The sequence below is a fragment of the Coffea arabica genome, chromosome 6c (assembly GCF_036785885.1).
Source record: "Coffea arabica cultivar ET-39 chromosome 6c, Coffea Arabica ET-39 HiFi, whole genome shotgun sequence".
Taxonomy (NCBI): domain Eukaryota; kingdom Viridiplantae; phylum Streptophyta; class Magnoliopsida; order Gentianales; family Rubiaceae; genus Coffea; species Coffea arabica.
This window is the reverse complement of record NC_092320.1, coordinates 17,740,527-17,810,744: the sequence shown is the minus strand read 5'-3', so window position 1 is coordinate 17,810,744 and position 70,218 is coordinate 17,740,527. Positions and strand designations below refer to the sequence as shown.

The 70,218-nt window shown below is 36.3% G+C and overlaps 8 protein-coding genes across 15 annotated transcripts; 2 read left to right on the top strand and 6 right to left on the bottom strand.

The window, feature by feature from the left end:
* Window positions 1-316: 316 nt before the first annotated feature.
* LOC113694086 (calcium-transporting ATPase 1, plasma membrane-type-like) lies at window positions 317-5,068 on the bottom strand. 2 transcript variants are annotated; one of them, XM_027212939.2, is made up of 4 exons: window positions 4,825-5,068; window positions 3,165-3,372; window positions 804-858; window positions 317-697 (listed from the first exon to the last, which is right to left on the bottom strand). In XM_027212939.2, exons 2-4 carry the CDS (start codon window positions 3,333-3,335, stop codon window positions 669-671), a joined length of 255 nt encoding a protein of 84 aa, XP_027068740.1. In that variant the 5' UTR covers window positions 3,336-3,372; window positions 4,825-5,068; the 3' UTR covers window positions 317-668. The 2 variants fall into 2 exon arrangements, with proteins under 2 accessions (XP_027068740.1, XP_071909288.1); XM_072053187.1 differs by lacking the exon at window positions 4,825-5,068 and adding an exon at window positions 3,587-4,802.
* A 1,061-nt stretch (window positions 5,069-6,129) lies between these two features.
* LOC113693885 (DEAD-box ATP-dependent RNA helicase 40) lies at window positions 6,130-13,230 on the bottom strand. Its single transcript, XM_027212646.2, has 8 exons — window positions 13,014-13,230; window positions 11,303-12,514; window positions 10,873-11,109; window positions 10,050-10,118; window positions 9,211-9,480; window positions 8,772-9,122; window positions 7,847-8,124; window positions 6,130-7,674 (listed from the first exon to the last, which is right to left on the bottom strand). The coding sequence occupies exons 2-8, from the start codon at window positions 12,500-12,502 to the stop codon at window positions 6,615-6,617; spliced, it is 3,465 nt and encodes a 1,154-aa protein (XP_027068447.2). The 5' UTR covers window positions 12,503-12,514; window positions 13,014-13,230; the 3' UTR covers window positions 6,130-6,614.
* Window positions 13,231-31,426: 18,196 nt separating this feature from the next.
* LOC113692009 (mitochondrial acidic protein mam33) lies at window positions 31,427-35,639 on the bottom strand. The gene is made up of 3 exons (XM_027210341.2): window positions 35,364-35,639; window positions 33,848-34,185; window positions 31,427-31,818 (listed from the first exon to the last, which is right to left on the bottom strand). The coding sequence occupies exons 1-3, from the start codon at window positions 35,517-35,519 to the stop codon at window positions 31,653-31,655; spliced, it is 660 nt and encodes a 219-aa protein (XP_027066142.1). The 5' UTR covers window positions 35,520-35,639; the 3' UTR covers window positions 31,427-31,652.
* A 1,001-nt stretch (window positions 35,640-36,640) lies between these two features.
* LOC113693775 (nuclear pore complex protein NUP93A) lies at window positions 36,641-47,117 on the top strand. Of its 2 annotated transcripts, XM_027212459.2 has the most exons (15): window positions 36,641-36,846; window positions 37,002-37,093; window positions 37,241-37,307; window positions 38,110-38,169; window positions 39,647-39,736; window positions 39,962-40,231; window positions 40,415-40,510; window positions 40,751-40,885; window positions 41,819-41,872; window positions 41,978-42,061; window positions 42,794-42,880; window positions 42,960-43,862; window positions 45,369-45,550; window positions 45,735-46,026; window positions 46,825-47,117. In XM_027212459.2, the coding sequence occupies exons 1-15, from the start codon at window positions 36,745-36,747 to the stop codon at window positions 46,900-46,902; spliced, it is 2,592 nt and encodes an 863-aa protein (XP_027068260.1). In that variant the 5' UTR covers window positions 36,641-36,744; the 3' UTR covers window positions 46,903-47,117. The 2 variants fall into 2 exon arrangements, with proteins under 2 accessions (XP_027068260.1, XP_071909278.1); XM_072053177.1 differs by lacking the exon at window positions 40,415-40,510.
* Window positions 47,118-52,122: 5,005 nt separating this feature from the next.
* On the bottom strand, window positions 52,123-53,247 carry LOC113693037 (F-box/kelch-repeat protein At1g57790-like). Its single transcript, XM_027211623.1, has one exon. It carries the CDS (start codon window positions 53,245-53,247, stop codon window positions 52,123-52,125), a length of 1,125 nt encoding a protein of 374 aa, XP_027067424.1.
* Window positions 53,248-55,773: 2,526 nt separating this feature from the next.
* LOC140008652 (uncharacterized) lies at window positions 55,774-57,078 on the bottom strand. Its single transcript, XM_072053490.1, has one exon. It carries the CDS (start codon window positions 57,076-57,078, stop codon window positions 55,774-55,776), a length of 1,305 nt encoding a protein of 434 aa, XP_071909591.1.
* A 1,156-nt stretch (window positions 57,079-58,234) lies between these two features.
* LOC113691878 (uncharacterized) lies at window positions 58,235-61,632 on the top strand. Of its 6 annotated transcripts, XM_027210201.2 has the most exons (6): window positions 58,235-58,452; window positions 58,897-59,027; window positions 59,141-59,272; window positions 60,451-60,834; window positions 61,054-61,111; window positions 61,192-61,632. In XM_027210201.2, exons 2-5 carry the CDS (start codon window positions 58,909-58,911, stop codon window positions 61,094-61,096), a joined length of 678 nt encoding a protein of 225 aa, XP_027066002.1. In that variant the 5' UTR covers window positions 58,235-58,452; window positions 58,897-58,908; the 3' UTR covers window positions 61,097-61,111; window positions 61,192-61,632. The 6 variants fall into 6 exon arrangements, 5 of the variants coding, with proteins under 5 accessions (XP_027066002.1, XP_071909277.1, XP_027066001.2 ...); XM_072053176.1 differs by lacking the exon at window positions 61,054-61,111 and having other exon boundaries at window positions 58,901-59,027; XM_027210200.2 differs by lacking the exon at window positions 61,054-61,111 and having other exon boundaries at window positions 58,238-58,452.
* Window positions 61,633-65,065: 3,433 nt separating this feature from the next.
* LOC140008651 (uncharacterized) lies at window positions 65,066-66,214 on the bottom strand. The gene has a single exon (XM_072053489.1). It carries the CDS (start codon window positions 66,212-66,214, stop codon window positions 65,066-65,068), a length of 1,149 nt encoding a protein of 382 aa, XP_071909590.1.
* Between the last annotated feature and the right edge of the window lie 4,004 nt (window positions 66,215-70,218).

Here is a 70,218-nt window from a genome sequence, read left to right as displayed (position 1 = left end):
AACAAACGGACCTGAATGAATGTGCATTTGCCACCTTTTCCAGGACTAAGACGTCGTTTAGAAGCTCCGTATGCTATCAAGAGCTAAAGAGTGTCGCGGGTACAAGGGGAATGTTTTTCTCTTTCTCTTTTTCTTTTTCTTTTTAAAGGTTTCTAGCACGATATAGTCTGGTAAGGATTCAAAGTTACAATTTTTTTTGTTAGATGTCGACGTTCTACACCTACACCGACACCTACACCTATACTGTAGGGAAAAGGGATAGGTCCAATAGGGGCTATTGAACAGGCGTATAGTATATGCTTTGATCACCCAACAATGAGAAAAAGTAACAAGTTATACCACACAGTAAGATACAAGCTATTGGTGCAATCCAGAGTCCGAGAGTGGAAGACCAGGCTTCTGTTTAGTGATACAGATCAAGGTCCCATGTCATAGCAAAACATGATTTGCTATACATCCAATAAGAAAACACAGCTTCATCATTATCCAGAAAGTCAAACATAAAACACATATATAGAGCTGACAGGATCACCTGTCATCATGATTTCACAGATAAGTTCATGAAATTATAGGCAATGCACGTTGAGATGACTCACTTCCACAGCCTGCAGCGGAAGCCTGATTCAGAAATTCTTTTTCTTTATCTTCTTGGAGTGTTTCTTCTGCCTCTATAGCCCTTCATAAAGTACATCACCAGCTGGACAGAGATACAAAAGTACACATAAGGCAGAACAAAAGAATGGATCTACAGGTGTTCATTACATGGTAGCTTCATTTAAAATAAGTATTGACCAGAAACAAACCATCAGTAGACTCTAGTTCTTCCATGTAAAGCACCAAGCAGGCCTGTAATTTTTCCTGTGAACCACAAAATAGAAGACCATTGTTCATTCGACAAAGCAGATAGAAAACAACAATTACCAATCCACAAAGGAGTAAAAGAAAATCTGACAACAATCACATCAATACTGCTGCATGTGTTCAAATGACTTTGAAGTTGTAGACAATGACTCTGGCATAATCTGCAGAAACTGACCTTAACAAAGAAGCATTATAGTCTACTCATATAATGAATGCAACCCCAAGAGAAAATGAATAACTTCGTGAATAATGATTTTAGATGCACCATGTAAAAAATGCAACGTGGAAACTAAGGACTAAAAACATTTGTTCAATGAAAGCCCAAGAAATAGGGTGGACTGAGATAAATGAACTTGAAAATTTACATAAAAGCTTAATGCCAAGTCAGATTTGAAATCTCTGTCATAAAAAGGAAAATTAAATGGGTGCATTTCCATTTGTTAAAGGGTGCCAATTTCTGGAAAGTATCCTAGTATTCAACTTTTGCTCATGGAATTGGGGGAAATTGCAGAAATTGCCAAAGACAAAATAGGTGGCAAGAAATGGATCAAATAGTCAAAAAAATTTCTTTTGGCATGATTAGTCACACCTAAGGGGCCTCAATGCAGGTTTTGTTCTCCTCACCTTATGTAGTTGTTTTCTAGCTATGAAAATACAAAAGTCTCTACCATCATTAACAACCAATTCTATGTATGGACTAAAGTTAGGAAACTGATGGGTAAGTCTGAGAATCTTGTTCAGAGAATTCTCCAAAATATCTTCCTTTCATTGACAATGGTTATTATCTTTATCTGATATAGATCCGTTCCTCCAAAGTTTACTGCTAAATTACCCCCAAAAAAATGTCAAAAAGCATGCCTTTATCTTGTCGATAGCTTGTGAGAGAAGACTGACAACAAAAGGTGCACTGTGCAATTGGGATAAAATGGTCAATGTGCAATGGTAGCTGGAGAGCAGACTATTTCAGCAAAGCCAAGTGAAATAGAGGCAAAAAAAAGGTCGTTTTCTAGGGAGGATAGCTGCTAATTTTCAGTAGACACGGAGTTAAAATTTTGGAGATGTTCTTGTTCTACAGTGACCACCAGAAATAAAACAACATGCTCTTTACAGGTTTGGGCGTTGTACTCAATCATGCATCCTGTAAATGATTGTGCATCTCATTCTTGATATGACCAATTTATCCAAAAAAAAATTATTAAAAAAAGTGCCCAGGTTAAGTCCTTGCTCCTTAACACATGATATCTATTGACTTAAGCACATCTTCAAGTTCTTGGCTCATATGCTATTTGCTTAAATGAAAGTCACAGCTCACAACTTATAAATTTGAACAGAAGATATACCATAAATTTCTTAGGGATAATTTCAGAAAACTCCCCTGAGGTTTCTGACAATTTCACTGAACTCCCCTAAGGTTTGAAAAATTACACTTACCTCCATTGATTTGATAGTTTTAGTAAAAAAACCTTAAAATAATATTGACTTGGTCAAATTTTTAAGTGAATACCCAAAAATGCTCTTGTATAATGAGTTTTAATTTACTTCCCTATACAATTATAAGATTATCTAGTATAATTATAAGGAAAATGTGCCAAATTTTTCATGTCCATAACTACTATTTGATAAACAATTATAATAATAATAATAATTTTATCACTATGATAGAATACTTTTGATAATATTTATTATGCATTTAGATTTATAACATAGAAAAGAAAATGTTGAAATAATTCATTTAGAGTTTATGCATTTTTTGAGTAGTGGGATTATCAAAATTTAGTAGTGGCTTTGGGCCATTTCCTTTTGATTTATTGTTAATTTTAATACCAAAAAATAGAAAACAATAATCAGCAAAAACATTGGATTACATATAAAATTAACTCATAAAAAAATCACTAGTTCAACATTTGATTACAATAGAAACTAGAGATAATAGTGATAATTCTACAATTTTATTGGCAAAAAATTGAAAAAAAATGAATAAGAAGGCAAAAGAATGATTTTAAAAGTCATTCTAAGTATAAGCATACCAAACAAGGGAATTTCATTAAAATATTTAAGAGTAGTATTGTCATTTTAAATGACGAAGGAGGAATGTGTAATTTTTAAAGTCTCAAGGGAGTTAAATGAAATTGTTAAAAACCTCAAGGGAGGTTTCTGAAATTATCCCAATTTCTTAAATAACTACAAATCTAGCAAGTAATATATTTCCCTTTTAAACGGTGGTTATCTACTTGCATTTTCTTGAACTATAAAGAGGATATAGATTTAGGATAACCTTAGAGAGAAAAAAAGATATCACTTACTCCAATTTTTGCCTTTTGTTCTTGGACTGCCGATCTCTTGTCAAGATTTGCCACATAACGGAAACGCCGCTTGGGGTTCTTGACAGGCATGACAAGCTTTCTCCACAAGCTCAGCTCCTCTTCTGATCCATGCTTTGCCGGTACATTGAATTCCTTCAGTAGCTTCTCCATGCTTAGGCTTTTATCCACTCGCAGATCCTGTAGCTACCTGTAAGGTTTCTACAGCATTAAGTCCCCACCAATAAATCCACAGCAGAAACTCTATTCAAGGAACACTGTGAATGAGCTTGCTCTGAAATTGACCCAAAAAAATCCACATTTGACTATTTAGTTTGCCAAGATGAGTCCAAGCCAGCCCATGACCCATTAATGACGTAATTGTTTCTTTCTCTTCTTTCTAAGAACATTACCCAATCATTTACCTTGGCTAAATGTCTGGACTTCTTCTCTTCTCTTCCCAAGAAACTTTGGTCCCCACCACCAATACTCTCTGACTCCACCCTCCCCTCCTCCCACACTTGGCACAACTCTACTTTCTCAGCTTCTGCTTGCAATCTTCCCCCCACAGTATATTATTTGTCTCAAAAAAGCAACTACTAGAAAATATATTGACTAAAATATTTTATCATGTCCTACTAATATGAGATATTGATCTTCATCCACATAGGTTACTTGACCTTCCATACTCCATGTCATTACTAAAATTGAAAGTTGCAGCATTTCTTTTCCTCTTTAGAAGGCTAACTTCAATAGAAGACATCATTCCAAATAGCCAGATTCAATTTCCTTCAAAACAACAACTAGCCTAAAGAAAAAGTTTCCACACAGTCATAAGTGAGAAACGTTGCAAATAAGTAGGCAACTGAAGTTACGTAAGCAGCTATTTCCTAAATAGGAACCTAATCACAAACTATATGTGTTTCAAAAATAAACTTGAGAAAATGCTGAAACTTAATGAACTGACTATAAAACTCTGTAGCATTTTATTTCATCAACAAAATAATTATCTAATATTATCTCCTTTTCAGCACAACCTGGACCACAACACACGATGAACTTATATGAACTCCATCCACCTGATAAACCAGTAGCATATACAGTCATACGCTAAATTATCCACCATACCTTAAATCCTCTTCTATGCCCATATACAGTCAAACGTTTAATTATCCACCATACCTTAACTCCTCTTGTATGCCCAATATCACTTCTCCTATTTCACTAGCCCATTTACACAACATGAAAAATTTTCCTTTACAGCAAACTAACCAATCATATGCAAGTTCAAAATTGAAACATCAGTTATCATTATTGATTCTGTTGCAGGGTCTTAAAACATTTCTACGCACTTTTATAGAATTAAACCTAAATAACCAATTCATCTAAATATAGGCTTGGTTCAAAATCAGGGGCACAAAATAAAACACCAACTATGACAATTCATCATACAAGTAGTGGGCAAAATGTAAAAACCCACGTGATCAAATTCATGTCTTGATTATCCGACCACCCTAAATCCGTGGACCCCACACCAATCATTAGAGTCGGATCATATGAAATTAAATGCAGAACAAGTTATAACCTTTAAGAAATCATAGCTGCAAAGTCCTACACAACAAGATCAAGGGGATGAAAAAGAAACGAAAAAGCCCATAATTACCAGCTTCGGAAGATTGCTTTTCTTGCAAGCGGATGGGTTAGAGGAAGAGAGCGAAGAGCAAAGAGTGAAGAGCATGATTAGTTGGAGTATAAAGTGCACGTAAGGAGTAGGAAAGCTTCCTAGCAACAACACGGCTTCCACAGTTGGTCGTTGACGAAATGCAATAAATTATAAATCCCGCGTCACCTTTGTACGTAGCAGATGCAGGAGGGGCGCCCATGGGCACCTCCATACGGTATCCGGTTTAAAAAATAGTTAATCACAAGAACTCCCCTAAGGTAGAGCCACTTTTGCACCTTGTCACTTAACATTTTTTTTTTTTCAAACTTCATCCCCTAAATTGTTAGTCAATTATAATATTGTGTAAAGATAATATCAAAAAGATACTTGTACTCCTAAGAGTTAACTATGGTGAATCTGCTTAAAATATATGTTGTTTTGCGCTTTATCCCCTAACATCATTTTTTAGTTTGTTTGTTACTAAAATCATTAGTAAACTCTAATGTTTGATAACACCCAAAACAATTGATATCTAAAAAATCGATATTCGCAAACATAATAATAAAAAATAATATTTTTATATATCTTGCTAATTTGACTTAATAATAAGAAAAAAATAAAAATTGTTATTAAAAAAATTAAAATGTGAAAATATTTTTAAAAGTCCAAAAATGATCGAAATACTGTTCGTTGCTCTTTAGAGATGTGCATACGGTTAAAAAAATTTTCTTTTAGTATCTAGATTTTTTTTTTTTTTTTTGTATGTGGAAGTATACAAATTTTTTTGTTGGCAATACAAAAAAAAAAAAAAAAAAAAAAGAGATAGAAACATGGTTGATTTGGAGTTCAAAGTTTCCAGAGGTGTTCTTTTAATTTACCATGCTTATATGCCCTTATAATTTATTTAGATTGCTAAATTTTTCTAAAGATTTTTTATTGCATCTAAACCTATTTTTTCAATCATCTTTCTATTTTTTTTCCACCACATTTTTATCTTATAAATATCAAATTGCAAAAAGTGCTATTATTCTGAAAAAATTTTAAATAATTTCCGATCCAAACAAACCCATCCATAGACCTTTAATATTATTTTCATAATTTAATTTTGCACTAATATTTTTTTTCCTTCTGACATGAGATGAACGAGATATTTTTCTTTATCTAAAAACTTATAATTATGGGAATAAAATTTAACAAAATCTATACCTACAAATATATAATATTTTTATTATTATGTGAAGAATATTAATTTTTTTAAACAGTAACAAGCGTGTATACTACTAACACGTTCTATACCAAGCGGAGTCTATTAAAAGGATATTAGTATATAAAAATAAAACAAACGGTTACAAAAGAACTTCTGTAACAAATTATAACAGCGAAACAGTTTTCTACTAGCGAGTGTTCTATCATTAGTCAAAGACTGCATTAGTTTGCATCTATCTTGAGCTCAACTACTGACACTTGGCACTCCTCCCCACAACCTGTGCCCCAAATGAAATAAGAAGAGCAAAATTTCCCAAATACGGGGATGAACCAGTAAAGAGTTCAATGCTGATTGGAAAAAAAAATACGATCCGACTAAACTTGAGGCCGCCATTGTATCCTCATAATTACTGCTCAGATTTTCCCCCTAATCTCTCTTATATGAAACTCATTTGGCTTCAAAAGGCCAGCAGATAATCATTTGCCTCATCTGGTCTGAGCAACCTCAACTGAACTTCCGCGGTACGCTAGAATGTTGGTGAGGCAGTTGTCATTTGACGACCAGATGGAATTTGCCAACTGTGTCAAACCTCTGGATCGATGCCTGGATTGGTAGGATGAGATCCAGTGGTGCCAGGATCAGTGCTTGAAATAAAAGGTACTTGCACAGCAGGCGCAGGCGCAGGCGCAGGCATAGCCCCAGACCCAGAAAATCCGTTGCCCTGTCTGCCTGGAGACATGGGAGACATACCTGACTCGGAAGGAACATCAGCATTTGGAACGTTCACATCCATCTGATCAAACTTAGTTTTGCGTCGCCGCCTCTCATATCTCTCATAGCTGGGGCTGCGGCTTCGGCTGCGCCTTGGGCTATAGCTGCGTGACCAGCTTCTACTCCTACTGTGGCTCCGACTGTAACTCCTACTCCTGCTTCGGCTTCGGCTCTTGCTCCTGCTCCTGCTCCTGCTATAACCCCACGTTCGTACCCTCTCAGGACTGGAGCTGTAGCTTCTGCCTCTACTTCTATCTCCAATCTCTCTTCTATTATCAAATCGGCCCCGTCCACGTCCCCTACCACGCCCTCGCCCATCCATGCTATAACGATCATTCCTATCCCAACCACCAGGGCCACCACCACCACCACCAAATCCACCGTCTCTCCCTCCACGGCCACCAAAACTACCGTACCTCATCCCACCACGGTTGCCAAAGCCACCACGGCCACCAAAGCCACCATCCCTCATCCCACCACGACCGCCAAAGCCACCATCCCTCATCCCTCCACGGCCACCAAAGCCACTATCCCTCATCCCACCTCGGCCACCAGAGCCAAAATCCCTCATCCCACCATGGCCACCAGATTCCCAACGTCCACCACCACCATCAACATCAGCAGAATCAAAACGATTTATCCCACCTCGATCCCTGCTGAAGCTTGGTGCACCTCGTAAAGCCATATCTTTTACTTCTGGCGGTACTTGCTGATCTGCCCCCTCCAATACTTTAACTAGATCCGCAGCATATTTCCAATCCTGCTCAGAGAAAAAGGTGTAAGACACACCTGTAGCACCAGCCCTGCCAGTTCTTCCAATGCGGTGAACGTAATCTTCAATGCCCGTTGGGAAGTCATAATTGATGACAACCCTGCAAGATAGAGCATTCGGACAAGGCAGATAAGGAATTAAAACCCATGGTCTTTGGTCTAAACAGTCCAAAGGAAATATAACAACTGGACAAAAAGAAATAATTGCAGTAGAATGTTTACTGATCCTGAAAAAGTAAATTAGTCAATACATAAAAGAAGATACTTTCTCACCTTATGTCTCGGATATCAAGCCCACGTGCTGCAACATCAGTGGCCACTAAGATTGGGGTCTTCCCAGATCGAAATTGATTCAGAACCCAATCCCTCTCGCCCTGATTCTTGTCTCCATGAATTGCAGCAGCCCCAAAGTTGCGACCAATACTACGTGCCAGCTGATCACACAACTTTTTTGTTGAACAGAAGATGATAATTTTGGAACCCCGTTCTTGGGATCTAAGAATTTGCTCCAAGCGTCTCTGCTTCTCCATTTGAGGGACCACTTCAACATACTGCAATAGACATTTTTTTCACTTATTGACCAAATGACACCAACAAAAAAAAAGGTAAGGCTTAGCCTAGCGACAAATTTCGACACATTCTGGTCAAAATACCAGAAACTCCACTGTTCAAGTCAACAAATCCACCACAAACTAAATAGAGAAAAACACACCCATAGTTTCAGCTCAGATGCTATTTTAGGTTATAAGGAGTAACTCACAGGATCTTCCAGATAAGTGCCATTTACATGCATGGACTGCACTCTTCCCGTGCCCCATCATAAAACTACCTCACTTATTACCAAAATTTAAAAAAAAAATGAAAGAAAAGAGGAAAAACTATAGAAAGTAGGCACACTAAAAAATTACATTATACTTAAAATACATGGTTGACCACTCAAAGTTGACTTGGTTAAAATTAAACAGGCAACCACAAGAAAATTACTTACTCCAGATTGCCAACAGTACCAGTAATTAGAGCAGAAAGCACCTCGTTAGTTGTAACATGAATAGGACCAACCCAAAAATTCAGCCATGACAAAAACCATAATACTAACTTCTAAGCTAGCACACGTCACCTAGAAATTTTCTTGTACTTATCTGTCTTAGGGCAGGCATTTCTTTGGATGACAGAGGTAACATCCAAAATGTAGCATTACCTGTGTGATGGACTTATTGGCAGCAAGTTCATCTACACTCCCAATGTTCACCTGTACTGGATTAACAAGAAGATCATTCGCTATTTTTCTCACTTCTTTAGGCCAAGTAGCAGTGTACATGAGTGTTTGTCTCCGTGGTGGTATTTCATTAACAATCTTGCGAATCTGAGGTTCAAAACCCATGTCAAGCATTCGATCAGCTTCATCAAGCACAAGAAAAGAGACCTGCCGAAAATCAATCCTCTTGCTATCAAGAATGTCATTCAACCGACCAGGAGTGGCAACAACAATATCTGCTCCCCTCTCCAGTTCTTTTAGCTGAGGGCCTTTGGAAGCACCGCCATACAGGCACTGAAAGAAAAGAATGAATCTAGACCATCAGCCCAAAGGTAAGGTAGAATTTAACACAAACACTTAAGAAAAAGACTGAAGTACCCACTGTGCAAGTAACTCTGGAAGATCGACCAAACTTGATAGCTTCATCCTGTATTTGTGTGGCAAGCTCACGAGTTGGAGCTAAAACCAACACAGTGGGGCCATACTGGGGATTGTTGTGGAGTCTTCTGAGATGCATGAATGCAGGGATTAAGTATCCCAATGTTTTCCCAGAACCTGTCTTTGCAATTGCAACTATGTCCCTGCTTTGTAAAGCAATTGGCCAAGTTTGCGCCTGAATTGGTGTGGGAAAAGAGAAACCAGCCAACTGTATCTGAAAGAAGAATATGACATAATGAACCCCTTGAAAATTATGAGAGGAAAATGTCAAACAAAGCCTTAACAAACAGACAATACAAAATCTGATGACACAATCTAAACCAAAATTTTCAATTGGAAATAAAAAATTTTACACAAATGAAAGGACTGCCAAAGGAAACCCATAGGTGGGTGGTTGCTTACTGAAGCAACTTGAGGCAACAAAAGGGAGCAAATAAAATAGAAGAGGCAGAGCCAACAAGGTAGATAACCCAGTCACACAAATATTGTAATATGGATGAAGGGCCAACCACCCTTCAAGAAACTGCCAAGGAAGGCTCCAACCGTCCATTTTGCAGCCTCAAAAACTGAGAATAGTTGTGGCGTAAGTATGAGCATAAGCACTGCAGCGTACGACATGTGCTCCTCCTGTGGAGCAGATATCGCACCTGCGACAAGTGAAAACTGATAAGCCTGAAGAATAAAGCTTAGGGGGGAGGAAAAACATAAAAGTGGAGCACAATGGAACTCAGATCTTCTATATGCACCCTTGCACAATTAGCTTCTTACAGGGAAAGCACTTACCTCCCTCAGTATTTCTGGTGGGAAACCAGTGGCCTCAAAAGTCATGAATGGAGCAGGAACATTGTCCCCCTGAGCAATTTGATCAAACAATAGACATGAACACTCAGAGTTAGTTATACATAAACAGGGCTCAGCATAAAAAAACAAAATGAGCAGGTAATCCAGTAAATGAAGTAAAAAAGCCACAAAAAAAGCTTAATCAGTAAGGGACCAACAAGCAGAACAAGATGACATGTATTCAACGTGATATCATGCAGACAACACAAAGTATCATTTCTCCATGAAATAGTGAAGGACGTGTGGGGAAAATATAGTGTAATTTAGTTGAGATGTCAATGTGCTTTTAAATGGACAATGACCATACAATCGATAGGACGCACAACTTTATACACCCAAACAATTCAGTGGCAAACAAAGTACAGCTTAATAATCAGAATATATTCACAAAAACCAAATTAGTATCGCTTGTCTATACCCTTGACCAAGTTCAATTTCCCATATCAGCTGATCCTATCCTCTAGTATCCAAACAAATAAGGATGTTATATTCAAGAAGTTTGTTCTTCCAAACAGAAACAGAAACAATTTTTTTTTTTAAAAAAATAAGGGATGTAAAATTCAAGAAATTTGCTCTTCTGACACACACTCTATCCTGCAGGCCTACAGAATATCTGATGTCGGGCCCTAGCATACCACTCAATTATGACCCACAATAAGCACCAAATAACAGGACAAGTTCAACCATTTAAATCTTTATAAACAACAGTGAATGATAAAAATCAACCAAATATACATCTTTAGCATTGAGCGAATCAATAACGAACCGTTGCTGTTACTTCATGCTTTTGGCGATAAACATCAGCAGGCGAGAGATGAGTTGCATTAGCATCTGAGGGTCCTATAATGCCTGGAGGAGGCCTTGTGAAAGAATCGTTTGGAAATAGTGGACCACCAGTTGCATGACCATATAAGTCATGCATAGGTGGCCCAGTTACACCACTCAGTCCCCCAGGATGACTTGGTACGACATTTTGAAGGTGAACATCCCCCCTCCTCATCTCCTAATATAAGAAACCAACAATTTTATATAAAGAAGTAAATGGTAGATGTCAATGTAATTTGATTTCTCCAAACTACACCCAGGGTCTACAGCAACCTTGCTCAATCATTTGAGAAAAAAAGAAAGTGGAATAATGTTACTTTTGTATGTTGATATAACAGGAAAGAAAGGTGAAAAATGTTATTGAGTAGGACCTGATTATTTCTTGCCATTGGTATTGCAGCAAGCTTGGGCTGCTGAGGAGCCATCACGTGGCCATCCTTGTTAGAGTTATAATACAAATCATTTCCAGCTCTTCCAAGAGGGCTTCCATCATAGCCCACATTTGGTCCAAATGGGGGTCCCTTTGGCTGTTGGGCATGCATCATTGAGGGGCCCATCTGATTCTGAAACCTCGAGCCATGCTGAGGTTGAAGCAAATCCATTGCACCCTGCTGCAACTGTAATAAAGATGCAGGCTGCTGCATGTTGACTGAGGAGCCACCAAACTGCGTAGCTTGATTAGGTTGAACACCCATCTGAGGTGCCTGCATGGAACTACTACCAGCAGGAAGATTTTGAATTGAGGATGAAGCACTAGACTGAATCTGTGCAGGTGAATGTCCCACTTGCTTTCCTTGTTGTGAATCAATATCCTCCCGAGGTGGGAACCCCATCTTGTGATCCTGTTGATGGGAAAAGTGGTGCCTTTGGAGAGTCTGTTGCTGTGAATTTTGATGTCCGTGCTGAAGTACATTCTGTTGATATGGCATATACTGAGTCTGTTGGTGGGGAAACTGATGGGTCTGTGGATTCCCTCCGGGTGGACCTTGATACATGAGAGTTTGCTGGCCCATTTGTTGCATTGGTTGTTGTGGAGCATGTGATCCAGGAGGGACCTGTACTTGTCCCGACTGCGATGGCGTTGATTGACCAACATATTGCAACATCTGTGGCCTAAGGTGCTGTGGTGTTAGCTGCCCCTGTTGTTCCACAGAAGGAACCAACTGTGAACCCTGTTGCTGCCCAGTTGGTGGTATTTGCGAGCTATGCCGTTGAACAATATGAGGTGATATCAGTGCTTGTTGCTGCTGCTGCTGCTGCAAATGAGGATTCACTTGTTGTACTTGTTGTTGGGCCTGCATTTGCTGGTTTTGGACTTCACTTGCTTGGGTAGTCCTAGCGCCTGGAATTGGAGCCAAAGTAGGGGTAGAAGCTGAAGGAGGTGGACCGGGGGGCAATGGAGGAGCAACAGCAGTAGGCTTTTCATATTGCGTAACATTAGTTTCAGGATTCCAGTAGTATAAAACACCCGTGCTACCATCAATTAATCCCTTCCAAGGTTGCGGCAGAGTAGGATCTTCGGGAGCATAGCGTGGCCCTAGTGACGCTGGTGCTGCCTCAGCAGTCGCCATTCTTGATGAGCCCTATAACCAAGATAACAGAACAAGAAAGGAACACATAAATAAGCCCGGAAACGCCTCATAATGCCAAAACCCTAATCTAAACAAAGAAGCTAGCTGAAAATTCCCTATAATACTTGCGCATAGCTCAGAAACAAACTTGGCAAACCTACCCAAAACAGGAAGTCATGAGCCGAAATTCCATTTTTTCCCTTTTGTATGTGCATAAAAAAGCAATCAATTATTATTTATGTCAAAGATTACAACCAAAATAAGTATTACTAGCAAGCGTCCACCTAATTATACCTATAACAAACCTAGAAATAATCCCGGAAGAAGTAAACATACGAAAACAAAACGACATATCATTACTAATAAATAATTCGTAATCCCGAAAGCAAAAAAGCATGCTGCATCGTATCTTGACAACTTATTCATAACTTCGAAAAAAAAAACAAAGGAATAATAATATGATTGTTAAAGAAAAAAAGAGAAAAAATTGAGTCCATGAAGAATCGCTTACGTTAGTAGTTCAGAATTGTTGGTCTCTCCCTCTTTTCCAGCTTGATTAAGGTTTTATTCCGATCAGGGCGATTGACGGAGAGAGAGAGAGAGAACCGATGAGCCGATTCCAAGCTTTTGTGAGAATCGAGCAAATGTGGAAGAAAGGGTGGATTTTTATGCGTATTGCTCTTCTATTGCTTTGGTGCTTAGGGTTCAGGTAGGTAGAATTCTCTGGAACTAGGGAGGTGTCCCGCGCGATGCGCGGGCGCTAGGTAAAAGAGTGTAATTGTGCTAAAGTTTTGTATCTGTATGTTAAATAAAATGGTTTTAAAAACTTATTTAAGAATGCAATTAGTGATTGTTCAATTGATGGTTTTTTATATTAGAAACCAGAATATATTTTACTTAAACATTTGATAATATAAAATGTGTTTAATTTGATAATATGAACACATTTGATAATATTAAACATGTTTTAATATTTTATCTAAACATTTGATTTAAACGTTTGATTTAATTTAAACACATTAAAAATTTTATTTAATTTGTCGGAAAAGTTATGCTATGGATGACTTGACAATTCCAATTCTAATTGAGCAATCGGGTTTTTTTAAATTAAATTCTTGATTTTTTTTGGACATGTTAGAAATTGAGTTTATTATTAGTGCTGTGCATATGTAAATTTATTAAATTATATGTGAATTAGTATTAGTATATATTATATTTGTATATAGGTTTATTGAATTATATATAGATTAGTATTATATTTTATATTTATTAAATTAAATTATATATTAGAGAGTGTAATTGTGCTAAAGTTTTGTATCTGTATGTTGAATAAAATGGTTTTAAAAAGTTATTTAAGAATGCAATTAGTGATTGTTTGAATAAATATATAGTAAATTACTTAAACACAATTGATGGGTTTTTATATTAGAAACCAGAATACATTTTACTTAAACATTTGATAATATAAAATGTGTTTAATTTGATAATATGAACACATTTGATAATATTAAACATGTTTTAATATTTTATCTAAACATTTGATTTAAACGTTTGGTTTAATTTAAACACATTAAAAATTTTATTTAATTTGTCGGAAAAGTTATGGTATGGATGACTTGACAATTTCAATTATAATCGAGCAATCCGGTTTTTTTAAATTAAATATTTTGATTAAATTCTTGATTTTTTTTGGACATTTTAGAAGTTGAGTTTATTATTAGTGCTGTGCATATGTAAATTTATTAAATTATATGTGAATTAGAATTAGTATATATTATATTTGTATATAGGTTTATTGAATTATATATAGATTAGTATTACATTTTATATTTATTAAATTAAATTATATATTAGAGGGTGTAATTGTACTAAAGTTTTGTATCTGTATGTTGAATAAAATGGTTTTAAAAAGTTATTTAAGAATGCAATTAGTGATTGTTTGAATAAATATATAGCAAATTAGTTAAACACAATTGATGGTTTTTTATATTAGAAACCAGAATACATTTTACTTAAACATTTGATAATATAAAATGTGTTTAATTTGATAATATGAACACATTTGATAATATTAAACATGTTTTAATATTTTATCTAAACATTTGATTTAAACGTTTGATTTAATTTAAACACATCAAAAATTTTATTTAATTTGTCGGAAAAGTTATGGTACTAATCGAGCAATCCGGTTTTTTTAAATTAAATATTTTAATTAAATTCTTGATTTTTTTGGACATTTTAGAAATTGAGTTTATTATTAGTGCTGTGCATATGTAAATTTATTAAATTATATGTGAATTAGTATTAGTATATATAGATTAGTATTATATTTTATATTTATTAAATTAAATTATATATTAGTATTTATATTTTATATGTTTATAATATGTTTGAGTTATTATATGCTTATTACGTGTTGTATTAGCGTAGAAAGGCAGCTAGTTGACGGTGTTAGAATATATCTGGTCTTGACATTTGGATAGGAGCTAGATGTTTTGGTGTGCAGGTGGTATCAGACGTGTAATTTGCAGGGTAGGAGGAGGGTAAAAAGTACAGGAATTCACGGGTGTAGTATTGTTTGTTCCCTACATAGTTGAAGGTGATATAGGGAGAAGTAGTATATATTTGGTACTTGTCTGTAGATAGTTAGTGTGTGCAAATGGCGAGCGGAAGCGCAAGATTTCCCACTGTTCAACTATATTATCCAGAGGTGGACGAAGAGGTTAATCAGCTAGCTGTTGTTCGTGGAGCAGCTTATCCTATGGGAAATGGCTGTCGGAATCGTCCGGCAGAACCGGTTGCACGAGCTCAGGTGGCAAATGTTTTGCTGAAAAATGAATTGTGTGATTTGTTTAAAGAGCTTTACAGGCATCATGATTGGGCTTCAGTTTTGGAAGCTGCGCTTAGGACTGGAAGAGGCTATCCTATCTTGGGGTTGATTGCCAACAGGATGAGGGTGGAAGTGTTAGAAGAAAAGTATTACTTTCCCAGTCCGCCATCTTCTAGTGACATGGGCGGCGAAAGTGATTAAGGAGTTGGAGTTTGGGAAAATGTGTTTGTTAGTTTGGTGTTTGGCGTATGGTTTTTAAGCATTAAGATGTGTTTGTCAGTTTCTGAAGGATATGATAATCGTGTATTTGCTACATAAAGTAGCGTCATATGTATTTCTGTCTGTTGTATAAAGTACTAATGTTTTGATTTGTATGAGTGTCTTGTGTTTGCCAAGAATATACAAATGCGGCAAAGTAATAAGCAAAGCTTGTGAATTGAACGTGTTTACAGATTTGTATCTGTAAACTGATGAATGTGTATGAAAATTTGCATCTGGATTAAATGCGTAATAAAATGAAGTATATTATCTGATGTTTATCTATAAGATTTGGAACTAATGAATGGTGAATAATTGTAGGATATTGGATTGGATATGATAAAATTGATAGAGGTCTGTGTTTGAAGATGTTTGGATTGCTTAATTTTCAGCTGTTCCATGCAACACATATATAGATGTTTGGACAATGTAATGAGACAGGTTGACTATTGATTGCTTTTGTTTTGGTTCGTAGAAAGAGTAGGGGATTCACGTGTGTATAGTGCTTTTTTGTCTGGTATATATGTGTTTGTTATTATTGTTTGGTTCACATGTCTACAGTATATTTTTGTTTTTTGTATTTGTCTGTTTTTGGTTTATGATGTACTTGTTCTATATAAATTTGTTAGTTTGGTTGGTATATTGTGATTTGTGTTTGTGATTTTTTCTTGGTTTAAGATGAGTTACACTGATAATCGTATTGGAGTATTGCGTGATTTGCATCCAGGTATTGAGGTTATGTTCAATCGGTTATCACTAAGTGATGTGCGGGGAAATTTGCCTGGCCATACTGAAGATAATGGGATGTTGAGGGGTGCAGATCGAGTTTTAGCAAATAATATTCTACTTAGGAATGAGATATATGATTTGTTCAAATGTTTTTATCGGCATCCAGAGAAAGCTCGTGTGCTGGAAAGTACATTAGGAAATATTGGAGAATTGCCGTTTCTGCAGATAATTGCTGGTCGTATGGAAGTAGAAGTTGAAGAGCAGAGGAAAGCAATTGAAAGTGCTATGGGTGGATTTTCTGATGCAGCTGGGAGAAATTTCTAGCGGATAGCTATGTATGTTTTTATGAGTTTTTATGATTTGTATTATGGAAATGTTTGCTGTTGTACTCTAGTGTATTCCATGTCTAAGTTGGTGGTTAGATACTGTGTTTAGCAACTTTAGTTGGATAATATTTGTACCTGGTGTATTTGTTTTTGTATTTGGTGAGGTGGTAATCAGTTCCATTGTAGTATGGTGTTTGGCTGTTTTGGAAATGAAGGTGCAATGAATAAATGATTGTAAATATCGAATCAGCTTTGACTGATAGCACAAAGCAAAAGAAAGGGAGTGAAGGGAGATTAGTTTCTGTGATGCAAATGTTAATAACTATAAATGAAATTCTGGTACGTTTGGATTTTGAAAAAGCGGAGGTAACAATGTTTAAATAAGAATGTAGGGGAAGTTGCTGAACTGTACAAAATCTGCTGAAATATTTGCAAATCACAAACTATACTAACACTTGATGAACGAAACGTTAAAGGATAGAAAGTTGAGTAGCCAAGTTGTACAAATCAAAAGTTATACATGATACTGTGGTACGTTTGCACTTTCAAAAAGCTTAGCTAACTATCTTTAAGCAAAAGTGAACAGAAAGCTAAGCAAGTGTACAAAAGCTGGTAAAATATTTGACCATCACAAAATACAGGAAAGCTTCAGCTATCAAAAGTTAACCCAGCAGAGCTTCAAAAGTATGTAATAGCAAAAACCAATATATGGCATTTTCAATCTTGCTTTTGATACTTGTCACTGCGTTGCTTTTTAGTTGGGCTCTCACTGATCTTAAGAGTAGAGAGACAACTGGAAGTCACATTTGTGTCTTTTGGAGCAGTACTGACCACATTTTCATCAATACTGGTGGAAGGCAGTTCTGGATTTGGTTCTGAATAGCCAGTGGTTGAAGGAATCTGTGATATAATCTCTGCTAGAAGGGATTTGTGCAGAATAATGGCAGAGTATTTTTCAGTACTGCCAGATGCATGGGTGTTTGGCATTTTCTTCACAAAGCATGTTATGATAGTGTTGTTAATGGCCTCTTCAATAGCTTGATAGTTCAGTTCATGCTGTACAATTAAAATGAACAGGTTGACATTAGATACAGTATACTTATTTGTTGATGACAATATTCTATATGCTTATGGAAACAGTATTTCTTACCTTGTTTTCTAACTCTTGCATCTGCGAAAGTGTGAAAGGTAGTAACTGAAGGGCATCATTATCATAAAGATCAAGCGTTAAAACTCCAGAATAATCAGCAAGTTCTACAGTTAATCGAGATCTTGTCACTATATTCACATGTTTGTTGCATGAGGTGCAAACAATTTTCCAGATAGGCTTTCCTCTGAATGATTTATGGCATTGTGGACAAGCATTATACCATAATCGCTGGCTTTTGTCTAGCAATTTTGGAGTACCACGCAACCAGTAAGCTTTTTTCTGTATTGAATTATAGTGAGTAGTTAGAAATCTGAAAATATTATTGTGTATAAATGATGGGTTGTAGAATTTACCGTAGGAAATGCCAGGAAGTCTTGAATAGTGGTCAGCTCGTCATCCCTTGGCTGTGGTAGAAGCTTAACTCGGTTGTGGTATGCTTTTTCTGCTATCAATTTTTTGATTTCTGCTTCATTCTCAATAGCCCTTGTGATGAATAGAGAAGTTTTATTTACAATGTTTATAATATGCAGTTAATAGAAAATATTTTCAAATGATGTTTGTTGAGAAGAATTGTCACCAGTGCTTGAGATCAGCAGCTTGTTGTATTGGAGGATTGAGAAGAATGCTTGATCCAAATTTTGTTGACAGGTTCAGTGCTGCAATATTTACGTGGCTCAGTATGTTCAATTTACGAGGTTCAGTATGTTCAATTTACGTGCTGCAATATTTACCAGGTTCAGTATGTTCAAAGTCAGAAAATATGTGGAGCATAAGAAATTTCTTATATACTCACTGTGATATGATGATACTTTAATCCGAAGTGCAACAATCAGTGGCATTGTGTCAATTATATTTGCAAGTGCTTGGCCTTCATCTGTTTCATGCTCACCCCATAGTGTTAGGATAACTGGCATCATGCTGTAGTGTATTTGATTGATAGATGAACATTTGTTAGAAGAGATTATTTGTATCAATGTGTGCTGGTTTAGAACTGATATAGAATAAATGGATAGTTTTAGTTACCTTTTATCTATAAGTACCACTTCTCTAGTAGCTGTAGTGGCCCTTTGTATCCGAGGATGAACTTCAGCGACAATGCCTAGGACATCTGATTTTCAATTGTGCTGAGTTATAACTATAATGTGTGCAGTAGCAAGTTAGTAGTAAGATTTGTTGGTTACCTATATCTGTGTTGTCATCCATATGTTGGTAGAATCTTCTATAGGGTGAGAATCTGAACACAGCTGGAATCTGAGGTGGCTCGACTTCATTCACTGCTTGAACAACAGTAGAGTTGTCTATGTACCATGTGCACTGATTTGGATGAGTGGAATACTCTGATGGTGTGTACTCAACTCTAGCATTGCAGAGAATGTATCGCTTGTAAAGTTGGAAATGATTTCGGAAGAACTCAATGTCTGATTTATAAATCATTGCTTCAACTGTTGACCCCTGAGAATAGTCATGGTTGTTTTGATGTCAATGTCAAAATTGAGTAATAAAGAACATGACATAAAATTGAGAATTTGTATTACCTGCTCATCAATTAATATGAGCTTCTGATATCGGTTTCCTGCCTTTGAGAGTAATGGCTTTTGCTTGTCTAGAACCTGAACCATAGTTGTCCAGTTTTGTAGTCCAGGAATTATTTCAGCAAATGAGATGATATTTTTTTCCTCCTGCAACTCATAATATAAGTAGCTAAGTGCTGGATGAAGCGAAAGAAAGGTGTAAAATCATGAATATATACAAATAACTGATATACAAATGGTTAGAACAGTGATTGATAAGCTAAATCTAGTACTTCTGTATATACTATATTTTCAGTAATTGAGTCTTCTTGGTCGTCAAATATTGATGGTTTAATCAGAATTTTAATAGAACTACTATTCTTAGCTCTTGACATTGCTACATATAGCTGTCCATGGGAGAAAACCGGCTCACGCAAATATATGCCGACAAAATCAAGTGTTTGTCCTTGAGCTTTGTTTATTGTCATAGCAAAACAGGGTCGAACAGGAAACTGAATTCGTTCGAATGATACTGGTGAGTCTGAATTATTCTCTGCTCTAAAACAGATTCTGTGAATGAAGACTTCTTTTCCAGCAAATTCTCCACATGTTATGACTGCATGTATAATGTTGGAGCTCAAGGATTTGCATATCAGCCTGGTGCCATTACATAATCCCTGAGGCGGATCGATGTTTCTCAGTAACATGATAGGGCAGTATGGTTTGAGAAGCAGCTTATGAGGAGGGAAACCATTTGGAGTCAAACTGTTTAGCAAATCTTCCATGATTGTCTGCTCAGAGCTATCTATACACTTGTCTCGACTGGTATATTCTTGCAATTGTCCTTTGAACTGTACAATGAGCCTCTGATTAATTTGATCCACAAAGTCATTTTTTGTTGTCAGAATAGCACGATTAATTGCAGAGAAATTGTCCTGGCAAAAAGCGTTCAAATCTGGGAACACTGTGCGGATCAATGTGTTCATTGATTCTTCCTCATTGGTATATCTTATCAGCATTGATGCAGGTATCTGGATAGAATTCTTGGAGATAAATGGCTCTGTTCCATTTCCGATGCGGAGTAGATATTCAGTAAATTCTGCATCATATCTTGCTCTCATATTTTGAGTCAGATGCAACTTATGTAGCTGTGGCCATATGTATGAGTTCACTATACTTGCATCGATAAATTCAGATTTTGATCCTTTTGTTACTACTGGCAAGACTTGACGAAAGTCACCTCCAAAAACAATGACCTTTGATCCAAACAAATTGTTGCAGTCCATTATGTCTCTGAGAATTTTGTCAACACTCTCAATTGAAGTCTTGTGTGTCATTGGAGCTTCATCCCAGATGATCAGAATTGCAGATTGCAGCAGTTTTGCTAATGAGCTTTGTTTACTAATTCTGCATTGCTTATCTCGTGTTCCACTAATTGGTATCTTGAATCTTGAATGAGCTGTCCTTCCACCTGGAAGAATCGAAGCCGCAACTCCACAGGATGCTGTAGCCAGAGCTATGTGTCCTTTTGACCTGATTTCTGCTAGTAGTGCTCGATAAAGGAATGTTTTTCCTGTTCCGCCTGGTCCATCAATGAAAAAGGCTCCTTTTTTTTCAACAAAAACTGCATTTATAATAATATCAAAAACTTTTTTCTGATCAGCATTTAATTGTTCAATTGCTAATAAGTCATGCTCTGGTACAGAGATTGTTGTTTCAGCTATTATATCACGAGTGTTGTTGTTCAAGCTATCAAAATTCATGATATTTGGAACTAAAGCATACTCATTGATATCTTTTCCCATTGATTGTAGGAACTGATTTATCTGGTACAGTACCTGGAAACGAATTTGATCAACTGATACTTGTGGAGTTCTGCTGATATCTTGAGATAATGGCTCTTCAAATTGTTCCCAAAGATACCTGGCATTTGAAGGAGGAAAATGAACAAGTAGTGTGGCAAATAATCTTCTCAAAGTATATGGCATGTGATACATAGCTGCTTCCTGAAGGCATTGTTGTTGTGACTTATCAGACTCAAAGTAACCCCTGAGAATTGCTGCCTCCCGAAAAGTACGTACATATGCTCCATTTATTGTTCTTAAGTCATCGAATGAAGTTGGACTTTTGACATTTGTGAGTAGCAATCTGAGAAAGTATCGTTCTCCTTCCATTGGGTTGGCTGTTACTATCCTACCTATAGAGTCTTTCTGCTTTCTTGGTTCCCATTTCCTCCTTCCTGGATACCAAACAAAGTGCTCAGGAAACTGTTTGTAAGTACATTTGAGATTCTGAGCTAGAGAATCAGTAGAATTCATGTAGAAAAATTCTGTCAACATGGTTCTCTTAGCAAATCTATTTGCTACTATATCACGTAGGTCTTGGTCTTCTCTGAAATTCAATGCTTGACAGTTTTGTAAGTGAAGCTGTAAGTGAATAACAGCAGGATGTATTTGAAACAGCAGGAACCTGTATATTCTCCATATACCTTCCACAGCACAGACCCATCTAGCCGATTGATAGTCTTTGATCTCATCGATTGCACAGACATGACCATCAGAATTCAGCTGATTAGAATCCTGTGAATTGAGTACAAAATGAATCTTGTCATGACCTTTGTAGATATACTTATACATGTACTTTACTGCCTTGACTGTAGAGCAGATTTCCACGTTCAGATGGCAGTTGAATTTTGCAAGAAGGTAAGGATTGTATGGAACAACCCATCTGTTATCAAGCTCATGTCCACGGACCATCATTTTGTATCCATTGTTTCTTCTTCGATAAGTAGGGTATGTGTTATCTCCATGAAAAGTCTTATCGGCAAATGGTTTTGGATAATTATTCCTGCATTTTTTCTGATGTTCTCCTCGCATACAAACATTGGTTGGATTTCTTTTTCCACAAGGGCCATGAATCATGTGTCTGCGAACCATGTTGAAAAGATGTGGATTTTTGCTTTCATCTGGAATCTCTGCACTAACTATTCTGTCATAAGAATCTGTCGAGTAAAGTTTTGAACATGGCTTCAGAATTATAAGGAAATGAGCATGAGGTAAACCGCGTTTCTGGAACTCTATGACATATGTGTAAGCAGCAACAGATCCGAATATTTCTTTCTTGAATAACTCCTGTTTTAAAACATCAAGCTTTGCGTGAAAGATTCGAGTGAGCAGGTCCGGCCTGTTATGTGCTTCATCTGTTGAAAGCATGAGATTCTTTATCTCTGGCCATGAAGGATTGCAAGTCATTGTAATGAATAAATCTGGTTTGCCAAATTTCTGGACCAAAGCCATAGCATCAACATATCTCCTTTTCATGTCTCGAGGGCCTCCTATGAATGAAGCTGGAAGGACTACTCGTTGGCCTACTTTTGAAGCTTGGCATTGACCTGTTATAACACTATCCATTACGCCTTGCAGCTGCTCTCTCCTTATGAATTCTTGTTTGCTTTTATAGTAATCCAATCTCTGACTTTCAATTTTGATGTACATATCCACAACATATTGCTGAAGTAATCTACCAGTGTTAAGTATGTTTGGAGAATATTTGTCTCTGATCTGCAATTTATAAGCATAATATTCTCGCATTGACACAAATTCACCATTGTTTTCAGGATCATTGGAAACTGAAAGTTACAAAAATAAGGTATAAGTAACTGGTTTCACTATATGAAGTTGCATACATTGATAAGATATAGGATCATGTGAGACTAATCGAAGATAATGCGAGTAGTATGTTCTCAAAACAAGTAATTCAGGATCAGTAATTATGTAAGCAAGATGTGAGCAATGTACATAAGTAATGTATAAGACATTTGCATATAGATAATGTATTAGTTATTCATCTTAGGAATACCTTCTTCTTCAGCAGATATCATGTCTTCAGCAGATTTGAAATTGGTGAGGACAGCAGTAGGTTTGTTTCTCTGAACAGATCTTTTTCTCTTTTTGGCATTTTCTCTGACAAATCTTCTGATTCCAGGATGCCAGCCTGTTTCACCAAGTGCAAATAATAGTGGATATTGGAGAGGATCGTAACAGCCATAATAGTACTGGACGAGGTGATCCCTTCCTTCTTTTGTATAAATTTTAATGTGTCTAGCATAACTTGTTCCTGAACTCTCTGTTTCTGTCCAAAGAGCTGCAACCTGAGAAGCTGTTGGATGGTTGAATACTCGTTGATCATTCTGTGAATGTGATTTCAGGACTATCTGATATGAATCCAAATTTGGAACGTTTCTTAGACTGCGCAGAAAACATGCGTATGGATTAGACTTCATGACTTCCATGATCTTCATTACTATACTCTCTGTTAATCTTTCTGAAACTGCCATTCTGTTTTGAAGCTCATGATCTGTATCATGAAAATACAGTTGCAGATATAATCCAGATCCTCCATGTGGAATAAGGTCTTTGATAAAGTGATAGCTTTGTCCTTGAACTTTGAAGGTATAAATGCCATTTGTTCTCTTGCAAAGTGATTTATCATAGTGTACACCAAAGGAAGTAAAGGCAAACATATTATTATATGTTCTGACATATGTACGAAAGGATAAAGCTTCATCAGAATGACCAGTGAACAATTCTACAAGAATATCTGGCAATTTATTCTCATGGAGAACTACTTGTCCGTCTGAGCAACAGAAATTGGGTGTCTCAGAGTGCATTTTTTTCCCTCCACAGTACTGACAATCAGCTTTTGCAGGTAATCTATCTGCCTGATGATTAATAAATTTGAGTGCATGAACTCCATCAACAGGCTGATTACCTATAGATTTAGCAATTAGTTCAGCTAAACTAAAGGTTGGAACTGAACATAAGGAGGTAAAAGAGGAACAATCAGTGATTTGTAATCTGTACCTCTGTTTTTTTTCTTTTTGTTATTAATAGCTTTCACTTGTTTCGCTGATGAATGCTTTTTGCCTGAATGATTCAAGTATATATAATTAGAAGCAGAAGCCATAAGCTTTATACATGTAGTGGTAGTAATATGATCAAGGTATTTGTATGAATAGAAGTGGTTTGAGGTTACATAATGCATACTGAAGTTTTCTGATCAACATCAGAAGCAATTAAACAATTTAATATATTTTAATGAGATGGTTATTTGATGGATTTTTTATGGCAAATTAGTTTACAACAATAGTGAGAAATAAGAAACTTGAGTGAGAAATAAGAAACAATAGTGAGAAATGAGAATCGTCAAGCAGCTCATATGGTAATTTGAGTTTTTCTATATACAAGATAGTAAATTCAGATCAAAGCTAATAACCTGCAATTCTTCTTGTTTTAGCAGAACAATTATCAGGGACTTGATACAGCTGGTACATTGGGAGGATAGCTGACAAATCTGTTCAAGGTAAAGTTCATGGAATTGTTAGACACAATCGCAGAAGGAATTTTTTTAAAAAGCTCAAAGAACATTTGACCTGAAGTTTGTTCAGCTATTTCTGTCAAGAATTTGTAGCAGTTCATGCATATGAATGATTTATCTGAAAAGTAAACAAGAATACTAATATAACTGATCATGATAATGTTGATGGTTATATATAAGAAGCAATAATCAATGATTAATTTCGAAGCTTAAATCACCTGCATTGTGCAGCATGTCAGTAGCTACGCATGTATGTTGTGTACCACAGTTAGAAGCAGATCCTACGTATAAAAATTAGAGATGGAGTATTGTATCAATAGAATACTGTTTATGATTTGAGTAGGAAAGATATATCAAAAACAAAGTACACCATGTACCTTTCTCATAGCTTGAGAAGCAAGAAATCTGTTCCTTTAATTTTCTACCCAACTGAGCAGAAGCTAGTTCATCACTGTTATTTGCAGAGGGAGAAATCCGAATACCAGGTTTTGGAGCACCTATTACAATAGACAGAGTTCAGATTGGTTGCATGAATATTATAAAAAAAATGAAATTCAGATTGGATAACAAACAATGCACAGTCTAATTTACTACAATATAGCAAGAAACACTAATACATATACAACTAAGTTGACATGAATTCATTGATTTAAAGTAGATAGAAATGGTACCTGTAAAGTGTTCTGTAAAATGAGAGTGTGAGAATTCACTGCGTGAATCGCCTGAAAGTCAGGTAGAAAAATTTGCAATTCAATATATACAAAAGTAGGGGTTGGAATTCTAAGAAAAGTTGGTAAAGGGAAAAAAAATTCTATGACTAACCTTGATTACAACCAATAATTCCATGAACATTCTCATTGAGTTTGGAAGTTTGAGAACCAATAGCTTGGATAACTTTATCATTCAAAGCTAGTCATCAACAAAATAAGGGAAATAGACAGGTTATGATAAATATGCTATGCACATACAGATTATGAGAATATAGTAAGAGTTTTTGAATCACTATGTACCATGAGAACATTGTTGAGGAGAAAGGCTACGGATAACAGATGCAGAAACTGGTGATTGAGAAGCTTCTTGAAATTGTTGTGGCAAGGACTTGGAAAGTATTTTCTCCAATTTTTTTCTGTGATAAGCTTCTCTGTTTTTTTTGCGCTGAGCCTGTTTCTCTTCGACAGATAGAGCAGCAAATTTTTCTCTTTTTTTACGATTTCGCTTATCCTTTTTCTCACGAAGTTTATCAGGATCATCCGTTATGGATAGCTTGGAGCAGCTCATGTTTTTTATACATATATACCAAGCAACAAACAAAGATAGACAGAGGAAAATCTATGCGTATGGACAGATATATATTGTTTATATATATATCGATAGATAGGTATATAAGTGGTGATGTGCAAGGAACAAACTATTCAGCTAAAAAGGATGAAGACTATCAGTACAGATGGAATGAGCTATGAACTAAATATATTAAAAAACAATAAAAAACCAGTTGAACGAAGGAAAGAGAGTAGAAAACCTCCATGGAGACAGCAGACGAAGCTTATCAAAGTATCTCTGCTACTGCGTATTATAAGAAATTGGAGCACCTCAGTACAGATTAAAATAAAAGAAATTTCTAGTTGCATGGAACAGCTGAAAAACTCATGTGAACTAAGTTTGGATTAGCATAAGAAAATACCTGATTCGAAGCAAGCTGTATGAAGCAAGTTGTAAGATGCAAGATGCGCTGTAATTTGCATGTAAACTGGTTTTTTGAACGTAGCAAATTGTTTGCATGAAATCTCTGGTGCCAATGTATTCATCGATGATCAGTAAAAAACAAGAAATATGCAAAATCGAGACAAAGAATCTGGAAATGACAAATATAGCCAACCTTAGGAAGAAAGTGGTCCACAAAATAAGCATCAGAATGACTAAAACAGTAAAAAATAGATGGTAGTGGGAGACAAGTGATTTAACCCCTATGACACATGATTGAACTCTTTGGTCAAAATTGAGGAATAAAGTATATCTCATGTTTATCACATATGCATATAAAAAAAATATATCCACTTATCACTTATCACTTAATAAATATATAAATTTATCTAGTTGTTCTCTTATATCCACCATAATTCTAGATATTTTTTAATGCCTATTAGCTTTATCAATTTATCAATTTTTTAAAATAAATATATAGATGGTTATCCTTATATTAGAAACCCCTTAAACACAAGTGATGGTTTTTTATATTAAAAACCAGAATACATTTTACTTAAACAATTGATAATATAAACAAAATGTTTGATAATACAAAATGTGTTTAATTTGATAATATAAAGACATTTGATAATATTAAACACGTTTTAATATTAAACTTGTCGGACAAAGTTCAATTCATGGTTTAAGTTCAATTCTAAACATTGATTATGATTTAAGTGAAATTACTTTAAACGTTATAACACATGATCAAAGCGATTTGAAATTTTTTGGGATTGGTTAAATTTTTTCGACATCCACACAATTGTGGAGTAGAACAAAAAATTTGGGGGAGATTGAAAGGGAATTCAAAATTGTATTATGCAATTTATACATTCAATTCTTTGACTATATTTATGTTACAACACATAGGTCCATTTGACAAATGAGTTTTTTAGGCGTTTAGCTAAAATTTTACTGTAGAAGTTGTAAGAAAATTTTTTTTGATGGAAATTATTTTTTTCTTTTTCCTTTTCTTTCCTCTCTTCTTCTTCTCCCTTCCCCCTCCCCCACCACCGCTCCCTTCTAGTTGCTAGAATAAGTCCGTTTAGATTAGCTATTTTTAGGAGCGTTTTTAAAAAAAATTACTATAGCAGAGTTTTTAGAGTATATTTTAGGATATTTTTAGAAAATATTTTGGAATATTTAAGAGTAGTAGAGTTTTTAAAATGTATTTTGAAATATTTTTTAAACATTAAAAAAAATTAAACTATTCTTTAAAGTACTTTTAGAGTACTTTTTAAATAATGTTTAATAATGATATTTCAGATGAGGCAGATTAAAGAGAACAAAAACAAAAAGAATTTAGGCATGGGTTGCAACTGCAGCAAAGAATAATCTAGTGATAATAATAGCAACCCACCTAGTCTAGCTGTATGATTTTCTCTTTTTTTTCCCCTTCTAATCATAGCAAAGAGGAGAAGACCAGCAAAGTGGAGGATTAAGTAAAAGAAAATTATATATTAGCCCTAAATTATTTGAGATTTTTGAGAATCCCTCAACTACATGAAGGATTTATGAATGAATGACAAAATTAGAAGAAAGGGAAAAAATGAAAAAAGATGACAAAGGAAGAGAAAAGGTAAAGGAAAAAGAATAGAGAAGACGAAGAAAAAGTACAATAATAGAGAGATAGTTGGGTATAAAAAATGATTTAAGTGACAGAAATAAAAGGTCAAGGATAAAATGAGGATCAAGGTATACTTTAGTGGGATTTAACATAATTAACCACTTTTTTAGTGTATGATTAACACTAAGAAACATAACTATACGACTAAAGTACAAATCAATAACAAAATGGTTCCCCTTTTATTTCTTCAACAAAATCTCTCGTGGTCCTATTATTTTGTGAATAAATTTCACAATTCTCATCCTTATATGGTAATTCATGTGTAACCTTTATTTCTCGTAATTAAATGTCGCAATTTCGCTTGCATTATCTAGTTAATACTGAATATAAAAGTTTATCAATATTCAGACTTAATTTAGATAAATATAGATTGAGTTAATGTGCAAGTCCGCTAAGTTCCTCTTTTTCCATTTTTGGCCATTCATTTGCTGTAAATAAATATCTTAATGTTAGTTGTAAATCAATTTGGGATCAAGTGTTTGTTATCTAATTGCATTACTCCTGCGTCCCAATGCTAATAAGCATTACCCGCATGTTAGTTTCTTTTGCTGATTAGGTTAACTTTCTTTTAGAGTTGATAAACAAAACGTTTTTCTGCCCTGAAATCATTGACAGAGATATACCACCCTATAGAATAATCAGTTAATAATACGATTGATGATTTTAGGTCCATCATAGATTGAACTATCCTGTTTGCACAAACTCTGACAAACTTGATGATGTTATTAAGCATCTCCGGTAGAAAATTGAGATCAGAGTATCCTATCATATGTTCCTATTTCTGCAAAAAATACCTATCACCATTCTTATTTTTATTTTTATGATGTTCTATGCATTTTTCCATATTTCAAATAACTATTACGATTCACAACCATTGGTACCAACAGATGTTAGTGTAAGTAGAACGGGCTTACATATTTTAATCATGAGATTTTAGGTTCGAAACTCGTGTAAATGGAAATGACAACATTGGAAGAGTTTTCTTCTACAAGGGATCCGATCCGATCCGATTCGAACGTGATTAGTCGCAGACCGCAAAACAGATGCAAATACCTGTAGTTTATACCAAATATATATATATATATATATATATATATATATATATATATAAACAGTCATTGGTATTCTTACTTATTTTTACCTGACAAATTTGTTGTCATGTACATATTCTCTGATTCAATCCACCTTACAGTTTACACCCATGAGCATGAGCCCACGAGAAAACTAAAATCAAAGTTCAGGGGGAGACCTCCAGTTGAATAGTTCTAAAGTTAACCTATATGAAGAAGCATAATTACAAGCCATACTGAAAGCTAGTCCTCCTTATGCTGTTAAGCAGTTAAGCTTGAGATCCTTCTATTTCAGCATATCAAGCTCCAAGTATACATATAAATAAAAAAAGAAAATGATAGACAATAGACAACCAATGACTAAATCCAAATAAAAGCCATAGTAACTCAGTCATCTACTGTATTTCATTGTCCTGCCATGCTGAAACCTGCTTTTTCAGTGACTGGCTGCCTGCCCATAGCGGAATCCAATTAAGTTCAACTTAATTGCTGAGATGAATTTGCTATCCAATCTAGAAGGGCATTTCTTGTTTTTTTTCTAACATTTTCTTACTGAAAGTAAGAGTTTCGACAAATAAACCTAACTCCCTACAGTAACTCCAAAAGCCGGTAACTTTGGGAGTCCTGTGAGGGACTTACAAATCTAACCCCAACCCCTAATTTTACCGATGTGGGATAGAAACCCCACAGGGTGCCCTGCTGCTAGAAGATAAAGACCCCCCAAGCCCCTGAGAATGAGTTTCTTTCTAACATTTTCTTACTGAAAGTAAGAGTTTCGACAAATAAACCTAACTCCCTACAGTAACTCCAAAAGCCGGTATCTTTTTCAACCTTCCTTAGCGCCATATCTGCTCTTTTGGCTTTGAGAGCTACAATTATTCTATGAGACATAGGCTTAATCACATATTGCCCCCTGTAATTAGGGTCAAGTAGCAAATTACCCCCGATATTCACAAAATAAACATATTACTCCCAACTGACAACTTGTCAAACGCATGTCTCTGACAAAAAGATAATTATTCCTCATTATTAAACACTGTCAATTATCTTTTTCCTTTTCTCTTTCTTCTTTCTCTTTTTTCCTATTATATATAGATTTCTATTTACTCCTCCTCCAAATCAACTTTGATATACAATTTTGAAAATAATATATTAAATTTTTTTCGTGGTTTAAAATATACTATTATTTTTCTTGTAAACAATTCCTTTTGATGCATAACTATACTTATCATTATTTAGTTATGTAAAATATTGAACAATCATAAATTATTATACAAAATAAGAAAGTGTATATTTAATAAAATTAATTTAAGGAGTTTCTGTTTTCCTTTAAGAGTATCTTGTTGTGCATTAATGGTTAATATAATGTTGGCGATGCACTAAATTTTAATAAAAATAAAATTACAAAAAATATTATTACTAAATATACAGTTGTTAGTTTCTTATAACGTTTTGCAATAGATAAATATTCTACCAAACAAAAAGAACCAAATGTGTTTGAATATCAAATAGATTGTTAATAAAAACATATAGAAGAAACAAAGATGAAGAAAAGGAAAAAATATAAGTAAAATATTTACACTAAGTATTTAATTTTTAGTTTCAGTTACAATTAATGCATAACAAGGATTTGTTAATAAAATAGAGATTCCTTAGAATAAATAGATAAATACTTCCTAATTTCTTACAATAATTAATTTTTTACAAGAACTTCTTTAACATATTATTATTATTATTATTGAAATTTGTATTTCATAGTAGGAATTGAGGAGGAAAAAGAAATTTAAACAACAATAAAGAAACCAACAAGAAGAAAAAGAAAGAGACATGGTCATTTGATAATATTCTAATAATAAGGAGTATAATTGTCTTTTTGCTATCTAAATACATAAGACTATTATCATGAGGGGGTAGTTTGTAGACTTCATGAATACAAGAGCTAATTTGCTACTAATACCTAATTACAAGGGGGCAATATGTATTTAAACCTAAGATAATATATATATATATATATATATATGTCCTTATCCTTGTTCTGCAGAGGCCTTCTTTGCACGAGCATTGGTAAACATAGATTACCACCATTTTTCTCTAGCTTTTTTGATTGCTATTTTTATAAATTTTTATAGAAAAATGTACTGTAATAATTTAATATATGTGAGGTAAAAAGATAATTGAAAAACGTGTTCACGGAAAACGTAAAATTTTTTTTTGTGAAAAATCACAATCCAAAAGGATTCTCAAAGGCAACAATTTTTTGACTAACTTCAGTCAAGGCATTTAAGGTGGTGGAACATTTGCATCTTCATGAAAATACAGACTAAAAATTGTGGGGGAGATGATACACTTAAATGGGCAAAATTGTACAATCAGCTGATAGTAGTGAAGTTTCCTTGGGACAGTGAAAACAGGCTCTCGGAAAATCAAAATCCACAGACAGAGCAATTTTCCCCCACAATAACAATGAGATGGTACACCAACAGTTGTGAAAGTATTAAATCCTAAAACCCCCCCTTAGCATTTGTCCATGTCAATCACTTTCCCTGAAAGCAGATTCCAATTTCTGCAACCAGTTCACATACTGACTCTGCTCCTTCTTCCTTAGGTGAAGAAGGAGAAAATTCAGAAGGCTTTCTCCGATTCCCCTGGCCTCTAGATACTTCTTGAGCTCATCTTGCAACTGAGGGTCCAAGTCACTACCAAAAGGAAGGATGTAAAAATATCATTACACATTTGAAAGACAGAAGAGAGATGGAAGGAAGAGCTGACAGAGAATTAAGCCAGAATGAGCTATCAATTGCTTATACGAGCAAGTTTCAGCTATTGTTTAAAAGAATACCCCTATACTCATTATAATCAGAGAAGCCCTTCCTAAGTATTTATTCAAAACCCAAGACAACACACTAAACTTCTCTTCCCTGCCTCTCTAGAAATTTTTAGATCTTGGTATTTTGATTTCTCATTGGCCCATTAGTGGAAATGTGAATATTCTGAAGTAGAGCAACCTTCGAAGCTTTTACTTCTGCGGGTCAGGTATTTAGCTCTAAACCATGATGGTGGTTTTTCGCGTTGATTATGGCTTTTCGGTTTATGTATCAGACTCCTACCAGTACTCGTATAAACATGTTTGCCAAGCAGTAATGCATCAATGTCAATTCAAGATCATTACTATTATTATTTCTTGACAAATATTACCGCTTCACCCTCCGAGTCTGCTTACAAACCCCATTACAACACAGCACTAAACTTGCACATGGTAGGTCAAAGCATAAAGGCTTGGTGGAAGCCCAAACAAGATCACACACCAGCATAGACAATTCTTAATAGCTCCCTGAACCAAACCTCACACAGCTTGGCATCATCAAGCCAAAAGGTTGAAATTACAGTCAATTGGTTTACAGGAGTGTAATCAAAGATGCTAAACAAGTGAATATGACCAAGTTATTATATGTCTATAATATGACCAAAAAATTAAGAGTGATTCCCTGTAATTTCACAGGATAATATGAGCAAAAAACTGAGAGCGATTCCATGTAATTTCACAGGATATTGAGAAAGCCTTTCAAGATAACCAGAGGATTAACAGAACCAAGGATGCTAAAGATGCAGAAGCAAAAAGTTACAGGTGCATACAAGACCAACTAAACTACCAAAATGTCAGCATTAAAATGCGCATCAACATCAGCAAAATCAAATAAGAAAATTAGCCTTGAAGATTGAACATGGAAAACTTCACACATACAAGACCAACTAAACTACCAAAAAGACCAAATAAACTACCAAAATGTCAGCGTTAAAATGCGCATCAACATCAGCAAAATCAAATAAGAAAATTAGCCTTGACGATTAAACATGGAAAACTTCATACACACAAGACCAACTAAACTACCAAAATGTCAGCATTAAAATGCGCATCAACATCAGCAAAATCAAATAAGAATATTAGCCTTGACGATTAAACATGGAAAACTTCAATTACGCACGACACTAACTTGTTAATTCTAAGAAATAGCTAATGATATTCAATGTAAAAAGGATAAAACCCCAAAACTCATGATCAAGCCAGCCACACAAAAACAGAAGGTCCAAAACAAGCTCAATTTCATTATGACTTTCAAGAATCCGTTAAACTTTTATTCTCTACTCTTATTGCTAAGGGGAGCAAGCAATAGCAAGCAGTCTTATCCTGATTATGTTGTATATCTGACCTTGGATACATATGCTTCCCTACTTACCACATCAGGCACTTTGGTACCAGTTGTTTCTTCTCAGCTGAGAAGTGTAGTATTATGATACATGTACCCCCCGTAATTTGCAGTTTTAACGAGAGAAATTGTGGAAATTGTATTGCAATGGAGTGGGTGCCTAATTTTTTGGGTTGTTCTGAAAAAGCAAATAGTAGGATAAAGATCCATTGATGAGTGTAGGCATACTTCAGGGCACAGTCCTATGTAATTCTCCCAGGTGGATCTTACCATACGTTGGTTTTCTTGACGCCTAACCAAAAGATTACCAATGCTTATCAATAGCAGTCATCATCCTCTTAATTATATTGCCTGACATCATTAAGTCATACAATTTTCTATTTTCAAGAAAAGATTCACCTCCTGGAACTAGCCACTTACAATCAATTGCCATTGATCCTTATGCAAGACAATACTAGCTCATAAGTAACCAGAAATAGTTATATCATAATAACAGCTATCAAAGACCCAAATGCATTACCTGAATAAGGGGCCTCTATATACCGAAGGACTGAAGCAAGATGCTGATTGGATGTAATAGGCATTCTGGATATTGAAGCCTGACTTGTCTTCACCTCTGTTAGAAACTTCACAATCAAACAGCAGGATGGATCTCAACCCAGGCTTCTTTATGCACACTTTCATCTTAACATCAGTGGCTGGGGGAAATTCACCATCTGGTTCAAAAGACTGCCCTCGTAATAGGGCTGAAATAGCAACTTCCTCACCTGACTCAGATTTCTTTCGCAGAACAACATCTTGGGTTTTTTGAGAATCCCATTCTAGCACAAAATCCAGCAAGGACCCACTTTCATCACCCTGTTTCCATTTTGTTATACGAGGTATAAAAGATGTATTATTTGACTTCATCAGATAAACAGCTTGACGGCTCAAGACCTTCAGATTAGTCAATTAGTAATTACCAGCTATATTCATAAATAGAGCCACACTTAAAAATTTGTTTTGAATTTGGAAAGAGAAAAACCAAATCAGTTTTCTCTTCCATACATCATGCAGAATCTGGAGCTATTGAAATCAAAGAACACACAAATGAAACCTTGAAACTAGTATGCTTGCTCAAGCAAACCAAATACAAACATTACACTTGAAAAAGAAACCTTATTAGATGTTCAACACTTGATTACTAGAAACAGACAAAACTAGGGAGGAACCAATAGTTCCTGTAGGATCTGAGGTGATGCCTCAGCCATTCAAAATATAAGAGATTATTCAGTATATGTTTGAAAAACAGCTGCGGTTTTCGAAGAGTGGAGACGCCTAATCCAATAATGAAAGTACCATTTCTTTTCATGGCTCATATGCACGAAAATGGAAAAGTGTACAATGGCACATGACAAGAATGTTATCCCTCAACATACATGGTGCAAAATTATTTACTTCTTGTAAAACTCAACCCCATAGTGCATAACATCCTAAGAATGCAATTATTGTCCCTACTTTTGAAAAAGAAGCACTATACCTCTTCCAACCCAGAAAGCAGCAAACAATGAGGAGTATTTACACGAGTACTAAATCAAGGAAATCAAGCAACATCATTGAGACAACAAGAGGAACAAAAAGGAGAAAAAGAATGGACAATGAATTTCAACCCTCTCATCGAGATGCAAACTTTGTTCCACCAAGCTGATGCAACAGGTTCGACGAACACGGAAAGAAGAAGGAGTAAAAGATTATAACTTTCAACAAAGACCACATAATAGTTCAAACTTTGTCGTTAAGAGAAAGAAATTAACATAGTCAGAATACTAAACAAATAGAACTAAATCCAAGCTATATTCAGGGTTCAACGGGAACAAGCATTGCTGTCTACTATATACTGAAAACTTGAAAAAGAAAGAACCCAATACGAAATAGAGGTTATAAGCAATATTCAATCACACCCCACAAAAAGTAGAAGATTGTAGATTCCCAAATAAAATAACATAATTCAAAAGTTGGCAAGAAACTAGGAAAAAAGTTGGGATATTTAAGAGTACCTGGGCGGGGGGTTTGGAAGTGAGTTCATGGTTAATTTCAGATTGCAAGATTTTGAGCAAATCAAGGTCTTGGATTGCTCTTATGCCTTGAGAATAAAAACGAAGGCCTTGAATTACTTCACTGGATTTTAGCAGCAAACTACCTAGTCTTTGCATACTTCCCTCCAGATTTTCTACTGTAACTTCTTATTTTGCGGCAGACGAATCAGTCTAAATTATTTACGAGCCAATGAGTTGAAGGACGAGTGTGCTGGTAGAAATCGCTGCCATGTAACGGCGACTTTGGAGGGACCGCACAGAAGACGTTACTGGAGCCGGATCTATTTGCAACATTCGGTTATTTTCATCTTGGTCCTCCTAGTTACAACTAACTAGTTCGTTCGGCACTAAAACTTATTTCATCATTTAAAAAATGTTGCTATCTTTAAATGTATTTTTTTTAAAAATCCCATTAGGAAAACTAAACAACTTTTTAAAAAAAAAAACCATATAGTACCTTTTTAATACGAATTTCATTAACAAATTCATTACTTTCCTACTAGATTAAACAAGTATGGGTGAATATATTGAGAATTGAATCCAGTCAAATTTTAGCATATTCAAGTTAAATATCACTCAAATTTATGAAACTCTATATTAAGCTCTTATTGTAACAATCGAGCTTAAACTTGATCTCAAATTCAAACTTAAGCGAATTTAAAATCTCGATTATTAAAGTTCAATAAGTGACACTTTTAGAATAAATAAAATAAACATTTCATTATAATAACATGTATAAAAATTATTAAATGGATATGTGTTATTATATTTGACCAACCTTCAAGTCAATTATCTTAGGATCCAAATTCAACTCAAAAGTTTAGTTAAGTCATTCAAGTTTGACTCAATTACACTGATAATAATTTGAGCATTCAAAATTAAAATGTTCTAACAAATAATATAGAGGAAAACAAAAACTTGCCTACTGAAAAGTCTAAAATACAATCCTTCGTTTGTTTGAATATTAGGGCCTTTGCATAAAAGATGCGGATTTCCTAATTTTTCATAAACTTTGATGTCGAAATTTGGATTTTGCATAATGCAGTACGCTATTAAGTTTTTTCCATAGCATAGGGGGAAGTTGTGAACAAATAATAGTTTAGGTGGGCATTTTGCAATTATCTGCAAAGCGAAAAGGAAAAAGAAAAGAAAAGAGGGTTCTGAGGGATGCAGGATAAAGTTGGGTGTGGGTGTGAGCACAGAATCAACATATGAAACTTTACCCGCTTCAATTTTTAGGGCTTTTCAAATTAATTGTTTATACCCGTGAAATAAAACTAATAAACCCTGCTCCAGAAAACACGCACAACACACAGTAGCAGAACACTGCTTAACAGCAATAATGGCGAGCGATGCAGACATGGGTAGCTGGAATGATCTTCTCCACTCGTCCTCGAAGCTACTCGAACAAGCCGCTCCTTCCGCCCAGTTCCCTCCTCTTCAGGTTCTAACGATAACTAAACAAGAATCCATGTTTTCTTTTCACTTTCAATTTTGCATTTAGTCATTCAATTTTGTAGCTGAGTTTGGAAAATAAACGGAAAAAATAAAGCTAGAATCTGTTTTTTGTGGGTTAAAATATGTTTTGGTGGAATGCAGAGGAATTTGGACCAGTTAGAAGCATTGTCAAAGAAGCTCAAGGCAAAAACCCTAAGAACTGAAGCTCCCTCACAATCTATTGCCGCGACTAGGTATTTAAACTATTAAATTATGGATTGTTCTTAACATGCGGATTATTGGTTTTGAAACACGTGGTCTGAATTTAACTTTTCGTGTTTCTGGTATGGTTTGCATTTAATTCTTTTCGTGTTTCTGGTGTTGTTTGCATTGAATTTTAGGTTATTAGCGCGAGAGGGGATAAATGCAGAGCAACTTGCGCGCGATCTCAAGTCATTTGAGCTAAAGGTATAATTCCTTGTGAATACAAGATGGTTCTGAAATTTAGTACGAGTAAAGGACAATGAAATACAGCGTGGTGTTTGATATTGCATGTAGGACAAAGCTGTTGAAGAGCAAAATGGTTTATGTTTGTATCAGGAAAATTCTGTTAATTGTTATCGATGAGGTTTTGTAGGATAGTGAATTTGGGTAATGCATTTACAGTTTTAGTTCTGGCACTCGGTTATATTCAAGTGAATTTCTAAGTAAGCTCAAGAAGTGAGAATAGATGCTGAGAGTATTGTAGTATCTGTTTAGGTTACTGGATATCTCCACACCTGTAGTGTGGTTCTTCTAGTATAAGTCAGGTTGATATATCTGGGGTTCCATTTTGGAGGATTTTGTGTCAGTCAAAGCGTTCATTTTGGGTTTTGCCTTTTGTATGACATCGTCCTTTTAGCTTCAGGTAGTAGTACCTTTTTGGCTCGTTCTGGGAAGATATAAGTGTACACATATTTGGCAGACTTCTAGTTTGGAGAATTATAGAGTCTGCTGACTTTTATGCTTCCTAATTAAAAGAAATTGAAGGGCAACCTAATAACTTTGGCTTCAAAGTTTACAAGTGCTGTTTTACCATTTTATGTATTCAGAATAGCAATTCTCTGAGGAACTAATCCCCTCTTTATCATGCTTCTTTGCGCCACTAGTATTTTTAACTCCCTATTTCCCTTTGCTCATTCTATCCACCATAAGAAGCTTGCTTCAATCTTTTAGTTTCTGTCCATTAATGTTTTACTTGTTCTCATATAGTTCCTTGTCTTTTTGCTAGACAACATATGAAGATGTTTTCCCTGCAGAAGCAACAACAGTTGAAGAATATTTACAACAGGCAAGTATTTAAATGGGTTTGAAAATACATAAACCATAGCAATTGCATTTGTTCTACTAAAAGCATTGTCAATGAAGTGCTATATTTGCTTGAAATTATTGTGTACTATGGAGTAATGAATCTGATTCCTTTTGCATAATTAATGTAGTTCTGAATATGCAGAAGAAGGGATGGCTTGCTCGCATTTATGGGGAGGGATTGCATTACTATTTCTCCAATTTTTGCCATAAGTCGACTTGTCAATATCATTTCATAAGTATTGGACTACCAGGCACGGATATGGTGGTTTTGTTACTTTCCAATATGGAACTTTTCACCTTTTTATTTGCAACCTCAAGGCATAATGTAGATTGAAAAATACTACTGTTCACATCCATTTTCCACTAGTATTGCTGGTAAAACTGATGTTAAGGGTGGGGGCAGTTGGCTTTTCTTTTTCTAAAATGTCTATGCACATCTATGCTGTTGTCATGTCTGCTAATGTACGAGAATTAAAGTGATTCCTTCAATATCTGGACTCTAATTTGAATCTTAATTATGCAGAATCTGATTTCAATGGGTATTTAATGTTTGCAAATATGCAATCGTCAAATTAATATTTGCATGATTTATGATAATATCATTTTCTACTGTCTTAGCACTATGTGGTGCTTTTCTAAGTTTTTTTTTTTGTGGTTTCCTTTGAGCCTGCATAAGCTAGGCTTCACTAGGGTTTTGGAGACCTTTATGTGAAGCTTGAAACTTGAATTTGGTTTTGAACTTTCATCTTAATTATCTTTGTTATTTGACTTAGCTTTCTTGTGAGTCAGCTTATGTTATGTTTAATAAATGTTCCTAGTACTTTAGATATACTTCTATAATAGATATTGTAACGTTGTTGAGCTCAAAGTAGGCAGGATAATACCATTATCGACCGTTCAAAGTAATCATGTTATGCCTGTGGTTTGGGCTTGAGATTGAAGAGTTGCAACTAAATTGGAGTTTGAAGCAAATATGAATTGGCCTATGGATGGAGTTTTATTCTATTGCTTCTGAGCGGTTTTTTATAGCTTGTTAGGTGGGTCTAGCTTGAAAGATGTTGAGCTTAATCAGCCTGTAGTTGAAGTTTTGCACTGCTTACAAGTGGCTTCACACAGCTTGTTAACTTGGACAAGCTTCAGTTTAGGAGAACATCAGTTGAGCTTGACTTTGAGTATTTTGAGTGGCTTCACATTTGTGGACCTCTTTACCATCAGTTCCGTGATATCTTAGTTAGGTTTATGAGTGTTGTGCCTACTCCGGCTGATAATAAGTTTTCCCCATCAGAAACCTTCTTTATTGCTTAAGTATTCATGCATTCACATTGGACATCAAGTGGCAATGAACTGCAATCTCATGCATCAGTTCTCCCATTTCTAGCATTTGGTGTACTTTTTCTTGATGAATATGAGCTGATGATGTCACTTGATCATGCTACCTCTCGCTTTGTATTCTTTAGGTCCATGAGATGGCAATGGTGTCAGCTGTACAGGAAGCTCAGAAGGATAATCTTAGAAGTTTCAGCGACTACATGATGACAGTTTTGGAGGTGAATGCTCCTGCATGAGTATGCTTCAAGATCTTTTCGCTATGTTACAATACTTTAGGCTGCTGTATGGGTAAACAGTTAAAACTACTGTGGAGTAAAATGTATGTGTTCAGCATGATGATATGGTTGTTTGGAATTCTCTAGGAGGACCTTAGTCATTCATTTGGTGCTTGATAGTCTTGTTTGTTCCTAGTTTTTTATGTTTTTTGGAGCTTATCTTGACAGGAGGACTGGCAAAAAGAAAAAAGAGACTTCCTCCAAAGTCTGGGTCGGATTTCGAGGTTGCCCAGAATCAATGTGATGGATTCAGGCACTGGTTCTGTTCGTCAAGGTCAAATAGGGACACTAACTTCCAGTCCTCATGTTTCATCTGGTCCATCTACCATGGAGCTTGCACCGTTGGCTAATAAGCCCATTGTTGAGAAAAAAGCTGCAGCCTATGGAGAAGTTGTGAAGGACCTCAACAGTGCCAGAGAGCGTGGTTCTTCTTTCAAGGTGAGTATTGATTCCTCTAACTCATTGCAACTTCAATTGTATGTGATATTTTCTTTCTCATTTAGCCATTGAAAGTTCTTTGGCTTCTCCAAAACACATAAAGCGTCTCTCATTTTTAAGTATAGTTGTATAGAAAATCAAGTGTCCCACTTTATGATTAATTAATGCATTTTACATTATTAGCCTGCTACAGCTTTCAAGCTTGCATATGAGAGTTTAGGCATTGATACATCTGGAGGCAAATCAGTTGGCATGCAGAAAATGTGGAACCTTGTTTTGGTATGTTAATTATCACATGCTTTTTGTTTAACTTTTACATTTTTTGCTCCAACCTATTTAGTTGCATTTTCTTTATCAAGTTTTAAGATGAAATGAAATAAGTTCATCTCTTTATAAATTGGATATTGTTCATGCCTTTGTGATTTATCTTGTACTTCCACATGTATGAGGTTTTTTGAATCAAGGCTTTTCTATTATTCATTGATTGATTTGTCTGTAACTAACTGAATAACTGGACAGACACTGATGAATGAGGATTCAACTCCAAAACCAAATGTTTCAAGGAAACTATCATTGGTAATGGGAGCTAGACGCCACCTTGAATGGGGGCATGAAAAATATGTCCTAGATACAATACAGAGTCATCCTGCACAGGTAATCCATTAATTTCTTGTTTTTTATGTTTCAGATATGTACTGATAGAGTGATCCTGTTATTAGTTTTTTAGATTTGTTCTCGTTCTTCTAACCAGTTTATCATAGATTATATGTCATGTATTGGTAATTGACATAAAAGGTCAGCTCCTGCTAGATTCTCGAGTTTTCTGCATGAGTCCCCCAAGTAAACTTTCAAGTGGATACTATTGTCTATGCTAGAAAACCAAATAAGAAACAACTGTGTTGTAAACGAGGTTAATTGTCCTCCCTAGAATGTACGTAGTACTTTGTCGTGCACTTGACATCCTGAGAAGTCCACAAGCATACTGCCCAATTTCCTCGTTTTATGTATACATGTGTGGACACTCGGTAGCTCAAGTTTTTTATCAATCACAACTATAAGGTCATGGAGCTTCGGTTTTAGATCATTATGGGATCTATCTGCAGTATCTATATTAGTTATCCTGCTTTGGCAGATATTTTTATGTTGGAGAAATTTGCATTCGATGGTTCACCTTATACTTGACTGCTTGTTTTGCATTTTACAAGAATGAAAAGGATCTTAATCCCATGAAAGCTCTCCTGGAGTTCGAGGAGCCAGGTTCTGAGCTTCCAATATACTTATAGTACTATTTGCTAGTTGGGTGGATGTTGCCTATGGAGTCAAAGCCTCTACGTGTTGCGAGCAGTTGTTGCCTTTAGATCAGAAACAGGGATTACAAGTGATCCAGTTGACAACTGATCTCTTGCAGTTTCATTCTATTATTTTTAGTGGTGGCTGCAGACAAGACATACTTGTGGCACTCCGTTTAGCATCTGAAGGCTTTTTATGGCTTTAAATGTTTTGGGGTTTATTATGTCTACAAGTAACTGTAGTAGTATGCATAAATGCCAATTTTAATCTCAAGCTTATAGACTATCTTCATTGTAGGCTTCTCTTGGTGGAGCTGTTGATAATTTGCAGCGAATTCGAGCCTTCCTGAGGGTCTGTAACTTTTTCATTGTGTAATAATTAAGACTCCAAGTTGTAATATAACTGGCTTTCTTGCCCTTGAGAATATTCCTATGCTCAATAATTTAGTCTCTGCAGATTCGTTTAAGGGATTATGGTGTCCTTGACTTTGATGCGGATGATGCTCGTAGACAGCCTCCCATTGATACCACTTGGCAGCAGGTTTTTATTATGTTTTCTTGTTCTTCTAGATGTTGCTGAAAACCATGTGAGAAAGCATTTATTTTCCATGCAATCAAATGTGTGTGGTTCATTGCTGTTGGCAGACACAATTCTATCTGTAAGGCAGTTAACAGCTGTCTATGCAGTTTTTAATTTGTCTTTGTTCAAACAGACATCACCTTCCCTTATTTTTGTTTTGCCCAGCAGTTCTCATGTAAACTACATGGAAAACAGGATAGCAATAAAGGGAAAAAAGAGATCGTACTTTGATTATGAGCTAGGATTTGTACAAGCACCAGAACTTTTGTGAAAATATATTATCTGTAGTTTTGCCACGGATCTTTCTTCAATTGTTATCATGCTGGATTTAAACATGGCTCAATTGTACATAGATGCCAGTTTGCTTAATCTCTAGTTATTCAGATACCTCTGTCTAAGCTATTTTATTTGTTCCCTAATTGTTCCCAAAGGAAGATGTAGAAATTTTTGGTGTCTGCATGAATTGTGCTTCAAGTTAAAAAAGTGATAACTAGAAGTAAATGGGAAAATTGTTTCTTCTCTTTGAACCCTTGCTTCGCATACAGCATTATCTGCACCATTTTTGGTTTTTCTCATCTGTTAGCTGTTTTAAAACTGTTTGACATGGTTATAGTATTCCAAATAACTAACCATATTGGGTATCTGTTCAAACAATTTCTCTCAGACCGTTTCTCTTGTTGTGTGTATGTACAGATATACTTTTGCTTGAGAACTGGGTACTATGATAAAGCGCAAGAAGTTGCCCAATCATCTCGTGTTGCACACCACTTTGCTCCTCTGGTAAATTGTTTAATTGTTCATTGCTTCTGTAGTACTTGTTAATGGCTCATTTGTATTAATAATTGACTTATCCTGACAGCTCACTGAGTGGATTGCCTCTGGCAGTCTCGTATCGCCTAGGACCGTGGCTGCTGCCTCTGAAGAGTGTGAAAAATTGTTGAGGAGTGGTGATAGAGTTGGCCGAGCTTCATATGACAAGAAAAAATTAGTTCTGTATGCCATCATATCTGGTTCTCGCAGGCTGATAGACAGACTGCTTAGAGAGCAACCCACACTTTTCAATACCATAGAGGATTTCTTGTGGTTCAAGTTGTCTGCTATACATGAATGGTCTGATGGTTCATCTTCTGCTGTTCTTAATGAGGGATTCTCACCCTACACTTTGGAAGATTTACAGGCTTACCTAAATAAGTTTGAACCTTCATATTATACAAAGAATGGAAAGGATCCTCTGGTGTATCCATATGTTTTATTGTTGAGCATTCAGCTGCTTCCAGCAGTCCTTTATTTGTCCAAGGATATAGGAGATGAAGGATATGGCATTGATTCTGTCCACATAAATATAGTATTCGCTGACCATGAGGTCCTTTCTGAAGGTGCTGGGGCTGCTCAAAAATTTGGAGTGATGGATGCTTGTGCAGAGGCTTCTAGCATAATTAGGCAGTATGGATCTGCTTATCTACGGAACGGTGACCTGTCAATGGCACTAGAGTACTATGCACAGGCTGCTGCTGCAGTGGGTGGTGGTGAGCTTTCATGGACTGGAAGAGGTAGTATAGATCAGCAGCGGCAGAGGACCTTGATGTTGAAGCAACTTTTTACAGAACTTTTATTACATGATGGTGGTATTTATCTTCTGCTCGGACCAAGAGGTACTGGAGAAGAAGGTCAACTTGGCAGATTTTTCACTGATGGAAAGACAAGGCAACAGTTTCTGCTTGAGGCTGCGCGGCAGTGTCAGGATACTGGGCTGTATGACAAAGTAATACTTCTTTTCTTGCTTTCTTCTTTCACACTTAGTAAGCATTTTAGCGGGTTGTGCAGAACTCATTTGTCAAAATTTGCCCATGCACTGCTGTCTAAGATGGTGATCAGTAGATGGAGCAGATTAACTGTGTTATTTAGTTATCTTAGCACATTCAGAAAGTTCCATTGTGCTACAAATATACAAGTTTAGTCCAGTTGGTCTTAGAATTAAAAAGGGAAGTACTCGGTTTCATGCAATCCACAGTTTTTTCCCCCCTTACATGTTGACACCGTGTTTCTAATCCCAGTTGCTTTTAGATTCTTGGTAGGTAATGGGACAGTATGGACTGATCATAGTGATGATGGTGCTAATTTTTCTTTTCAAATGGATGTGTAATCATCCAATAGAGAAATAATTATCTTTTTATTACTTCCATGGATTCCTCTTTCTTTGAATTTTTCTCAAATTTGGACATTGCCCAGTCTTTTTGGTTGAGTTTATTTTTGGGGTACATATCCTTTGCTGCGAGCTAGGATGACTTTTATGCATTCACGACCTTGGATAAGTAGAATATTTAAGACAAAAGGAAATAAATTATTCCAGTAGGCCACTGGGTTAAAATAGATATCTAATGTTGGACCTCTGTTTATGAGGTTCCTCTGTCAAAGGACCATGTATATTCCTCTCTGTTATTAACACAAGGAGGTGGCAATGTGGGAGGCAAGTATGATTCATTATCTCTTTGTATTCAGCTGGCATTCAGATGCCCTTAGACCGTCTCATGGCATTTCAGGTTAAACCCAGTAATGGCTTGGTTTAAGCTTCTTTTGAGTACCACTTTTCGTGATTATTCCTTTTTAATGCACTCAAAATATTGTCTCTTATATTGATTAGCTATTGCACTCAAGTGTAAAATTTTTCTATTTTCTTCTTTAGAATTTTCATACTTCACGTGATGATTATGTAGCAGTATCATGAACACATTACATGAGAGTTTATGAGAAGTTTGTTCATCTTTTGTAATTGAATCTGTTCGAGGAAGGTCATTAGAGCAATGGGGCAATGCTTCGTCTTGGTCCTTGGAGATGACCTAGCATTTCCAGTCTCCATTATGTTGTATTTCTGCTTGATAGCTTCTCTGGAATTTTGCATGCTGTAGCTTTTTGGCTGCTATTAATTGATAATCACCTAATTTCTCTATGCTAGATATCCAAACGCACTTCTGCGTCAGACATTATAGTCGTTTTGGTTTTGCTAAAATCTGAAGAAACTTATTCTTTACCGACCAGAGTATTTGATTTCAGTCTTAAAATTAGGTCACGCAAAAGAATACCTGTTTGAAAGATTTGTGGAATTATTTTCTTCTGCTGTTTCCTGTAGCTTTTGCTTCTTTGGACCTATCATTACATGGATTCTCATTTACGGTTATGATGTTTTATTTTTATTTATTTTTGCTCAGCTATGCATTTATTGGTTTAATGCTTACGTTTCTCTGTCACACTTATTTTCCTTCAAACTCAGTCCATAGAGATTCAAAAGAGAGTTGGGGCATTCTCTGGAGCTCTGGAGACAGTCAACAAGTGCCTGTCTGAAGCAATTTGTGCCCTATCACTTGGTAGATTGGACGGTGAGAGCAGGACTTCTGGGCTCATTCATTCCGGAAATGATATTTTGGAGGCATTTAAGTATCATCCAGAGATCAGGTATTAGATAAGGCACCGGTCAGGGGATTTTTTTTGGAGTGATGTTATTTCTCCTGAAAATTTTGTCCGAGTACATGCATTGTTAAGAATAACCGTGTTAAAGAAGCAAACTTTTTCATTAATTATGTTGTTTGAATATTTTGTTTTTGGAGTAATTTAATTCTATAGAATATTTGCTTTGCAGTCCTCAGGAGCGAGAGAATGTTATGGAACAGCAAACTGTGTTAAGACAGCTTGAGGCAATCTTGTGTGTTCATAAGCTTGCGAGGGTGGGACATTATTTAGATGCTTTGAGGGAGGTAGCAAAACTTCCATTTCTTCCTCTTGATCCCCGAGCACCGGATTTTGCCTCTGACGTATTTAATAATCTATCCCCTTATGTCCAAACTTGTGTGCCTGACCTTCTAAGAGTTGCTCTTCATTGTTTGGACAATGTCAAAGATACAGATGGTTCGCTTCGTGCCTTGAGAACGAAGGTATGTTTCTGATATTGATGTCCTGTTTTACTCCTGTAATCTGTCTCCTTTTGCTTTCAGTTTGTCGTGTATCTAAGATGAATTTTATATTTTGCTTTTGGACTTCCCTCCTTTCCTACATGGTTAGCATACTGACATATTCAGCTTGCAAGCAAGTTCACTTGCGATGTGCTTTAAAGTCTGTATAAATTTGTTCAGTGGAAAATACATGTAGTGAAAAGACATTGGTTTTAATTGGTTACCGATTGCTTGTTTGCCGCATTGTAGAAGTGGCTTCTAGATGACACCTGTAGGCAGATATGCATTGAATACCATACAGTGAGAAGTGCTAGTTTGATAATAATTTTCGGCTTTCTTGAATGCATTTGATCTACAATTTCACCCAGTGGATAATCAGGTTTTTCCAAATTGAATAATCAACTTATTTGTAGTCTGCTATATTCCTCCACTCTTTCTTGCAATGGAAAGGTAGCTAAGCGTGTTGTTAACTAAAATGTTTCCTGAACATTAAACTTAGAAATTTGAGCATTTTTTGATTTGGCATAACTGTGCTCTGGTGAATGTGAATTGGATGAGAATCTCCACAAACTTGAAACATATAAGGCTGAAGCCGAAGTTATAAGGTGAGTCTGTTAGGCAGAGTCGCAGACACTTCTTAAAGGACACTTTCAACATATGGAGATTCAATGAATTGTTTCATTTGGGGCGTTTATGCCTATGCAATTGTTTTCCGTTTTCCTTTTTATCACGTCAAATTTTATTACCTGATGGATTTTCTTTTTAATTATTATTCTGCAGATAGCAAACTTCCTTGCAAATAACGTGAACAGGAACTGGCCTAGTGACTTGTATGAAAAGGTCGCCCGAAGCTTGTAAATGACAGATTATAGCAGAGATTTGAGCTGTCATTGAGGTTAGTCATACGCATATAACTACTGTACAAAATGGTTTAAACAGGCTCCATGTTGAGATCGGTTGGAGCCATGTTGTTTGGTGTGTTCTTTTAGGGCTAGAAACTGTTGTTCTGGTGTAAGATGATATTAACCTCTCTTGCTTGCCTCTCCATTAATCATGATGTTAGATGTTAAGCATGTACCCTGTCATGTCCCTGAACTTTCATGCTTTTAAGTGGCAAGAATTTTCATGATTATTATTAGTACGCTAGTTATGCTCGCGTGTCTGCAAAAGCACGCACAGGTTAGGCCCCAGACATTTACAACCACCAATCCGTGGCACTGCACTGGAAAAGATAGGTTTCTGAATGAAGTATTATTGCTCCATATTTATCACCTTTGGATGAACAGAAGATTAAGCCCCGGGCCCCCAGATGATGGGACGAGCGCTGATGCGAAGTGGGTGGATGCCTGGAGAATGATGGGAGTATTTGGTCACCCTCTTTGCAGCTTGAAATTCTTTCTAAACTTGCCTCTTCTTCGAGTTAGCGATCGCAAGTGATCTTTTAACCAAGAGTAAACGGAAGGGGTTTCAAAAAATATTCATGCTTCTCACTGCCAAAATGATGTTTAATAGACCTCAGCAGGTCTCTCGAGAAGAGAAATTTATCATTAGAGAAATGATACGAGGGAAAGTTGCTAAAATCCCAAAGGGAGTAATCCTAAAGCAAGTCGAAAGCTCAAAGGTCAATGTATGGCAAAGAAATCTTTGGCCTTAGGGGCTGCATCTGCCATATCCATGCTACCACATAGCTTCGAAACTACCCTGATTTTAAGGTCAAATGCCAGCTCGTGATGTTGTCAGAATAATAATTTTTTTGCGAATTTTATTCAAATGTCAAGGTTATTTTCAATTAGTTAACCCTATATATTTTTCTTGATCTTTCTAGGTCTATTAAGTATTAATTAATTGCTCTTCTTCTCTCTCTAATTAAGTTTTTTTTCTATTCTCTAACTTTTCATCTTCTTCTTCTTCTTCTTCCTCTCTCTTACATGCACTAATTAATCAATTATTTTCATGATTTACTAACTTGTCTTGGACTTAATATTTTTCTCATATACTAAGTCCTTTGCTTCAATATGCTCTAATTTTTTCATTTTTTAAATTTTATTCAAAAGCTTCTTTTTTTTTTTTTTTTTTCCGAATACAAGGAATTTAAGTCAAACAAACAATAGTTTAAAATAAAAATAATTCAAACAAAAATAGCCTTATTTTTCCTTCAATATACATGGGATATACAAAGTCAAAGTAATGGAATTTAAACTAACTATAATTTAGCTATTAGATAATATGAATGTTTGGGACTTACATAATAAACATGAATATTTGACAGAAGACAAGACTTATATGACAAACATAAATACTTGATAGAAGCCAAGACAAACAAAACAAATATGAACATTAGTTGCACAAAGGCATGAAAACAAATAGTATTCAAAGGAATAAAGCATGTTGCATCTCAAAATAATTTTATATATACTAAAGCATTGAGTTCTAATGACAAAATTTGTTGGAGTTAAATCACATTGTATTTGGAAAAAAAAAACCTTTTAAATAATTAGAACTAGTTCATCTCATTTCATCCAATCGTCTCCTTTTTCTCCTCAAAAGTGAATCTTAATGCATAAAAAACTTATCCCTGTTTCCATTCCGTTTGTTTCCCTCCCATTTCTTCAAAGCAAACTTAAGATTGAACGAACATAAACAATAAATTTGATAATTCAAAGTTCCAAATATTTATTAATAGGGTTCATCAATTTAGTAAGTGGTCTCAGCATTATTGGCCCAGCTTCTGTTTTTGGTGTGCTTATTTGACGCCCAAGACATTATTAACAAAACAATTAGGGATTAAGTTTTATGGTGGCATAGAGATGGAGATTATATTGTAAAAAAGACACTCTAAACATAAACATGGAAAATATTGGGTTTGTTTTGATACATAATTTTAAGAATTGATATAGTTCTAAAACTCTAAACTCTAAACCTATTCCTTCAAACCAAACAATTGATATAGTTCTAAAACTCAATATGGTACTTGAATTATTAAGAAATGGGTAAATTACATATAACTCACCTGTGGTTTTGTCTACTACCCCATGACCCCCTAATGTTCAAAATATCCACTTCACCACAACAAATTTATGTAAAGTGAAAATTTGACAGAAACTAACCTATGTATTGTCATTAATTGAAATATCAATAGTGCCCTTATTTCAATGTTAAATTATTTGACGGGTTAACTACCTTGTATAAAATATGAGGGATTACATGGATAAATACACAAATTATAGGGGATAAAATGGATATTTATACAAATGATAAGAGGGTTACATAGAGATTAAGGTTCCGTTTGATAAAACTGAATCTGAACTCTGAAGTCTGAATTCTGAAATCTGAATACTGAAACAATTAATTTGCTGAATTTTAAGTACTGAAAAGAAATATATGAATGTCTGAATTTTAATGTTAAACCTATTTATACTGTTTGATAAACATTTTATAACTAAATGCTTAATAAGTTAAATTTGACAAATTTGCCCTTATATCTTTTCATCTAAAAAAGAAATAGAACCTATGATTTAATTAGCTAAAAATGTTAGGTGTGAAAATGACAATATTTATTTTTAAATCAAATTAATATAAAAGATGAAATATATTATATGAGGAGTATGGAGAAGATGTGAAAATCATTCAAAAGGGAGAAAAAAGAAATAGAAAATCATTAGATAGAGAATATTAGATTGTTTAATTAGATAAGAATTTTGAACATAATTAACAAACAAGGGTAGATTTGTTAGATAAAATAAGGTAATTGAAGTAATTCTATTGATTTCTATCAGAATTAAGCATTCAGTTAGAATTCTTGTGCTGAAAAAAATACACACAAGTTTAGCACTACTTAACAAGTTCAGCAAATGGATTTTCATTTATCAAACACTCAAAACATCTGAATGTCTGAAAAAATTCAGATTCAGCACTTTTTTATGTTATCAAACAGACCCTAAGATTTTATTATGCGTACTTTTATAGTGCATTTGGTATAAACGCTATAACTGATTATGCATTTTATTCATTTTTCACTTTATATAAAATTATAGGAGGATTAAGTGGTTGTATTGAAACATTTGGGGGATCACGTGACATTATGTAAAATCACATCATTATAAGTAATTTACCCAAAAGGAGGTAAAATCCCTCTTTTAACAAAAGAAATGAAAGGCAGTTCAGATTTATATGTTTGGATTGTGGAACAGGCAAGCCCTTTTTTCATTGAAGAAAATTGTGGTTTGCAGAATTTGGAACCAATTTATAAACCGGGTATTAGTAAGTAGAGTTTCAATACAAGAGGATTACCTAAGGATAATAGGTTCTTCTTGTAAACCGGGTATTAGTAAGTAGAGTATCAATATAAAAGGATTACCTAAGGATAATAGGTTCTTCTACTAAGGGCACATGATAAGAGGTAGGTTTGGATATTAATTGTCCAAAAAAGTTTAATTTCTTTGCTAATTTAGGGATAGATGATAATGCATTCTCAAGCTATATGCTCAACACGGACGGAAGGGGATGAGAGGGGCACAACTTTTAATGATTTCCAGAGTTTTTAACTTTTAATTACATTTTTAGTAGAAAAGAGAAGAATTTGAATTTAGAACCTTCCTGTATCTCAATCTTAGCCACCACATAAGGTATCATTGGTCTTAACGTGTTTTAACAATATTGAATTAAAATATTTTAAACGCGTTCAAGGTTTTCTTAAAGAGAGAAATGCAATTTTGACCCCCAAGTATTTGACACATATAACAAAGTCTTAAGCATTTCATATAGGCTATCAATTAATTTTGGAGCGAAACAAGTATTTTATAGAATTATTTGTATTATAGGAACATTAAGATAATTATTTTAAAACTTATCATTTGAATATTACGTTTTATTAGGAAGGAAAGACAAAAAAAGAAAAAAAGAAAAACTTCTTTTTTGGAAAAAATCCCCAAAGGTATTTTATACAAGTACTTAAACTTCATTAGTTATTATAGCCATAATGTCTAATTAAAGTCATTTGAAGTCTACATCCATAACTATATATTGGAAGAATTTATGTAACAGTAGTTAGATTAAAGTTATGTATTAAAATTAGTATTTTCTCTTTTTCCACTGGTTATTAATTTTTCTTTTGAGCCACTAGTTATTAAGATTAGTATCCCCTTTTAGAGATATTTATAGGGATATAAGAATACATCTAGCACACATATATAATACAATTCACATTTCAGACCCAAAAACCTACCAAAATCAGTAAGCATAGAATATGTAACAATACTCTAGTAGGATGCATAAAATCATTCCACAAATAGGTGTCCTCGCCATTGGCAATTGCAGTTTTAATCAGAGGTCAAGCAAACTGTCTCAATTGCAATTGTATTCTTAAATCCCTATAAAAAAAAAAAAAAACTTATTCTGCCAGTATCTTTCCTTTGCTTTCACTCCCATTCCTTTAAAGAAAAAAAAATCTGAATGAACATCAATAGAAAAAGTTTAATATTCAAAAGCTCCAAATATTATTAATAGGGTTGTTTGCAAACAAGAAGCAGGCTTGCTATTATTGGTTTCATCTCTTTTTTTCCCCTTATCCAATGCCTTAAGGGAACCAAACAGGGAAAAAAAAACTTATTAATAAAATGACTAGGGTTTAATTTTTATGGTGGTATGAAGATTGCATTGGGAAAAAAGTTACTTTAATCATAAAAATAGAACAAATGAATTTTGTATCAAACTTTTAATTTTTCACCAATCACGATCTCCTATCTCTCTTTCCAACTTTTGCAACCTGAAACAAAAATAATTCTTTCCCTTTCCTTTCTATTGGTTTACTTTCCCTTCTTAAAGAATCTATCCAGACACAAAAAACCCCTCTCTCTCCTTTTTTTTTCCCCTTCTTTCCATCCTAAATTCTTTCAAAACAAACAACTAACATTATTTTAAACGTCAACATGATACTCGAATCAAAAAGGGAAACTGAAAAACAGCATATGTAGTAATAACAAGTTAAATAAAACTTGTCAATATCATCTTTGTTCCAGAAAGTAAAGTGCTTCACATATGTAGTAATAACAAGTTACAATGTGAGAGGACAAGGAAGTGTCAGTTCTTGAGTTTTCCTTGCATTTGAGGCTGAATCCATGTTGTGCCACAATATGTTCCTTGCTTTGGCTCATAGCCGTAATACTCACTAAGATCGCAGGACTGTCGAGTCTTCAACGAGTAAGAAGAATAATAGTATCTACTGTTCCCATAGTTTGTATACACTATATTGTCTTCCCAGCCTGATGCTTCTTCAACTGCTATCGACAGCGAATGAGAGAAGTCGATAAAAATTGCTCCACCGCCTAAGCTATCCAGAGCAATCCAGTCCATGAGAGACCAATCAAATCTGTAGATGTAACCCAACTGAATATCATGAATGCTGAATAATAAAAGCTGCCCTTTGTATTCAATCAGGATTTGTTTGTTTGATGCTAAATGATACAAACTTCGTTCTTTGACCAAACTCCAACATCTGCCGACGACATCGAATTTTGCTAACTTCCCTCCCCAGAAAACACAATATACCTCACTTTTTTCAGAACTGTAGACAATACTCTTTACTATATCCCCTGCCTGCGCAACAACTTGGGTTCTCCAGTTTGTCTCCCCAAAAGTGTATGTTCCAATGTGTAGCTCTTGATTGACATGGTATGCGATGAAGACAACACAATCGGGAGAAGTGGGAATTCTTGAAAAAGCAGCTCTAACGTAACCAGTACAACTACTTAATGATGGTAGCAACATGAAATCATTAGAGAACGGATTATAAAAGAAAAAAGAGGTACCATTCTTCCTAAGCCCCTTGAAGAAAAGCAGCCAGCCTTGTTCTGAAGCACACGGCCTTGCTTGGAAGACAAGGCTCATATATTTTGACTTCCAATTGTCCTTCTTAACAGGATAAAGTTTTCTCGAATCTGGGTTGAATAACATCCCATCAAGTGTTAGTTTTTGACTGTTGTTTTGGAAGCTCTTACGCCAATTGTACTGGAACATCCACCAGGGTAGTCTACTACTCGTTAATGGCTGAATTGTTAAGATTTTTGCTTGCCACTCCTTGCAAACTAGGATCGAATGAACTCGATCATATAAGCAAAGTTTCTGAATGATTGTTCGTAGGAGGTCTTCGTGAAGATCAGCCCAGGGCCTTGTTTTACCCTTCCGCTTCTTAATCTTCTCCGCCATGTTGATCTGTAACAAGGATGCTTTGGATTGTAAAGGTTTCTCTCTTTGAAAAAAAGGATATATATGAAAAGCAGCTTAGTTTTACATGTCTAGATTGTGGAACAAGTAAAGCCCTAACTCATAGTAGAAGAAATTTGCAATTTATAGTAGTAAATTTGGAGCCAACTTGCAATATAGCAATTAGATGGCAGAGTTTGAGTATAGCTGGAATACCTCAGAGTAAAGAATGGGAATTTGTGGCGTGTTAGAAATCACCCTCCAAGAGAGGAACAGGTATTTAACTGGCAAGTCAAGTGGTAATATAGCAAAAATAGAAACTTGTTCCTATAGAAATTGAGACCGAGATTATTGGTAGGTTTTCGTCTTGAGCATCGTATCGATATATGATTGGTAAGATTAATTTTAAGGAGGAAGTGAAATAATTAAGCTCAATCACTAGTTCTTATTTGACATAATGATCAAATTTGTATTTTGGGCATTACCAAAAGAATGGTAAATCACTATTTATCCCCTTTGGTTTTGAATTTTACCACACTACAAACTTCTATCGTCCAATATCATCCACTTAATTCCTCTTTCTTTTTTTTTTTTTCTAAAGTAAAAATTAAAAGAAGGATGGAAAACACCTCCAGTTCGGCAATTGACAAAACGCGAATAGGTGTGAAGTATGACATAGCATATGGCAATTTATTTGTTGTTTACGTGACTATTTATTTATAAGGATGGCCCGCCCCCGGCCCCGCTGCCTACAAATTTCCCCTACCCCCGCCTTGCTTGTCCCATGGATGCTCTCGTGGGGTTAATAAAAATTTGTTATATAATTTTATTATAGTTAAATTTTATCAAATAATCAAGTACTAAAATATCAATACATCACCAAATTATTATTCATTGTAATTTCACAATTGAAACTTATAAAAATAATTAAACAAAAGTTATTTGAATACAATCCAACATGATGAAATAAATACAACTAAAGTAGTCAAGTTTTCACTTTTGATACAAATATAATCATTAATTTATTATTATGCTTGTGCTTTTTTTTTGAGAAAAAAATGTTATTGTATTTTTTTTTTTAGGTGTGTCCCGCAGGGAGTGGACCCCGCAGACTATTAAGTGTAATTAGGGATTTAGTATAAATGTATTAGTAAATTTAGTATAACCAATTAATAATTTCTATTAGTAGACATATATAATTATTAGTATAATTGATAATATCAATTATATTACATATACTAATATACATTATACAATACATATAACTAATAATATCATTATCATAAGTTTGTAACTAATTAAATTATATATTTTATATATAATTATAGGATCAATCTTTCCTACACTGACAGTGTATACATTGTCAGCGTTAGATAAACGATAACTATGCAAAATATAAATTTGAAATTCAACTTTTGCACACATGTCATGGATTCAACGATGATAGTGTATACACTGTCAGTATATATAAGATTTACTCATAATTATATACATATATATTTTTTATATATTTATTTTTTTAAAGCGGGTGGTGAGACGGGGTACACTCCCCAGCCCCCGCCCCGTTCCTAAGAGGGGAGAAAAAAATTCCCCCCGCCCCCGTCCCATTGGCCCCCTACGGGACGGGTGCCTGCCGCCACCCGCGCCCATTGCCATCCTTATTTATTTACTTTTTGGAATCAAAGAAAGTGAATGCAATTGCGAAAAGGAAGGGGCATTTGATCATTGATTTAAAAAATAAAAAAATTTTCCCCAGATCTACCCGCCCATGAGTACAAGATGGTGACTTTTCATAGCATAGCGGATTTCATTATTTAATGAAATTATGATGTGTGCGTGAATATATATATATATAAATATTATTCGCACTCAATTTTTTGTTATTTACACTTTCACCATTTGTTTTGTCATATAGTTTAATAATTAAAAACTATATGACTAAAAGGACAGTAGAAGTGTGATTAACAAAAATAAATGTGTAAATAACATTTTTCTATATATATATACATATAACTCAAAAGAAGTGCTTCCCCAATTCTTCCAAAAAAATAAAAATAAAAAAAATCTTTTGGTATACTTTTGAAAAGTTCTGTTTCACACATACTCATTGTGAATTTGTGATATGTGAAGTATTAGGGGCAAAGATACTAAATTTCGCACCACAGACCAATCTTCAGCTGTAAATGATTACTGGACATTCTTATTATTAGGGACGATGCAACAAGAATTTTAGTAGAGATGCCCCTTACATGTGTGTACCTAGTAACCAAATTAACTTCTAAAGTGAACATCACAAGTTCACAACCTCTTGCTCTTTGGCACATCAGATGTACGTATAGCTGCCAAGCATAGGTGATAATTGATAAACAATTTCTCCACATATAGATAATTCTTCATCAACTGTATTTGAAATCAGATCAAAACAAAAAAAAAAAGTCCACAATAATAAGAAAGCCATAAAAAAAAATTACGAAAATAGATTAAACACTATTTATGTTATTTTTTGGCATTGAGAGCCATGAACACAAATTAGTCTCGAATACTACCAGGTCTAGGAGGCTGGATCCAAATTGTCACTCCATCAGAACCCAAGGTTTTCAGTGCTTTGATCATCGTACGTATATCTTCAAGAGGTTTACACTCTGGACTCTTCAATATTGGCGGATCATTCAAAGAAAAAACCTTCACTTCCTTAGTTTCATCATCAAAATAGCAAATACAGCCCGCAAGGTCCGCTGCATCCCCTAGATCTCGGACAACAAATGATGTAGGACTTGCAAACAATGCTGCACCCCCTCCCAAGCTTTTCTCAGCAATCCATGCCATTGGATTTTCCTTGTGATCGAATCTGAAAATGCACCATTCATCGCAATTTTTGCTTGCAGTTGCCAATCGAACCTCTCCATCACATCCAAACAAGTGAAAGTGATACACAGAGCTTACAGAAAAATGTCGTGGAAAATGTTCAGTAAGTATAATACTGCGATTCTTCTCAAAACTGTAACATCCCAGCATTCCATCCTGGAAGATATAATAGAGTAGTTCATTAACGTATAAAATGCTCTTTGCTTGAGGATCATCCTTTCTCTCCGCGATTACTTGTGTGTTCCAATATACATCACCAATTTTATACGTCCCAACACGTGTTTTCCCCAGTGAACAACAATACAGAACGAAGATTACGCATCTTGGAGAAGTAGGGATGGTGGAGAAAGTGGCTAATTCAACATCATAAGCGAACTTGGGCACCGAGATAACAAGGTCCAAAAATGCATTAAAGAAGGTGAATATGCTTTTCTTGGCAGACCCTAGATAATCAGCTGTAACTATAAGCAACCAACCCTGTTTGGAGGCACAGACTTTCGGACATCTACCATCGTGACAAATGCACCTACCAGTTGGAGGATATAATCCAGGACTGGTCAGACAATATATGGGGTATCCGTGACTGATCGGACAATATCCGGGACTGGTGGGACTATATACGGGACAGGTGGGACTATATATGGGGGTTATATCACGGATAGCTGCAGAAGAAATCTCATTTTTGATGAGCACAGTTGCAGAAGTGAACCTTGTTGGATCCTGTGGGTGGAAAAGCTGACATTCAAAGGATTCGTCTGTAGATCTACTACGCCATCGGGTATAGTTATGGTAATAAGTCATAACCCATGGAAGTTTAGCACCAGGAGTGCCCCAGTTCTTGCAGACTGAATCAAAACTCACTTTATCTGACAGGCATGGTAATTTGTTCTTGATGATTCTCAAGATGTCCCGAGGAAGATCAGCCCAAGGCCTACTCTTGTTTTCAATTTGAATCTTATCCGTCCCCATATATGTTAAGTGGGTATTAAAGATAAATTTTTTTTTAACGTCTTATTAGAGCACTATTTTCAGTTTTATTGCAAGAACTTTCTCAGCTATATATCGTGTAATCGAAAAATAAGACCCTGTTATCGTTGGAGCAATGCTGTATATATAGACGCCGAATAGAAGGGGTATGGGAAGCTGGAGGCGATGTGGGACATTGGAGAGTATTGGAATCCAACTCCATTTTACACCCCTAATTTCTTATTCATTCCCACTTGGCACACTCAATTTTGTCCTTTTTGCTCTTGTCGTGATTCTTGAGTTGCAATTCAGTCCTTAATCTCCCAACTTATACCATCTTAATCCTCGTCATAGCTAGAAGCTCAATTAGATTTTGTAGGGTTGTAAAGATTAAAGACTAAAATTAGAATTTTTGCATTGTTTTTAAGCTTTAAGCTCCGTTTGCGGTTAAACCATCTTTTGCGGTTACGATACTTTCGATAAAAAAGCACTTTTAGTTGTTAAAAATATTTTTAAGGTGTTTGGTAAATATCATCCCATAAAATTAGGAGTAGAGCTTATGGTGTTAAAAATATTTTTAGCACAAGATCAAATTTAGTGTTTTCAGAGTAGATTTTGTGATTTAAAAATAAAATAATAAATTTAATCATTTTATCCTATATTGTAAAACAAATAAAGAGATAAATACATTTAAAATTTTTTGAATTACACATTATTTAATACAATAAGTACTTATTGAACTATATCTCCAAATAATATACATAAAAGTATTTAAATACTTAATAAGTACTTCTATTAAAAACTTTATTGAAAAAATATTTTTCAATAAACTACCGCAAACTTAAACAAACCTAAATCCGCCCAAACATATAATTCTCAGTTCACTATTTCACAAGGGTAGAAATTAAATAATTATTCACTCTTTGATTGAATTTTTTTTAGTCTAGCTATTATTGACAAAAGTTAATCTTTTGGTGCATGTATTATCATCATATTGCGCAATGTGACGATCAATTTGTGAGGTTTTAAAGATTTAAAGACTAAATTAGGTTTTTCTACATATACAATACTTTTTCTCGAGAAAAAAGATCTTTTAGGTCTGAATCCTCAAATTATGAAAATTGCCCTTAAAATTCATCATAGAAGTGCAAAAACTGAAAATAACCGGACATGTTTCTAAATTATCAGGTTCCGGACCTGCCCGTAGCATACGCCTTCATATCTACTGATTATTACCTCTCCTTGTCCCGCCAGGAAAAAAAAAAAAAAACACTACCAAATGTGGCTACCGAAGCCCCGATCCGATTTGCTGCCTTTCTTCCTCTTCTTCCTTGCAATTCCCTCTCCTTCAGTAATCTATTGAGTTACTAGTCATTGGTAAATTTCCCCTTCTTATAGTTTTGTTTCTTTCTTTGGATAAATTTTCTGGTAATGCTATACTTCTTTGATTAGTTGGTAATTTTCTTACATTGATGTGTTACATTTTCATGTTGGCTTGTGATTATTTATTTTTAGTACATACGAGAACAAACTTAATGCTGCAATATTCGATAGGGGGGGAAAAAGGGTCAAAAACAAAGAAAAAGATACAGTGGCAGAAATGGGAAAAGAGGTGTTGTTTCCGAATGCGCTTTTTTGGTTTTGTTTATGAAGAAAAAATATGTTCTTTCTGCCCTTCAATCGCTTTGTTTGAGTTAAGATTTTTGGATATTACGGTTATTGATTGCTTTGAGCACGTTTCGTTGTTTTGTTGATGGAGCAAAATCTGTTCTTTTTACCTTTGTTTTCTCTGTTTGAAATTTTGATTTTGGAACCCTTTAGGCAGTTTGAGTAATGGAGGCTGAAAGCTGGGCCAATTTCTCGGAAACAAGTGATTCTGAGGGTTGCTTGGATGACTTAAATGATGAGGAGAATTTCTATGCATCTGGTGACATACCCAAGTTGCAATTTAGGTGCCTATAATTTGTTTATCAGTTTTTTTTGTTCCTTTTTGGGTTGGTTTTGTGGATGAAGTTCCTCCAGATGACTTTGTGCAATTAATGGTTGTTTTTGTTGCCCCTTAAAGGAAAGATGTGTCAAAAGCACGGTGGATTGATGATTTGGAAATGGCTGAGGTGGTGGAGAGGAAGGGAGGGATGTGGACAAGTACTGGAATAGTTCGTAGAGGCAAAATTTACTGCTCTATTGAAGAAACTTTGTAGGTGATGTGATTTCTGTTTCTTTATGTCGACATATTCAGGGTTCCTTTCTGTTTAAATTGTTTCATCCTTATTCAATCAGTACAGGAGACCAAAGAAATCAGAAAATGATCATATTTTGCATGTCTTGATGCTTCTGAGTTGGTGCTAAGTATATCTTTTATTAGCACTTGGCTTGACACAATAAATTTATGGAATTTTTTAAAACATAAATTTATTAGCACTTGGTTTGTTGCATGTCTTACTAAATTTATGAACTTTTTTAAAACATAACTTCTGAATAGCCTGGCTAATATTGGCGTTGTATCCTTTTCTATAAGTAAGGTTCCTTCAAGGTTGAAAAGTGAGCAATGAATTTAGTGTTTGATAAACATGACCGCAGATGTGGTTAGTTAACTTATGGTGGCTTTACTATAGGAGAGATGCAACGTATGAGTTTCTGTTACCTGTCATTGTATGTTACCGCGTGACATGTTCATTACCAAAAAAAAAAAAAAAAGCTTGGTTAATAATTTAAGTTTGAAATTCACTTCTCTTGTTTGACTTTAGGTGCTTGCTACATTCATAACTTGAGCCATCTCGGTTCAATGAAGCTCTGAAGTTTGGTGCATTGATTTCATAGTGTGACATCTTTGAGTAATCTTTGGTATTCTGAAAGACCATACTTTTTTGCTTTTACTGCTAGTCTCTCATTTAGACCACTTCCACTGCATTCTGACAGTGTTCAATTTGTTCAAAATGGTGATATGCTAATTAAGATGAAAGAATGCCATCCTTAATCCCTCAGATAACATCAAAAAAACGAGCATTTATATTTCCATTTAATTCATCCAAAAGCTTGAATTTCACAGAATATTTCACTAGAGTGAGGGTTTTAATTCTTGCAGACAGCTGTATTTTGCAATCATGGAGCATTCTTGATATTTACATTCTCTAAGAATTAAGCTACACATCAGTGTTTGATAAATAAAAGATTGGTTTATGTTTGATTTCAAATTAGGTAGTCGACTGTTTAGCACCAATTTGCTCAACCTGAGGATTTCATTAATTTCTTTATTATGAGCCATATCTACTGAAGTAGAAAAGGACCAGCAGTGGCACATAAGATATTATTAGTATCGCTTAATCGCTGCATTTTTGGTATTTCAAGATAATCTCAGTTGTTTCTCTTTTGTAGGTTTTTGGCTGAAATTGGAGCTTTGTATCTTCTGGATGAGGACAATACACCCTTTCCTCTGAAATATATTTATAATAAAGTCCAAGAAAAGAAGAATGGATTCTCATGGGAGTCTTTTGAGGCATATAAACACTTAAAAGCTCTTGGTTATGTTGTTGGGCGGCATGGTATACCTTGGACAATGAAGACTGATTCTAGTGCCCAAGATTCAACAGATGTAAATGAGAGAGTGAATGGAGAGTCAAGAGAGAATTTTATTATTACTGAGATGTTTCACGGCATGGACATTAATGAAGTTAGACCATTATTTGATGTTTACCCTCCTAATAGCAAGTTTAAGAAGTCTTCTCCTGGCACCCCATGTTTCATCCTCTGCCTTACAAGGTAATTCTAATTCGGAGCTTTATAACTTATTCTGTTTAAATCTGCAGAAAACTTATGTTGTGCATATGGTGTCTGTGTTGAGTGGCTGATGATACATGCTTGAATGCATAGACTCAGAAACTAGAAGTTTCTTAGGGGATTCAAGCAAGATTGCCTTTTTTTAAATTTAATTCTAAATTACACTAAGCCCCTCACCTTTATTCCCTTGAACATTGTTAGTATGCAGAATATGAACCCCTTTTCTCAAGCTCTCCTTTTATGACGTGAACTTGAAAAGGTGATGGGCTTTTTGTGTCCTGGTTTGTGTTTTTTTTTTTTTTTGTATTTAATAATAACGAAATCTGCTTCTTGTGCTAGTGTCCATCCTCTGTCAAAACAAGAGATTGAGGAACTTGAGAGATGTTGTCATGGCTGCCCTCTAAAATTCTGTAATGTTGATCATGGACGCGTCAGTTTCTTCTCATTCAACAGATTGGAGCTTCCTACACTTCCTTGATCTTTTCCAACAAATACACTAAATTTTGGCCTTGGATGAGACGAGCTATTGTAGACAAAAACTGAACGATGTATGTTCCTCTGGCTTAGTTTCAAAGAACAAATGCATTGTGAATTGTTTTTGAGTTTATCATTTGGAAGTTAAGAACTTGGTAATGGTACACTTTGAATCGAGCACATGGCAGCAGTCTTTTGTTATTTTGCTACAAGTTGCACCATGTAGTGAGTCATTAGATTAGGATCAATAATCTGATGGAAGATTTGTACTGTTGGTTATGGATTTTGTGCTTATTACTTTGTCTAGGATGTCTTCCTACTAATCTGACGTTTCCCGCTCAATCTATCCTAATTTGGTGCGAGTAACCTTTAAGTTCTCTCTGAAAGTGTTCTAAATGCAGTTGCAAGCCTTTTGACTCTCCAAAACATGATTTGCATATTCGCAATGTTTATGCAGCGGATACAGGGCTTTGTTTTCATTATTTCATTCCAGCATGTCATTAGCCATGTAGGCAGACACTTCTGGTGATTTGTCTAAAACTTGATCTGTGTCTGCTATGCTGGTTATTTCATCCCAGCAACAATTTCTGATGCCTGTCCAAAATAACTTCACACTATTTTCCTGGCTGAGGAGACTGTACTCACTTTTTTCCTCCCCCTTTCCAGTCACAAACCATTGTTTGCCGTCTTAGGACACAGCTTTCTTTTTTTCCAAACGATAACAGCTTTCATTGATAGTCAAAGTTACACTAGATGAGCAACTGCTCTTACATCTTTCTTGGCTAAGTTTACTAGCCAAACTGGGAAAGATTCTTCCCACTCTATATCACTTGTCATTTGCATGGCAAATTTTGCCAGATTATGACTTACACAGTTCCCTTCCCTATTAACAAAGGAAAAGTAACACTGCTGAAACGTGTCCCTCAGTCTAAGAATATCTTCCACAATTGTTCCCACTTTCGGGTCCCTCCTGCATCTTGCCTTGATACTTTCCACAACTCCTTTGCAATCAGATTGGACCTCAACCTTCCTCCATCCCATCCTTCCAGCTTTAATAAGTGCTGTTCTAATGACAGTAGCTTCCTCCACCGCTGCTTCAGTATACCTCTCGTCTCTTCCAGCCCAAGCTTTCAGCACTCCCCCATCCACCTGTCTTGCAACCACACCCCACCCTATTATTCCCTTTGCTGTGTTCATAGCTGCATCCACGTTCATCTTAACAAACCCCTCTGCAGGGGGTAGCCATTCCATTGAAGCTCTCTGCTTATCTTTTTCCTCCAGCACCTTCCCTCTCTCCATACACTGGGCTACCTCATTTTCATTCCACTCCTGGACTGCCTTCATCCCCACTCTACCTGGACATCCTACCTCACTATTGAACTGAAGCCTATTACGAGACTTCCAGATTTGCCAAAGCAAGTTCACCGTGAGACAGATGTGTTCCACTCCCTCATTCCTTGCCTTTGCCTCCATTAAACTAATCCACCATAGCCAGAAGCTTTTCCTGAATTCTAGCAAACCATCCCACTGTATTGGTGATGCTTTCCAGATAGACTCTGCATGTTTGCAAAAGAAAAACATATGCTCCAGTGTTTCAGGTTGCTCCCCACAGCAGGCACACACCTCTGATCCTCTTCCAATCCTTCGCTTGATCACCTCATTCACTGGCAATATATTTTGCAGCGCTTTCCATATAAAATGCTTTAATTTATGTTTCATATTAAAACTCCATAGGATCTTCCATACCTCAGAGCCATGTTCATTCCTACTACTCCCCCCCTGTACCCCTACCTCTGTCTCCCCTTGCTGCAGTTCCTTAGCCACCACATATCCTGACCTGACAGTGTACTCCCCATTCTTACTGTGAGGCCATATAAGTTTATCCTTTCCTCCATGTAAGCTCAGTGGAATAGCCAAGATCCTTTGGCAGTCTGCCTCATTAAAGGTTCTCTCCACTAGTATTCTATTCCATTTTCCATCTTGTATCAACTCCTGTACCATCTGCATTTGACATTCTGGCGGCCTTGTTGTAGTTACCTTACCATGGTCCTTACCTAACAACCACCTGTCCTTCCATATGTTGATAGTGCCTCCATCTCCTACTCGTTTCCTAGCTCCTGTTTCCAGCACCTCCCTCGCACCCACCACACTCCTCCACATCCATGAATCAGAATTCCTAGGCTTCATCTTCCATATGGACTCCCCCTTGAAGTACTTACCTCTCAGTACCTTACTAACCAATAAGTTTGGTTTGGTTATGATCCTCCACAACTGTTTTGCTAGCATTGCTTTGTTAAACTCATGCAAGTCCCTGAACCCCAGGCCTCCCTTCCCCTTAACCTGAGTTAACTTCCTCCATCCCATCCAATGCACTCGTTTCTCATCTTCTTTGCTCCCCCACCAGAATTTAGCCATGTCCCTACATATATCTTTACATAGTCCCACGGGTAGCTTACAGCAATTCATAGCATAGTTTGGCATTGCCATAGCCACCGACTTTAGCAATACCTCCTTACCTGCCTGGCTGAGCATCTTTTCCTTCCATCCCTTTATCCTGTTGTTCACCTTATCCCTTATATAGTTGAACACTTGTGCCTTAGACCTCCCAATTAATACAGGGAGCCCTAAATATCTACTCTGTCTTACATGCTTCATTCCTCCCAATTCCTGCAATATCCCCTCCATACTACTCTCCTCAGTATTCTTACTGAACGGCACAGAGGACTTTTCCGTGTTGATAGATTGTCCAGATGCTTTCCCATACGTCTCCAGCAGTTGTCTCACTCTACCAGCTTCCTCTAGAGTTGCCCTGCAGAAAATTAAGGTATCGTCTGCAAACAAAAGGTGTGAGAGAGCAGGGCTTGCCGCAGTAATTTTCAAACCTGATATCCTGTGTTCCCTCATGGCTGTGTTTAGCAATTTAGAAAGCCCCTCTGAAACCAGTAGGAACAAGAAAGGGGACAATGGATCCCCTTGCCTAAGGCCTCTAGAAGGTCTGACAAAACCCTTTTTCTCCCCATTGATATTAAAACTATATGTCACAGAAGACACACACTTTGAAATCCAGTTAATCCAAACAGAACAAAACCCCATCTGCGACATGATCTTTTCCAGGAATCCCCATTCTACCCTATCATAGGCTTTAGCCATATCAAGCTTAATAGCCATAAAAGCATTCGTACCACCCCTCCTATTATTCAAACAGTGGATAAGCTCATGTGCAATCATAATATTATCAGTAATATGCCTTCCAGGAATAAAAGCGGATTGATTAGCACTAACAAAACAGGTCAGGAAAGGTTTTACCCTATTCACTAGGATTTTAGAAATGACTCTATATATCACATTACACAAGCTGATAGGCCTGAACTGAGAAACTAAGGTAGGGAAATCTGTTTTAGGGATCAGAGTAATACATGTTTCGTTTATAGCTTTAACAAGTTACCAGAATGGAAAAAACTAGAAATAGCAGCAATCAAATCTAGCTTAACAATATTCCAAAACTTTTGAAAAAAAACTGGACTCATACCATCCGGACCTGGAGCTTTGTTAGGATGTAAAGAGAAGACAGCTTTTTTGACCTCCAATTCTGTTATAGGCCTGGTCAGTAATGCATTCATATGATCAGTAATGACCTGTGGGATACACTGAATGATTGGTGCAAATTCCTCAAGGATTGGAAGATGTGAAGAGCCTGTCAAAGTATCCATTTATCTCCCCCACCACTTCCTCCTCATCTTTACACCACTCTCCTCCCTCCTTCTGCATTGCTGTAATAGAGAGTATTCCTCTTTCTCCTCCCAGCCACAACCGCATGAAAATAACTAGAGTTCTTATCCCCTTCTCGCAACCAGTTCACTCTAGCTTTTTGCCCCCAAAACAATTCTTCTTTCTTGTATGCATCAGCTAGCCTCCTCTTTAATTCCCACAATCTTTGTCGCCTATCTGGGGTGCTCTTCTCTCGCACCTTTTGGATTTCTTGCTTAATCCTATCAATCTCATACCTAGCATTGTTCTTCAAGCTCTTATTCCAGCTCAACAATGCCATCCTACATTCCTTTATTCTATTTTTAACCTGAAACAACCTCGATCCCATCTGCTCCTTACCCCAAGCCCTCTTAACCACCCCATGCACCTCCTTATACTGTAACCATCTCCTATCAAACCAGAACCTTCGTTTCTTGTTCCTATCTTTTGGTTCAGTGTGTAGAAGGAGCATACAGTGATCAGAAGCTTCATTGTGAATATGATAGCATTTTGCTTTTTCAAACTTCATCCTCCATGCCCTACTCCCAAGCATTCTATCCAGCCTTTCTCTCACTTCTCCCTCATTATCCCAATTATTGCTCCAAGTCCACGGCTTACCTTCGAATCCAATATCTATCAGTTCGTTTATACTAATAAAATCTCGAAATTGTTTAAAACTCCTTTCAGATCTCTGTATTCCTCCCCATTTTTTCCCATTACTTACTATGTCATTCATATCCCCAACCAGCAACCATCTATTACCCCATAAGTTCCTCCTATTCCCAATAATTTGCCATTGCTGCCCCCTAGTCACATCATATGTACTAGCATATACGCACACCAACCACCAAGAAATCTTTTTACTCGGGTCCTCAATGCATAACTCTATAGTAAAATTCATGTATAGAACTCTTTTAACCTGGACATCCTTTTTCCACATTACAGCCAAGCCCCCTGACCTTCCTACTGGATCCACAACAAACAAATTATCAAACTTTAATTTCAGCTTCAACTTGTTCATGTAACACTTCTTATTTTTAGTCTCTGCCAAGAACCATATCTCTGGGAAGTGGAGTCTATTTACCTCCTCCATTTGGGAAACTGTCAAGGGTCTTCCCGCACCTCGACAATTCCACACCATGACTCTCATGGACACTGTGGAGCCCCATTCAGGTTGGGCTCCCCCCCTTTACTGGCTCATTCCCCTGACCCTCTCCTACCAGTTTCCTTTGTTTCCTATGGTCACTCTTACTATCTTCCCTCCAATCACCCTCCCTGTCCATATTTTTCCTTTTCCCCTTATCCGTTTCCATTGTTGTGATCCCATTACAATCAGTAAGTGGCATCCTCCTTCCCATCTCCTGTACCAATCTTTTCCACGCCCTGTTCCCTTTATACTTGCCAACTTTATTTTCCTTCCCTTTGCTAACTCCACTTAAAAAACCCTCAGTTCCTAAGCTTTCCTGTTGCCCTACCCCTCTTTGTGATATCTCCTTTTCCAGGCATCCATCAATCCACATTATATCCTGCTCCTCACCAGTATCTTCCTTTATCATAACTTCCCTCAATTCGCCCCCCGTCACTTCATGCCCTTCTTCCTCCCTCCCTTGTGTCCCTCCCCCCTCTATTGCCCCATCCCCTTTTCTCTGCTGCTCTGATCTACCTCTTATGCCCCCATCCCTTTCCATCCTTCTCTCTGTCTGCACTGAATCCCCCACTTCTCGCCTACCTCCACAGACCCCCAAGTCAACAAGTACTGTCTCTGTCCCCTGTTTTCCGATTGATCAGACCTCTCCTTCTCCCTCATACTTGCTGCCCGTTCTGCTGTCGACTGCCTTTTATGAGGGCTCCTAGGCCCACTGGCCTTCAACCAAATTCCATACTGGGAATCCTTGTGCAAATATATTCCTTTATCTTTGCAGTTCCGCTCATTGTGAACTTAGGACACAGTTTTCAATGGCAATAACATTGCATCATATTCTGCATTCCACCTCCTCAGAAGAACATCTGCTTCATTTTCTGTTATGTGCATCTTAATAGGCAGCAAATTGATACTTAAATAGTTTTGGTTTCTGTCTTATGGGTTGAAGACAGACCCAACTTTAATTCTTAAGCTTGGTCTAAGGAATAGCATCTAATAGAAATTGTTGCTGATTGTTTTGTTTCCAATCTTGAGTAAGGTTGCATCATATCTGGCATTCAACTTTCTTGTAAAAGCATGGCTGCTTTATTTTCCGTTCACTGTGTTGACAGCCAACGTACATTTGTTGCCCCAAAATGCCATTAAATGGTATGCTCACTATGTATGTTTTAAAAGGTACCAAATAAGTAAACCCCTTTTTCATGCATTTCATTTGGATGTTTGGCCCTAAATTAGAAAAGAAGAAAGGAAATTATCCCTTGAAGGAGCAAAGGATTTTTCAACAATATTTGTTTCTAATTGGAATAATACATGGATGCTTTAGACTTATTTACATTCCTAACTTGTGAGGATTTTGTAGAAATAAAACCCCTTTAAATTTACAACCCTTTTTTGGACTGCTAACATAAAAAAAAAAGAGTTGTTTTATTGTTGGAATAGGAAACTAAACTGAAAATTTGTTTATGAGCGTAGTATCCAACAAGGCATGCTTCGTTACTTCAAATTGGGCAACTTGGGCCAGAATTGGACTTAATGGGAGTTACAAAAAAATTTTCTTGCCCAATGTCTGTTCGATCCAGAAATCATCACCTGGTCATAGTCACAGATGAATGGTTATTTCGTCCCGAAAGAAAAAACAATGAGAAAACTATGAATGCCCATTGAGATAAAAAACACCGTCACAGTCCACTACTTGATTTCAAGTTATCGATGTTTAATGGCCGTACGATAGAGAGAGCAATTTCAATACTCCTCGTCCCAAATTTGCAAGCAATCCCCTCAGACCTCATCATCATCGTCATCGGACTTTGATGTCCACAGGCAGCCATACCCCTATCCTTCATCATTTTTTGAACATAAGTGAAAGAATTCGAACTCGAAAATTTTCACTTTCATTCTCTCCCTGGAATCATCTGATCCATTCTTCCTCCCAAACTTTGGCTTTTGTAAAATCACAGTTTGTCAAAGAAAATTTCAAAATCTTACTAAGGATGGTCACTTCGGCTCGACCCACCCGAAGTGATAGCACGTGACCGTGGTTCCTCCTTTGACCTCGGCAGTATCTCATCACGGCAATTCTGTTGACCTCGACTCTTATACCCCAAGTAGGCGTTCTATATCGACTGCACGCGGGTGATGTCAGCCGGCCTGACATGTCATTAAGAGTCACTACTTTAACTGAAACCACGAGGATCCTTTATCGGGAACACATGGCCACCTGGCAAAAAGCCTGAGCCACTACCGCATGTCAGGAACAGAGTTCGCGGGTGCAGAACAGAGCCGTAATGTGCAAGAGGTGGGACCCAGTGGTTTAAACCTGCTGTCCTTCCCTCTAACCTCACCCTATAAATACTTCCTCACTCTCTCCACGCAAGTAAAGTTACTGTTACGTTCGTCCTGCTCATTACTCTTCATTTTCTCTCACTAAACTAATTTGATCGTCGGAGTGATCCCAAGGGATAAAGCCCCGTCTCTCACATCGGACCATCGAACCTATTTTCGAATTTCATTTCTCACAAGAGTGAACTGAATTAGGTCAAGAAGACACCTCTTCAATTGACGCCGTCTGTGGGAACGTATATACTCTCGATGAGACCTACACGATCCAGGAGTAGAAGAGTTCCCTCAATCGGAGTTGAGCCAAGCTCAGCTGCTCAGCAAGATCACTCTCTGAAGAGCAAGGGTCCCCAAGGGCCCCACCCACAAACGAAGATGCCATCGTCTGGATGACCGAGTTTGTGGTAGACAACTCCAATATCTTTGAGGAACTGGGGAAGTACTTCAAGAGGCAGGGAAAGGAAAAAATCGAATCTTCTAAAAGAAGATTGGCAAAGTCGCCCGAGGTACCCTCGAGAGAGGACTCTGACAATGCACACATTGCCCGGAGCTGCTCAAAGCGTGCCTCCTCCAAGGCCACCTTCAAGATCACCTCCATTTTCAGGGCGTTCTCTCGGGGTTTACTGGGGAGACGAACTGAGGACACACGCCGACGGCCTGAGGGGTTGCCTACCGACTACATGATGGCTCTGCCCTTTACCGATGACATTAACGGAGAGATGGTTCCCCCCAACTTCAAGCTTCCAGCGTTGCCGCCCCACGATGGCCGAGGATCATCTCCATGCCTTCATCTCGGCATTTCGGTTATACTGCGTCCCCGACGCTGTAATTTGCCGAGCATTTCTCATTTTCCTGCAGGGAACTGCCCGAAAATGGTTCTGGAACTTAGAACCTAGGAGCATTCCCTCGCTAGATGAGCTTGTGGACAGGTTCATCCACCGCTTTGTTTCATCTTGCCCAGTGATGAAGACCTCGGCCTATCTTCTGAATATACAACAGGCTTCCGGGGAGTCCCTACGATAGTACGTGCAGAGGTTCTACGATGAGAACATACGGATACCCGATCAAAATGAGTAGATGACCATAGCCGCTTTCACCAATGGATTAATCATGGGCACTTTCAACACAGAGATATACCGAATACCCCCGAACACTTCGGGAACTCTGAGAACGGGTAGACCGAGGTATTCAAAACGAAGATCTAAACCGCATGAAGAGGAAGGCTCAAGCAGCTCGCACGGGACAGGAGTCCCGAAAGAAGAAAAAGACTAGTCGAGGTGAACAAGGTCCTAGCAGCCTGTCCAATCCATTTCAGGACCGTCGCAATGTTTTCGACAAAATTTTCAAGGGGAGACCATTTGTCTCGGATACCAAACTCACTCCCCTCAATACTAGTTGGTCCCACATTCTTGCGGTCATGGAACAACAAAACCTCGGCCAAGCCCCCTCGAAGATAGCCGGAAAGAGGGAAAAGAGGAATTCCTGTCTTTACTGTGCATACCATAGAGACATTGGGCATGAGACCGAAGATTGTAATGACTTGAAGAAAGAAATTGAGAACTTGCTCAAACAATGACATTTGAACCAGTTTATCTGCAAGGATGGAGGTTTCAACCGAAACAGCTCCCACCGTGACAACCGTGGTGACTCGCATCGAAAAGATAGGC

Excerpts from the sequence above, each read along its gene's own strand:
- LOC113694086 (XM_027212939.2), bottom strand. The coding sequence starts at position 3,335 with ATGGAGAAGCTACTGAAGGAATTCAATGTACCGGCAAAGCATGGATCA. Across the intron at positions 859-3,164 it reads AACAAAAGGCAAAAATTGGA|GAAAAATTACAGGCCTGCTT; the intron begins GTAAGTGATATC and ends TGTGGTTCACAG. Across the intron at positions 698-803 it reads AGAACTAGAGTCTACTGATG|CTGGTGATGTACTTTATGAA; the intron begins GTTTGTTTCTGG and ends ATCTCTGTCCAG.
- LOC113693885 (XM_027212646.2), bottom strand. The coding sequence starts at position 12,502 with ATGGCGACTGCTGAGGCAGCACCAGCGTCACTAGGGCCACGCTATGCT. Across the intron at positions 11,110-11,302 it reads CAATGGCAAGAAATAATCAG|GAGATGAGGAGGGGGGATGT; the intron begins GTCCTACTCAAT and ends TTCTTATATTAG. Across the intron at positions 10,119-10,872 it reads AGCATGAAGTAACAGCAACG|GGGGACAATGTTCCTGCTCC; the intron begins GTTCGTTATTGA and ends CAAATTGCTCAG.
- LOC113692009 (XM_027210341.2), bottom strand. The coding sequence starts at position 35,519 with ATGCAAAGACTAGGTAGTTTGCTGCTAAAATCCAGTGAAGTAATTCAA. Across the intron at positions 34,186-35,363 it reads CTTCCAAACCCCCCGCCCAG|GGTGATGAAAGTGGGTCCTT; the intron begins GTACTCTTAAAT and ends AAATGGAAACAG. Across the intron at positions 31,819-33,847 it reads TATAGAGGCCCCTTATTCAG|TGACTTGGACCCTCAGTTGC; the intron begins GTAATGCATTTG and ends TCCTTTTGGTAG.
- LOC113693775 (XM_027212459.2), top strand. The coding sequence starts at position 36,745 with ATGGCGAGCGATGCAGACATGGGTAGCTGGAATGATCTTCTCCACTCG. Across the intron at positions 36,847-37,001 it reads CCCAGTTCCCTCCTCTTCAG|AGGAATTTGGACCAGTTAGA; the intron begins GTTCTAACGATA and ends GGTGGAATGCAG. Across the intron at positions 37,094-37,240 it reads CAATCTATTGCCGCGACTAG|GTTATTAGCGCGAGAGGGGA; the intron begins GTATTTAAACTA and ends ATTGAATTTTAG.
- LOC113693037 (XM_027211623.1), bottom strand. The coding sequence starts at position 53,247 with ATGGCGGAGAAGATTAAGAAGCGGAAGGGTAAAACAAGGCCCTGGGCT.
- LOC140008652 (XM_072053490.1), bottom strand. The coding sequence starts at position 57,078 with ATGGGGACGGATAAGATTCAAATTGAAAACAAGAGTAGGCCTTGGGCT.
- LOC113691878 (XM_072053176.1), top strand. The coding sequence starts at position 58,909 with ATGGAGGCTGAAAGCTGGGCCAATTTCTCGGAAACAAGTGATTCTGAG. Across the intron at positions 59,028-59,140 it reads ATACCCAAGTTGCAATTTAG|GAAAGATGTGTCAAAAGCAC; the intron begins GTGCCTATAATT and ends TGCCCCTTAAAG. Across the intron at positions 59,273-60,450 it reads TGCTCTATTGAAGAAACTTT|GTTTTTGGCTGAAATTGGAG; the intron begins GTAGGTGATGTG and ends TCTCTTTTGTAG.
- LOC140008651 (XM_072053489.1), bottom strand. The coding sequence starts at position 66,214 with ATGGTGTGGAATTGTCGAGGTGCGGGAAGACCCTTGACAGTTTCCCAA.